This window comes from Rattus norvegicus, chromosome 6 (genome assembly GCF_021556685.1).
Source record: "Rattus norvegicus strain SHRSP/BbbUtx chromosome 6, alternate assembly SHRSP_T2T, whole genome shotgun sequence".
NCBI classification, from domain to species: Eukaryota; Metazoa; Chordata; class Mammalia; order Rodentia; family Muridae; genus Rattus; species Rattus norvegicus.
Genome location: NC_141539.1, coordinates 21,450,574 through 21,503,475, shown reverse-complemented (window position 1 = coordinate 21,503,475; position 52,902 = coordinate 21,450,574). Strand labels below are relative to the sequence as shown.

General features: G+C 43.8%; 1 protein-coding gene and 1 long non-coding RNA gene across 2 annotated transcripts; one reads left to right on the top strand and one right to left on the bottom strand.

Moving 5' to 3' along the window:
- Window positions 1-1,127: 1,127 nt before the first annotated feature.
- On the bottom strand, window positions 1,128-24,320 carry LOC148005079 (uncharacterized). Its single transcript, XM_087555044.1, has 3 exons — window positions 24,092-24,320; window positions 8,889-9,056; window positions 1,128-3,592 (listed from the first exon to the last, which is right to left on the bottom strand). Exon 3 carries the CDS (start codon window positions 3,529-3,531, stop codon window positions 1,804-1,806), a length of 1,728 nt encoding a protein of 575 aa, XP_087411170.1. The 5' UTR covers window positions 3,532-3,592; window positions 8,889-9,056; window positions 24,092-24,320; the 3' UTR covers window positions 1,128-1,803.
- On the top strand, window positions 2,269-25,655 carry LOC148005078 (uncharacterized). The gene is made up of 2 exons (XR_015622800.1): window positions 2,269-2,641; window positions 24,725-25,655. It is a non-coding gene; the product is annotated as an uncharacterized LOC148005078 (long non-coding RNA).
- The last annotated feature ends 27,247 nt before the right edge of the window (window positions 25,656-52,902 follow it).

Sequence of the window (52,902 nt, the reverse complement as noted above, 5' to 3'; positions counted from 1 at the left end):
CATATATATGTGTGTATATATATACATATATATGTGTGTATATATATACATATATATATATATATATATATATATATATATATATATATATATATGCCCAAGTTGTTCACTACTTTTAGGCATACAGCACTGTGAGGAGCAACTGTTGGATCTAAAGACTACAAAGTTAGCATCAATGGCAGCATCAAAAATGTTGTGTGCCCAGCTAAAGTCTCAGGGCTTTTAGTTTCCTTATTTGTCACTTATTCAGTGGGGTCAAAAGTTGCAATCATTTTTAGTTTCTTCTAAGGTCCCTTTTAGGTACCTCAATAACAGACAAATGACTCGCTGGCTAGATAGGCAGACAGATAATATAGATAAATGATAGAAAGATGACAGATAGAGGATAGATAGATAGATAGATACATAGATAGATACATAGATAGATAGATAGATAGATAGATAGATAGATAGATAGATAGATAGAATAAAAGTGACCCCATTAGGCTTAGAGAGAGTGGCACTATTAGGAGGTGTTGTTGGAAGAAGCGTGTCATTAAGGGGTGGGCTTTGAGGTTTCAGATGCTCAAGCCAGGCCTGTTGGCTATCTTCCTGTTGCCTGTAGATGTAGATGTAAAACTCTCAGCTACCTCTCTAGCACCATGTCTGCCTGCGTGCTGCCATGCTTCCCACTACAATGATAATCAACAAAACCTCTGAACTATAAGGCAGCCCCAGTTAACTGTTTTCCTTTGTAAGAATTGTCATGGTCATGATGTCTCTTCACAGCAATAGAAACTCTACCTAAGACAGACAGGTTTTGAGTATACAGGTATATAATACCATGAGATAACTTGTTCCCCCCAAATATTTATACATACTGACCCTAGACTCTTAGACCTCAGGAACTGTGTTTGGGAATAGTGTCTTTAAAGAGGCTACTAAGGTCAAATGAGAGAAAATAGAGACTTTTAATTCAATAGAACTGGCACCCTATTGAAGAAGAATTAAGACTATAGACATACAGAGGGAGAAGACAACCAGTAATAAATGAAAAAGATAGTTCTTAAGAGCCATCAGTCCTGACAACACCTTTATTGTCCTGCGCGATCGTCTCGCCAGCAAGAACGCACACGGACACCAGGATACTTCTGCAGCAAAGTGTTTATTGCATCTTGAAGAGGAGAGACGCCACGGCCCCAGAGAGCGTTAGCTTTATATCCCCCAAAGCAACGTGTTCCTTCCTGATTGGCCGCATAGCCGTGATCTCATTGGCATGCCCCGGGGTGGGCAAAGACTTGGCACGAACACACCCTTGCGCATGCGCACACAGTTTGTTTACAGGGAGGAAGCTGCCGCAATGGAAGCCAGCACCATCTTGTAACGGCGGAAGCTATTACGGCTTTCCACATCTCCCCCTTTCTGTTTTACTAGAACGAGGCTGGTCTAGGCTTCTGCAGTTATGTCCATCTGCTGCGGCTCCTGTCTTAGGTCATTCCTCTAATGTCACAGCCTTATCCGTCATAGGGTAACCCTATCGCCACCGGGCCCCGTGTCTTAGATTGGACTGTGCATGAGGAAAGTTGCCCGTCTCTGGATACCGCAGTACCATGTGACAATAACTGTTAAATGGCCTAGGGTGAACTCCACAAAAGAGGCCAGCCAAAAATGAATTAGTGGGGAAGTGATGATCACCCTATCGCGTGCAATGAGGAGACCTCAGCGATGTGCAAGGGCTGATCAAAGAATCACTGAGTCTTTCTCATCCCAGTGCAATGGATCCACAAATCCATGGGGTGCAAGAGCAGAGAACTCAGATGTCAACTAATTTTTGAGGATAGATAACCAAATTTCAGGGGAGGCCCCTTGTTCAATGGCCACAAGTGCTTGAGTGATAACGACCTTGTCACGTTTCTGTTGAGATCTGAGTTTGCAGACCAAACATAGCATGAACACTAATCCACAGCATAGGGCTGCACCAAACAGAGCCACTCCCACCCATTCTTTGAAGTAAGAAAAGGCTGAAGAAATCCAGGAAGAGAGTCCCTCCATCAGCGACAGGTCCACTCGAGTTGAGTTAATAGCCAACACTGCTGCCCTCAAAGACTCGAGAGTCTTGTCAAATCCTGTTGACCAATTTCCTGCAAGGTACAATGACAATCGTCTAGACAGATTAGCTGCTCGGGTAAAATTTTCATATTGTACACTGGTAATGCAAAGCGACCCCAATTTTCTCTCACATCCCAATTGGGCCAATTGAAAGAGAATATCCAATCTTTCCTCTACCAGGTCGAGGTGTTGGTTAACAACCATTAATCCGCCCTTCAACTGGGCACTAGTGGAGGTATGAAGATCAACAGCATCCGCCACTGTGGCTGACAATTGATTCAGGGCTGTGCCAGCGGCAGTTGCAGCAACTGCACTAATGGAGATCGCCACCACAATGGCTGCAGTTATACCGAAGTCTCTCTTCTGCCCGAACAAGGACAAGGTAGAAGGGGTTTCCATGGGGATTGGAACCCACCGCGGGACCCTAGCAACCATGGCACAATTAGCCCACTTAGCATTCCAGCATTGTGACATCCAGCAAGAATCATTGGAACAAGCTTCAAATGAAACATTTGAAAGGATAAACAAGAAAGGGGGGTAAACACAGACTGGGGTAGGTGGATAATTAGTCTGGTTCACCAAAGTTTTATTGAATCTAGTGATTTCCATAGTAGCATTGGTGTGGACAGTCGTAGTCCCATCAGGCGCTTGGATTTTGATGTTCATATACTGGGAAGTATTCTTAACACCAGTAAAGGAGGCCTTTCCAACGGCTCCTCCCTGGACGAAGGGATTAAGATCTGTGCAACTACCATTGACCCCACGAAGCACCCACTTATCGAAAGGGTTCCGTTTGAAGTTCTGTTTAAAGAGTCCTTGTATAGCGGACTCCTCTCCTGAGCCGCCTCCCATACCGGGGGAGAGGGAAAAAGTTCTATCCCAATTTGCCCAACGAGTAAAGGATGATTGACAATCAGTCCAGGGAGGCATCAGCCCCTCATTCCCCGGGCTACAATAGGGGGCTATTCTGGGTTGATGGGGGCGTTCTCCTTCTGTGAGGTTAGGTGATGGAAATGTACCATTAATCCATACTGCCTCCTGCCAGTAGGTCTGTCTTGTGATTGTTACCTCTGACTTACTGGTATCCTGGGATAAACTCACCCTGCCCGCATTGTGAACATCAAACATACCCAAGGCCTGACCTGTAAGTGTGATGCATCCCCCTGTTTCACCAAGCTGAAAACAGAGAGAGCCCTGTTCTGATAAGGAACGATTTTCCCCCAGAGGAGCCCAGGTAGGATCATATGGTAAATACGGCAGTTCTAAGGTTTTGTTGGTCATGAAAAACTTAGGGAAAACAACTGCATCATGACGGGCAGGTATGGGCTTCAAAAAGGCAGACAAAATTGCCCATCTGTATTCTCCCAATATACTAGGAACCCAAATCCAAAGAGGCATTGCGAGGGCTAGGGGTAGTTTCCAAGGGGTCCATCCGGGAGTCATCTCCAGGTGTCAGAATTCTTCATGTCAGTCATTCCAGTAGCCAGAACGGATTGTCTTCTTCCTGCGGGAAAACACAAAGAGCTCCCCTGGATCTTATTAATATAGGATCCGGGCCTTTCCATAGACCAGTCAAAACATCTTTCCATTTTACCATCTCTTTTGGTCTATCAGGCTCTGAACAGTGACGTTCGGCCGCAGTATGGCCTTGGGCATCAAGATTTAAAAAATTAAGGGTGAAGAGTGCCATGGAAACAGCTACTCTTGGTACTGAGGGTAGAGCCTCCTCGACTCCCCCTTTTTGTTTAATTAAATAGGATTTGAGAGTGCGATGGGCATGTTCTACAATGCCCTGTCCCTAAGGATTATACGGGAGACCAGTCAGATGAGTCACATCCATCTGGTGTCAGAATTGTTGAAATTTTTGAGAAGTATAGGCTGGTCCATTGTCTGTCTTAAGGAGTTTGGGTTTACCCCAAGCTCCACGCCTCGAGGCAATGTTGAATTACATGCGAGGCCTTTTCCCCTGTTAGAGGTGTAGCAAACATGATGCCAGAGCATGTATCAATAGAAACATGCAGATACTGAAGTCTTCCAAAAGAAGGGATATGAGTAACATCCATTTGCCAGACCTGTAGTGGTCGGATTCCTCGTGAATTAACTCCCACATGGGGTACAGGCAGGAATTGACAACAATTTTGACATTGGGTAACTATCTCCCTAGCTTCTTTTCTAGTCAAAGCACTTCGGCGGCGTAAAGTTTCAGCTGTCACATGAAATTGTCTGTGAAATTCTCTTGCTACCTCTAATCGGGGGGACAAGGCGACTGCAATCACTCTTGTAGCTTGGTCTGCTAGGTCATTTCTGCAGGACATTGGACCAGGAAGGCCCGAGTGAGCTCTAATATGTGTTATAAATACAGGGGATCTCCTGTCAAGAACGGTAGATTGAATTTGTTGAAAAATTTGAGCAAGTTTGCTGGAAGGCCTAATTACTCCAGCCACCTCAAGAACCTTAACCGCATTAACCACATAGGAGGAATCTGATACAATGTTAAGCGGGCCCGGGAAGGCCTCAAGGACCTCTAGCACCACTAAACATTCTAAAACTTGGAGTGAGGTTTCATTATATTGCTTAGATACTACCTTATTATTGACCACATAAGCACCTACACCAGTTTTTGACCTGTCTGTATACACTACAGCCCCATCAACAAGTGGTTCCTGAGACATTATGTGTGGGAACACAACGGCTTGGCTTAAGGCAAATTGCAGGATCAGGTGTTTTGGATAATGATTATCAATCTGTCCAGCAAAGGAAGTAACTAACACTGCCCAAGCATTTGAGGTAGCAGCTAATGTTTGTACCTGAATGGCTGTGTATGGTACTACCAGAATTTTGGGTTCTTTTCCAAAATGAGTAATAGCTGCCTTTAACCCGCGGAGTGCAAGCTGAGCAACTGCATCGGGATACCAGTCAATAATCTTAGCAGGAGATGCATTGGGATGGATCCACAATAAAGGCCCATTTTGCCACAAGACAGCTGTTGGTAATTGTATAGTTTTGAAAACACATAAATCAAAGGGCTTGGTTTCATCAATGCGCTGTAATTGAGCATCCTGTAAGGCACTTTCTACAACTTGTAAGGCTGGTTTGCGGCTGGCGTCAATGCTCTCAGAGAGGAGATATGAGAGTCCCCTTCCAAAATATCAAATAAAGGTTTCAACTCAGCAGAGGGAATCTTTAAGAATGGTCTCAGCCAATTTATATCTCCCAATAATTTTTGGAAATCATTTAAGGTATGTAAATGATCTCTACGAATCTCTAATTTCTGAGGAACTATTTTTTCAGGATAAATGACCGATCCCAGAAATAAGCCAATTTCTGCAATTTGAACCTTTTCTGTAGTGACTTGTAATCCCCATTGCCCCAATGTTTTGATTAAGATTAGATATGAGGTCTGTAAGGTTGTTAAATCTCTATGGCACATGAGAATGTCATCCATATAATGGATCAAAAGCAAAGATGGAAATTTCTTCCTTATAGGTTCAAGGGCTAGTTGCACATATAGTTGGCACATAGTGGGGCTATTGGCCGTGCCTTGAGGCAGAACCTTCCACTGAAATCTTTTATCAGGTTCAAGATGATTAATAGCTGGTATAGTAAATGCAAACCTCTGTCTTGTGGGCACAAGGGGATGGAAAAGAAACAATCCTTAATATCTATAATTATTATCTTCCATTGTTTAGGTAAGGCGGAGAGCAAGGGTAGGCCTCGTTGGATCGAGCCAAATAAACGCATCTGTGCATTAATGGCTCTTAAATCATGGAGAAGTCTCCACTTTCCTGATTTTTTCTTTATCACAAAAATAGGAGTATTCCATGGTGAAATAGAGGGTTCTAAATGTCCAAGCTGTAATTGTTCATTAACCAACTTAGTGGCAGCTTATAATTTTTCAGAGGATAGAGGCCATTGAGGAACCCATATGGCTTCTTCCGTGAGCCAGGGTATAGGCATAGAACCCTCAATGGCCCCTAGAAAAAACCCAGACCCTGTCTTCCTACATTACCTTCTTTGGGACCGGTTCTAATCTTCCTTGTTCTTTTTTCCCTAATCCCTTCCCTTCCTTGTAACCCATTCTCTTCATAATCCCAACAGCTCGTTGAGAATACTCATTGGTCAATGTTAGTCCTAGACCCTGTAAGATATCCCTCCCCCAAAGGTTAACAGGAAGAGGGAGGACATAAGGAATGAACCTTCCTGATTGGCCTTCTGGAGCATGCCAGATCAAGGAGCATGAGCTGATAGTGGGTCTGGCCTCATACCCTAGTCCTTGTAAGGAATGGGATGATTGAATGACAGGCCATGCCTTAGGCCACCAGCTGGAGGAGATAATACTCTTATCAGCCCCTGTATCTAAAATTCCTGTAAAAGTTTTCCCTTCTATATTCAACTCTAAGGAGGGTCTGGAATTAAGGTCCATTATTAAATAGGCAGAATCAGTCCCGGAAGAGCCAAGCTTCGCAGTGTCTCTAGGGACCCTGGAAGAAAGAAAATGATCATGTAAACTTGGAAGGATAATCAACTGAGCAATCCTGTCACCTGAAAAGATGGAAAAATGCCTTGAGGGCAAGAGCAGAGAACTTGAAGTTCTCCCGAGTAATCTTGATCTATTATTCCAGGGTGAACAATAAGTCCCTTTAAGGTTAAGGAGGATCGACCCAAAATAAGGCCGACACTTCCCACAGGTAGGGGGCCTTTGTAGTCGGTGGGGACAGGTTGCACACCCATCTGTGGCATTAGCATGAATTGGGTGGTGGAACGGAGGTCCACTCCTGCTGAGCCTTCTGTAGTTCTGTGGACCGTGGTGTCCGCTTGTTGTGAGCTGGGGTCCCATATGTTTGGGGGCCCTGAGACTTGGGGCCTGGATACCCGTTTTTTGGAGTATTTTCACCTCCTTCTGCCTGGGGAGGTCCAGGCTGAATAAGCCTGCCTCTGATATCTCTAACTGAGTGACACTCACTGGCCCAATGATAGCCTTTCCCACACTTAGAACACAGTCCTGGTGCTCTCCTCTTTGTGAGGGCGTGGCACTCCCTTTTTAAATGTCCTGGTTTGCCAGTTATAGCAGACCTTGTGATCACCTGTACCTGAGCGCTTTTGGCCCTGTAGGATAGCAGCCACGAGGCCGGCATTAGTAAGCGGGCCTCCAAGTTCCCGGCAAACTCTCAGCCAGTCCTGTAACCCTTTGCTCTTTCTAGGTGTAATAGCTGCTCTGCATTCCTGTGTGGCTTGCTCATAGACCAACTGTTCCATTAAAGGCATTGCTTGTTCAGGGTCTCCAAAGATCCTGCCTGCTGCCTCTGTCATCCTAGCCACGAAGTCTGAGAATGGCTCCTGGGAGCCTTGTATAATTTTTGTTAGGTGTCCCCCAGACTCTCCCTTCCTGGAAAGTGCCTTCCACGCCTTAATGGCAGCAGCGGAGATTTGAGCGTATGCTCCCCAATTATAATTTGTTTGATTATTGGCATACTGCCCTTGTCCTGTTAGCAGATTGAGTGTCCAATTTCTTTGATCACCTTCAGTGGTGGCATTGACTTTGGCCTGTGCTTGAGAGGCGTCATACCACAAGGCCTTCCATTCCATATATTGCCCCATATTAGGGAGCGCAGCCTTCACTGTTGTCTGCCAGTTTCCTGGAGTCATGGCCAGAGTGGCAAGCCTCTCGACTTGAGAAATAGTGAAATTGGCACTAACTCTGTAGTTACGGACCGACTCGGCAAGTTCCTTAATTTGAATATATTCTACTGGTGCGTGAACATGGCCTCCATCGGCAACCTCAAACACCAGAAATACCTGCCATATCTTTTTTGTTCATCTTTAGTGAGGAAGGAATCTGAGTGAAATCTTTCCATAAAAGGTGGAGGGGCGCTGGGGCTTATAGGCCGGGAAACCGCATGGTTTCCACCTCCCACTTTCTTCTGTTTTTTACCCAAGCTGTTAGCTCCTCGTTCATCTGGGTGGTATCTTTTTTCTTCATAGCGAGCTGCCTCATCTTCTAAATCCTCTTCCTCGGAGTGGCTAAGTTTCTGAACTATCAAGCCCCAAAGCCTCTAACTCCTTTACCGGATAAAGGCTTTTCTTTTTCGGGGTTTTCTCCTCCTTTCCCTGTTTCTCTCCCCGGGCATCCTTTCCCCTATCTCTTGCTTCCTTGGATCCAAGGTCCTTGGAAGGGCCTCTTTTCTTAGGTGCACCTTTCCTTCTTAAAATTTCTAATCTTTCACCTCACTCTGTTTCTGACATGCTGTCCTGTAACTCCTCTAATGCCCCCTGTCCTGCTATTACTGTTGGGCGTCATTTCTCATCTTCTAGGCACGATTTCACCAGTTTCCATAATGCCATGGTCCCCACTTTCAATTTCCCATTCTGTTGTTCCCTAACTAAGTCTCCCCTTAATTTCTCCCAGGAGGCGAGGGTCAACGACCCTGAACACGCGTACCAAGGTGCTACGCGATCGACCTCTTTAACAAAACATTCCAAGGTTTTTGTACAGACTTCTAGCTCGCGCTGCTTTAAGACAGACTGCAGCGCTGTGATCACTGAATGTGAAGCTCCCATACTGCTCCCTTATCTACAGGAGAAGCGTAGATATAGGAGAGGCACCGCAGCTTATCTACGTCCGTCTGACTGTGCCTAGCGGCAGCCGCAAAATCAACTAACACAACCACCGATGGAAACAAAATGAAACCAAAAGAAAAAGAATGAACGCTGTTAAAACAATAACAAAAGCTTCCACCGCATCTTCTAATGGGGGAGAGAGATGAGAGAGATCGAGACCAAACATGCCTCTCAGAGCCTACCTTCGTCCTGCAGTTCTGAATCCTCTCTGTGAGCGGAGGGTCTCCTCGGCGCCAGCGATGGTGAGGTATTTGTCCCGGGTTTCGGCACCAAATGTCCTGCGCTATCATCTCGCAAGCAAGAACGCACGCAGACACCAGGATCCTTCTGCAGCAAACCGTTTATTGCATCTTGAAGAAGAGAGACGCCGCGGCCCCAGAGAGCGTTAGCTTTATATCCCCCAAAGCAACGTGTTCCTTCCTGATTGGCCGCATAGCCGTGATCTCATTGGCATGCCCCGGGGTGGGCAAAGACTTGGCGCAAACACACCCTTGCACATGCGCACACAGTTTGTTTACAGGGAGGAGCCGGGCTGCCGCAACGGAAGCCAGCACCATCTTGTAACAGCAGAAGCTATTACGGCTTTCCACACTTTATCTTGGACTTCTAATTTCCAAAACTAGAAGACAATAGATTTCTGTTGTTTAGGCCACCCAGGGTGTGATATGGTATTATAGACACTCAGCAAACTAAAATTATAGATAGACAGATAGATAGATAGATAGATAGATAGATAGATAGATAGATAGATGATAGACGGATGAATACATATATGGATACATACACACATTGATACAAAGATAGATGATAGATAAATAGATACATATACATAATACATAATACATACATACATACATACTAGATGGTAGCTAAAATCTGGACTTAATATACCTGTTGTATAAAAATTATGGTCAGCGGATCCCGGCCCGCAGCAGCTCTCTGCTCCCAAACCCCATGGGAGAGAGACCTCACCGCCTGGTCAGGTGGGCACTCCTGAGGCTGCTGAGCGGAAGAGTCCACCAACACTGCCAAACCCTGCCCACATCCCTGGCCCAAGAGGAAACTGTATACGGCCTCTGGGTTCCCGTGGGGAAGGGCCCACAAGCGGCAGGACCCCTGCGCCTGAGACACCGCCAGAACCTGAAGGGACAGACGGGATAAACACTTCTCTGCACCCAAAACCCGTGGGAGGGAGAGCTAAACCTACAGAGAGGCAGACATGACTGGGAAAACAGAAGAGAATGCACTCTGCACACATCTCTGATGCCAGAGGAAAACACCAAATGCCATCTGGAACCCTGGTGCACAGAGGCTCCTGGAAAGGGCGGCGCAGATCTTCCTGGTTGCTGCCGCCGCAGAGAGCTTGTAGACAGCACCCCATGAGCAAACTTGAGCCTCGGGACCACACGTAAGACCAACTTTTCTACTGCAAGAGACCTCCCAGGTGAACTCAAGACACAGGCCCACAGGAACAGCTGAAGACCTGTAGATAGGAAAAACTACACGCCCGAAAGCAGAACACTCTGTCCCCATAACTGGCTGAAAGAAAACAGGAAAACAGGTCTACAGCACTCCTGACACACAGGCTTATAGGACAGTCTAGCCACTGTCAGAAATAGCAGAACAAAGTAACACTAGAGATAATCTGATGGCGAGAGGCAAGCGCAGGAACCCAAGCAACAGAAACCAAGACTACATGGCATCATCGAAGCCCAATTCTCCCACCAAAGCAAACACGGAATATCCAAACACACGAGAAAAGCAAGATCTAGTTTCAAAATCATATTTGATCATGATGCTGGAGGACTTCAAGAAAGACGTGAAGAACTCCCTTAGAGAACAAGTAGAAGCCTACAGAGAGGAATCACAAAACTCCCTGAAAGAATTCCAGGAAATTATAAATAAACAAGTAGAAGCCCATAGAGAGGAGTCACAAAAATCCCTGAAAGAATTCCAGGAAATCATAAATAAACAAGTAGAAGCCCATAGAGAGGAGTCACAAAAATCCCTGAAAGAATTCCAGGAAATCATAAATAAACAAGTAGAAGCCCATAGAGAGGAGTCACAAAAATCCCTGAAAGAATTCCAGGAAAACACAATCAAACAGTTGAAGGAATTAAAAATGGAAATAGAAGCAATCAAAAAAGAACACATGGAAACAACCCTGGATATAGAAAACCAAAAGAAGCTGTAGATACGAGCTTCACCAACAGAATAAAAGAGATAGAAGAGAGAATCTCAGGAGCAGAAGATTCCATAGAAATCATTGACACAACTGTCAAAGATAATGTAAAGCAGAAAAAGCTACTGGTCCAAAACATACAGGAAATCCAGGACTCAATGAGAAGATCAAACCTAAGGATAATAGGTATAGAAGAGAGTGAAGACTCCCAGCTCAAAGGACCAGTAAATATCTTCAACAAAATCATAGTAGAAAACTTCCCTAACCTAAAAAAAGAGATACCCATAGGCATACAAGAAGCCTACAGAACTCCAAATAGATTGGACCAGAAAGGAAACACCTCCTGTCACATATTAGTCAAAACACCAAGCGCACAAAATAAAGAAAGAATATTAAAAGCAGTAAGGGAAAAAGGTCAAGTAACATGTAAAGGCAGACCTATCAGAATCACACCAGACTTTTCGCCAGAAACTATGAAGGCCAGAAGATCCTGGACAGATGTCATACAGACCCTAAGAGAACACAAATGCCAGCCCAGGATACTGTATCCTGCAAAACTCTCAATTAACATAGATGGAGAAACCAAGATATTCCATGACAAAACCAAATTTACACAATATCTTTCTACAAATCCAGCACTACAAAGGATAATAAATGGTAAAGCCCAACATAAGGAGGCAAGCTATACCCTAGAAGAAGCAAGAAACTAATCATCTTGGCAACAAAACAAAGAGAAGAAAAGCACACAAACATAACCTCACATCCAAATATGAATATAACAGGAAGCAATAATCACTATTCCTTAATATCTCTCAACATCAATGCCTCAACTCCCCAATAAAAAGACATAGATTAACAAACTGGATACGCAACGAGGACCCTGCATTCTGCTGCCTACAGGAAACACACCTCAGAGACAAAGACGGAAACTACCTCAGAGTGAAAGGCTGGAAAACAACTTTCCAAGCAAATGGTCAGAAGAAGCAAGCTGGAGTAGCCATTCTAATATCAATTAAAATCAATTTTCAACTAAAATTCATCAAAAAAGATAAGGAAAGACACTTCATATTCATCAAAGGAAAAATCCACCAAGATGAACTCTCAATCCTAAATAACTATGCCCCAAATACAAGGGCACCTACATACGTAAAAGAAACCTTACTAAAGCTCAAAGCACACATTGCACCTCACACAATAATAGTAGGAGACTTCAACACCCCACTCTCATCAATGGACAGATCATGGAAACAGAAATTAAACAGAGACGTAGACAGACTAAGAGAAGTCATGAGCCAAATGGACGTAACAGATATTTATGGAACATTCTATCCTAAAGCAAAAGGATATACCTTCTTCTCAGCTCCTCATGGTACTTTCTCCAGAATTGACCATATAATTGGTCAAAAAACAGCCTCAACAGGTACAGAAAGATAGAAATAATCCCATGCATGCTACCGGACCACCACGGCCTAAAACTGGTCTTCAATAACAATAAGGGAAGAATGCCCACATATACGTGGAAATTGAACAATGCTCTACTCAATGATAACCTGGTCAAGGGAGAAATAAAGAAATTAAAGACTTTTTAGAATTTAATGAAAATGAAGGTACAACATACCCAAACTTATGGGACACAATGAAAGCTGTACTAAGAGGAAAACTCATAGCTCTGAGTGCCTGCAGAAAAAAACAGGAAAGAGCATATGTCAGCAGCTTGACAGCACACCTAAAAGCTCTAGAACAAAAAGAAGCAAATACACCCAGGAGGAGTAGAAGGCAGGAAATAATCAAACTCAGAGCTGAAACCAACCAAGTAGAAACAAAAAGGACCATAGAAAGAATCAACAGAACCAAAAGTTGGTTCTTTGAGAAAATCAACAAGATAGATAAACCCTTAGCCAGACTAACGAGAGGAGACAGAGAGTGTATCCAAATTAACAAAATCAGAAATTAAAAGGGAGACATAACTACAGATTCAGAGGAAATTCAAAAAATCATCAGATCTTACTATAAAAGCCTATATTCAACAAAACTTGAAAATCTGGAGGAAATAGACAATTTCCTAGACAGATACCAGGTACCGAAGTTAAATCAGGAACAGATAAACCAGTTAAACAACCCCATAACTCCTAAGGAAATAGAAGCAGTCATTAAAGGTCTCCCAACCAAAAAGAGCCCAGGTCCAGACGGGTTTAGTGCAGAATTCTATCAAACCTTCATAGAAGACCTCATACCAATATTATCCAAACTATTCCACAAAATTGAAACAGATGGAGCCCTACCGAATTCCTTCTATGAAGCCACAATTACTCTTATAACTAAACCACACAAAGACCCAACAAAGAAAGAGAACTTCAGACCAATTTCCCTTATGAATATCGACGCAAAAATACTCAATAAAATTCTGGCAAACCGAATCCAAGAGCACATCAAAACAATCATCCACCATGATCAAGTAGGCTTCATCCCAGGCATGCAGGGCTGGTTTAATATACGGAAAACCATCAACGTGATCCATTATATAAACAAACTGAAAGAACAAACCACATGATCATTTCATTAGATGCTGAGAAAGCATTTGACAAAATTCAACACCCCTTCATGATAAAAGTCTTGGAAAGAATAGGAATTCAAGGCCCATACCTAAACATAGTAAAAGCCATATACAGCAAACCAGTAGCTAATATTAAACTGAATGGAGAGAAACCTGAAGCAATCCCACTAAAATCAGGGACTAGACAAGACTGCCCACTCTCTCCCTACTTATTCAATATAGTTCTTGAAGTTCTAGCCAGAGCAATCAGACAACAAAAGGAGGTCAATGGGATACAGATCGGAAAAGAAGAAGTCAAAATATCACTATTTGCAGATGATATGATAGTATATTTAAGTGATCCCAAAAGTTCCACCAGAGAACTACTAAAGCTGATGAACAACTTCAGCAAAGTGGCTGGCTATAAAATTAACTCAAATAAATCAGTAGCCTTCCTCTACACAAAAGAGAAACAAGCCGAGAAAGAAATTAGGGAAACGACACCCTTCATAATAGACCCAAATAATATAAAGTACCTCGGTGTGACTTTAACCAAGCAAGTAAAAGATTTGTACAATAAGAACTTCAAGACTCTGAAGAAAGAAATTGAAGAAGTCCTCAGAAGATGGAAAGATCTCCCATGCTCATGGATTGGCAGGATTAATATAGTAAAAATGGCCATTTTACCAAAAGCGATCTACAGATTCAATGCAATCCCCATCAAAATACCAATCCAATTCTTCATAGAGTTAGACAGAACAATTTGCAAATTCATCTGGAATAACAAAAAACCCAGGATAGCTAAAACTATCCTCAACAATAAAAGGACTTCTGGGGGAATCACTATCCCTGAACTCAAGCAGTATTACAGAGCAATAGTGATAAAAACTGTATGGTATTGGTACAGAGACAGGCAGATAGACCGACCAGTGGAATAGAATTGAAGACCCAGAAATGAACCCACATACCTATGGTCACTTGATTTTTGACAAAGGAGCCAAAACCATCCAATGGAAAAAAATAGCATTTTCAGCAAATGGTGCTGGTTCAACTGGAGGTCAACATGTAGAAGAATGCAGATCGATCCATGCTTATCACCCTGTACAAAACTTAAGTCCAAGTGGATCAAGGACCTCCACATCAAACCAGATACACTCAAAGCAATAGAACAAAAACTAGGGAAGCATCTGGAACACATGGGCACTGGAAAAAATTTCCTGAACAAAACACCAATGGCTTATGCTCTAAGATCAAGAATCGACAAATGGGATCTCATAAAACTGCAAAGCTTCTGTAAGGCAAAGGACACTATGGTTAGGACAAAACGGCAACAACAGATTGGGAAAAGATCTTTACCAATCCTACAACAGATAGAGGCCTTATATCCAAAATATACAAAGAACTCAAGAAGTTAGACCACAGGGAGACAAATAACCCTATTAAAAAATGGGGTTCAAAGTTAAACAAAGAATTCACAGCTGAGGAATGCCAAATGGCTGAGAAACACCTAAAGAAATGTTCAACATCTTTAGACATAAGGGAAATGCAAATCAAAACAACCCTGAGATTTCACCTCACACCAGTGAGAATGGCTAAGATCAAAAACTCAGGTGACAGCAGATGCTGGCGAGGATGCGGCGAAAGAGGAACACTCCTCCATTGTTGGTGGGATTGCAGACTGGTACAACCATTCTGCAAATCAGTCTGGAGGTTCCTCAAAAAATTGGACATTGAACTGCCTGAGGATCCAGCCATACCTCTCTTGGGCATATACCCAAAAGATGCCCCAACATATAAAAAAGACACATGCTCCACTATGTTCATCGCAGCCTTATTTATAATAGCCAGAAGCTGGAAAGAACCCAGATGCCCTTCAACAGAGGAATGGATACAGAAAATGTGGTACATCTACACAATGGAATATTACTCAGCTATCAAAAACAATGACTTTATGAAATTCATAGGCAAACGGTTGGAACTGGAAAATATCATCCTGAGTGAGCTAACCCACTCACAGAAAAACACACATGGTATGCACTCATTGATAAGTGGCTATTAGCCCAAATGCTTGAATTACCCTAGATGCCTAGAACAAATGAAACTCAAGAAGGATGATCAAAATGTGAATGCTTCACTCCTTCTTTAAAAGGGGAACAAGAATACCCATGGCAGGGAATAGAGAAGCAAAGATTAAAACAGAGGCAGAAGGAACACCCATTCAGAGCCTGCCCCACATGTGGCCCATGCATATACAGCCATCCAATTAGACAAGATGGATGAAGCAAAGAAGTGCAGGCCGACAGGAGCCGGATGTAGATCTCTCCCGAGAGACACAGCCAGAATACAGCAAACACAGAGGCGAATGCCAACAGCAAACCACTGAATTGAGAATAGGTCCCCTGTTGAAGGAATCAGAGAAAGAACTGGAAGAGCTTGAAGGGGCTCGAGACCCCATATGTACAACAACGTCAAGCAACCAGAGCTTCCAGGGACTAAGCCACTACCTAAAGACTATACATGGACTGACCCTGGACTCTGACCTCATAAGTAGCAATGAATATCCTAGTAAGAGCACCAGTGGAAGGGGAAGCCCTGGGTCCTGCTAAGACTGAACCCCCAGTGAACTAGACTATGGGGGGAGGGCGGCAATGGGGGGAGGGTTGGGAGGGGAACACCCATAAAAAAGGAGAGGGGAGAGGGGGATGTTTGCCCGGAAACCGGGAAAGGGAATAACACTCGAAATGTATATAAGAAATACTCAAGTTAATTAAAAAAAAAATTATGGTCAGGCTTGAGAGGTTGGCTTGATTGGAAAAGTGCTTGCTTCATAGATATGAGGATTTGCATTTAATCTGCAGCATCCACGTAAAGACAGGCATAGTGAGTAGAGTACCGGGAAGGCAAAGACAACATCTTTGGGGCTCCCTGGAATTAGTCTAGCATAATTAGTGAGCTCCAGGCCCATGAGAAACCCTGTCTCAAAGGAAGTAGTCAGCATCCCAGAGGATGACATGAGTTCAGGTTGCCTTCTGACAGTTGCACACAGGCATGCACAGATACACACACACACACACACACACACACACACACACACACACCCTACACATGCATATATACATTTTTAAATACTTTCCAGGGGCTGGGAAGAGAGTTCAGTGATAAATTAATTGCTGAGGTACATGAGACCTTGGGTATTATCTCCCACACCAAAGACGCTGGTTCAGAGGGCAGTGATCTAAAGAGCACTTCTTTTTGTAGTGCTGGTCTAACAATTAATAGTTCCTTTGTGGACTCCTGAGAGTGCAGGGCAGGGGAGACCGCCACTTCTGCCCACTCTTGCCCACATCCCTGACCCAAGAGGAAACTGTATAGGGCTTCTGGGAACATGGAGATAGGGGCACTCAAGCTGCAGGAGTGCTGCGGTCCAGACCTCGCCCAGATCTGAAGGGACACGGTCAAACAGCTCCCTGCACCCAAATCCTGTGGAAGGGAGAGCTAGACCTTCAGAGGGGCCGAAACACCTGGGAAGTCAGAGGAGACAACTCTCTGCCCACATTTCTGACTCTAGAGAAAAACACCTAGTGCCATCTGGGTCCCCTGTGCACAGGGATCCCGGAAAAGGCAGCGCAGGCCCTTCTGGTTGCTGCCCTCACGGAGAGCTGAAACACAGCCCCCACACCAGGAGCGACTTCAGGCCCGAGACCAGAGGTAAGACCAACTTTTCTGCTCCAAGTGACCTGCCTGTTGGACTCAGGACACACACCTACAGGAACAGCTGAAGACCAGTAGACAGGAAAGGCTACACGCCTGAAAGCAGAACACTCTGTCCCCATAACTGGCTGAAAGAAAACAGGAAAACAGGTCTACAGCACTCCTGACACACAGGCTTATAGGACAGTCTAGCCACTGTCAGAAATAGCAGAACAAGGTAACACCAGAGACAATCTGATGGCGAGAGGCAACCGCAAGAACCCAAGCAACAGAAACCAACCTGCATGGCATCATCGGAGCCCAAGTCTCCCACCAAAGCAAATACTGAATATCCAAACACACCATTTAAAATGACAATTGATCATGATGATGGAGGACTTCAAGAAAGACATGAAGAAATCCCTTAGAGAAATGCAGGAAAACAAATAAAAAAGCAGAAGCCTATTCTGAGAAACAAAAAATTCCTCAAAAAATTACAGGAAAACACAATCAAACAGGTTAAGGAATTAAAAATGGAAATAGCAATAAAGAAAGAACAAAGGAAGACAACCCTGGATATAGAAAACCAAAGGAAGACACAAGGAGCCTTAGATACAAGCATCACCAACAGAATACAAGAGATAGAAGAGAGAATCTCAGGAGCAGAAGATTCCATAGAAATCATTGACTCAACTGTCAAAGATAATGTGAGACGGAAAAAGCTACTGGCCCAAAACATACAGGAAATCCAGGACTCAATGAGAAGCTCAAACCTAAGGATTATAGGTATAGAAGAAAGTGAAGACTCCCAGCTCAAAGGACCAGTAAATATCTTCAACAAAATCATAGAAGAAAACTTCCCTACCCTAAAGAAAGAGATACCCATAAGCATACAAGAAGCCTACAGAACTCCAAATATATTGAACCAGAAAAGAAACTCTTCCCATTACATAATAGTCAAAACACCAAATGCACAAAACAAAGAAAGAATATTAAAAGCAATAAGGGAAAAAGGTCAAGTAACATATAAAGGCAGACCTATCAGAATTACACCAGACTTCTTAACAGAGACTATGAAAGCCAGAAGATCCTGGACAGATGTCATACAGACCCTAAGAGAGCACAAATGTCAGCCCCAGTTACTGTATCCAGCAAAACTCTCAATTAACATAGATGGAGAAACCAAGAGATCCCATGACAAAAACAAATTTACACATTATCTTTCTACAAATCCAGGCCTACAAAGGATAATAAATGGTAAAGCCCAACACAAGGAGGCAAGCTACACCCTAGAAAAAGCAAGAAACTAATTCTTTTGCAACAAAACAAAGAGAAGACAAGCACACAAACATAATCTCACCTCCTAATATGAATATAACAGGGAGCAACAATCACTATTCCTTAATATCTCTCGACATCAATGGGCTCAACTCCCCAATAAAAAGACACAGATTAACAAACTGGATAGGCAATGAGGACCCAACATTTTGCTGCCTACAGGAAACACACCTCAGAGACAAAGACAGACCTCAGAGTAAAAGACTGGAAAACAACTTTCCAAATAAATGGTCTGAAGAAGCAAGCTGGAGTAGCCATTCGAATATCGAATAAAATTGATTTTCAACCAAAAGTCATCAAAAAAGATACGGAAGGACACTTCATATTCGTCAAAGGAAAAATTCACCAAGATGAACTCTCAATCCTAAATATTTATGCTCCAAATACAAGGGCACTTACATATATAAAAGAAACCTGGGCTGGAGAGATGGCTCAGCGGTTAAGAGCACTGACTGCTCTTCCAGAGGTCCTGAGTTCGATTCCCAGAAACCACATGGTGGCTCACAACCATCTGTAAAGGGATCCGATGCCCTCTTCTGGTCTTAAGACAGCTACAGTGTACTTGTATATATAAAATAAATAAATCTTTAAAAAAAAAAGAAACCTTACTAAAGCTCAAAGCACACATTGTACCTCACACAATAATAGTAGGAGATTTCAACACCCCACTCTCATCAAAGGACAGATCATGGAAACAAATTAAACAGAGACATAGACAGACTAACAGAAGTTATGAACCAAATGGACTTAACAGATATTTATAGAACATTCTATCCTAAAACAAAAGGATATACCTTCTTCTCATCACCTCATGGTACTTTCTCCAAAATTGACCATATAATCAGTATAAAACAGGCCTCAATAGATACAGAAAGATAGAAATAATCCCATGTGTCCTATCAGACCACCAGGGGATAAAGCTGGTCTTCAACAACAATAAGGAAAGAATGCCCACATATACATGGAAGTTGAACAATGCTCTATTCAATGATAACCTGGTCAATGAAGAAATAAAGATAGGAATTAAAGATTTCTTAGAATTTAATGAAAATTAAGGTACAGCATACCCAAACTTATGGGACACAATGAAAGCTGTGCTAAGAGGAAAACTTATAGCTCTGAGTGCCTGCAGAAAGAAATAGGAAAGAGCACATATCAGCAGCTTGACAGCACACCTAAAAGCTCTAGAACAAAAAGAAGTAAATACACCCAGGAGGAGTAGAAGGCAGAAAATAATCAAACTCAGAGCCGAAATCAACCAAATAGAAACAAAAAGGACTCTACAAAGAATCAACAGAACCAAAAGCTGGTTCTTTGAGAAAATCAACAAGATAGATAAACCCTTAGCCAGACTAACGAGAGGAGACAGAGAGTGTATCCAAATTAACAAAATCAGAAATGAAAAGGAAGACATAACAACAGAATCAGGGGAGATTCAAAATACCATCAGATCCTACTACAACTATATTCAACAAAACTTGAAAATCTGGAGGAAATGGACAATTTCCTAGACAGATACCAGGTACCGAAGTTAAATCAGAAACATATAAACCATTTACACAACCCCATAACTCCTAAAGAAATAGAAGCAGTCATTAAAATTCTCCCAACCAAAAAGAGCCCAGGTCCAGATGGATTCACTGGAGAATTCTATCAGACCTTCATAGAAGACCTCATACCAATATTGTCCAAACTATTCCACAAAATTAAAACAGACGGAGCGCTACCGAATTCCTTCTATGAAGCCACAATTATTCTTATACCTAAACCACAGAAAGACCCAACAAAGAGAACTTCAGACCAATTTCCCTTATGAATATCGATGCAAAAATATTCAATAAAATTCTGGCAAACCGAATCCAAGTGCACATCAAAACAATCATCCACCATGATCAAGTAGGCTTCATCCCAGGCATGCAGGGATGGTTTAATATACAGAAAACCATCAACGTAATCCACTATATAAACAAACTGAAAGAACAAACCACATGATCATTTCATTAGATGCTGAGAAAGCATTTGACAAAATTCAACACCCCTTCATGATAAAAGTCTTGGAAAGAATAGGAATTCAAGGCCCATACCTAAACATAGTAAAAGCCATATACAGCAAACCAGTAGCTAATATTAAACTAAATGGAGAGAAACTTGAAGCAATCCCACTAAAATCAGGGACTAGACAAGGCTGCCCACTCTCTCCCTACTTATTCAATATAGTTCTCAAAGTCCTAGCCAGAGCAATCAGACAACAAAAGGAGATCAAGGGGATACAGATCGGAAAAGAAGAAGTCAAAATATCACTATTTGCAGATGATATGATAGTGTATTTAAGTGATCCCAAAATTCCACCAGAGAACTACTAAACCTGATAAACACCCTCAGCAAAGTGTCTGGGTATAAAATTAACTCAAATAATCAGTAGCCTTCCTCTACACAAAAGAGAAACAAGATGAGAAAGAAATTAGGGAAATGACACCCTTCATAATAGTCCCAAATAATATAAAATACATCGGTATGACTTTAACCAAGCAAGTGAAAGATCTGTATGATAAGAACTTCAAGCCTCTGAAGAAAGAAATTGAAGAAGATCTCAGAAGATGGAAAGATCTCCCAAGCTCATGGATTGGCAGGATTTATATAGTAAAAATGGCCATTTTACCAAAAGCAATCTACAGATTCAATGCAATCTCCATCAAACTACCAATCCAATTCTTCATAGAGTTAGACAGAACAATTTGCAAATTCATCTGGAATAACAAAAAACCCAGGATAGCTAAAACTATCCTCAACAATAAAAGGACTTCCGGGGCAATCACTATCCCTGAACTCAAGCAGTATTACAGAGCAATAGTGATAAAAACTGTATGGTATTGGTACAGAGACAGGCAGATAGACCGACCAGTGGAATAGAATTGAAGACCCAGAAATGAACCCACACACCTATGGTCACTTGATTTTTGACAAAGGAGCCAAAACCATCAAATGGAAAAAAAATAGCATTTTCAACAAATGGTGCTGGTTCAACTGGAGGTCAGCATGTAGAAGAATGCAGATCGATCCATTTTTATCACCCTGTACAAAACTTAAGTCCAAGTGGATCAAGGACCTACACATCAAACCAGATACACTCAAACTAATAGAAGAGAAAGTGGGCAAGAGCCTGGAACACATGTACACTGGAGAAAATTTCCTGGACAAAACACCAATGGCTTATGCTCTAAGATCTAGAATTGACAAATGGGATCTCATAAAACTACAAAGCTTCTGTAAGGCAAAGGACACTGTTGTTAGGACAAAACAACAACCAACTGATTGGGAAAAGATCTTTACCAATCCTACAGCTGATCCAAAATATACAAAGAACTCAAGAAGTTAGACCGCAGGGAGACAAATAACCCTATTAAAAATGGGGTTCAGATCTACACAAAGAATTCACAGCTGAGGAATGCCGAATGGCTGAGAAGCACCTAAAGAAATGTTCAACATCTTTAGTCATAAGGGAAATGCAAATCAAAACAACCCTGAGATTCCACCTCACATCAGTCAGAATGGCTAAGATCAAAAAACTCCAGCGACAGCAGATGCTGGTGAGGATGTGGAGAAAGAGGAATACTCCTCCATTGTTGGTGGGATTGCAGACTGGTACAACCATTCTGGAAATCAGTCTGGAGGCTCCTCAGAAAGTTAAACATTGAACTACCTGAGGACCCAGCTATACCTCTCTTGGGCATATACCCAAAAGATGCCCCAACATATAATAAAGACACATGTTCCACTATGTTCATAGCAGGCTTATTTATAATAGCCAGAAGCTGGAAAGAACCCAGGTGCCCTTCAACAGAGGAATCGATACAGAAAACATGGTACATCTACACAATGGAATATTATTCAGCTATCAAAAACAATGACTTTATGAAATTCATAGGCAAATGGATGGAACTGGAAAATATCATCCTGAGTGAGGTAACTCGATCACAGAAAAATACACATGGTATGCACTTATTGATAAGTGGATATTAGCTCAAATGCTCGAATTACCTTAAATGTACATAACACATGAAACTCAAGATGGATGATCAAAATGTGAATGCTTCACTCCTTCTTTAAAAGGGGAACAAGAATACCCTTGGGAGGGGATAATGAGGCAAAGTTTAGAACAGAGGCAGGAGGAACACCCATTCAGAGCCTGCCCCACATGTGGCCCATACATATACAGTCACCAAACTAGATAAGATGGATGAAGCAAAGAAGTTCAGGCTGACAGGAACCAGATGTAGATCTCTCCTGGGAGACACAGCCAGAATATGGCAAATACATAGGCGAATGCCAGCAGCAAACCACTGAACTGAGAACGGGACCCCTGTTGAAGGAATCAGAGAAAGGACTGAAAGAGCTTGAAGGGGCTTGAGACCCCATGTGAACAACAATGCCAAGCAACCAGAGCTTCCAGGGACTAAGCCACTACCCAAAGACTATACATGGACTGACCCTGGGCTCCAACCTCATAGGTAGCAATGAATAGCCTAGTAAGAGCACCAGTGGAAGGGGAAGCCCTTGGTCCTGCCAAGACTGAGCTCCCAGTGAAGGTGATTGTTGAGGGGAGGGCAGGAATAGGGGGAGGATGGGGAGGGGAACATCCATAAAGAAGGGGAGGGGTTAGGGGGATGTTTGCCTGGAAACTGGGAAAGGTAGTAACAATTGAAATGTAAATAAGAAATACCAAATTTAATAAAGATGGAGAAAAAAATAATTCCTTTGCAGATTATTCATGCACATTGCCATGATTTAGCTTGTGTAATGCATTGTTTGAAAATCCCAGTCCTTACTTTCTCAAGCTACCTGCTCTCTCAGCCACATAGCATCTTGAAGTGCTCTTAAGAAAATTATGAAGAAATTCAAGAGTTATATAAACTCACTGCCAGCTGAGCCTTGGACCTTAGCTCTAGCCCCAGTGATCTGATGCATGTGTAAACAGACAAAATGTCCAGTGATCGGAAACCTGTGCCTCTCAAGCTCAAAGCAGCAGGGTAGCCACCTTTCTCTCTTCTAAGGAGACCCACTCACCCTGGGACCTAACACCTTAGCAACTCAAATGTAAAAGGAAATGAGACCCTCAGAGAAAACAGGGTGAACCCAAGCTCTTTCCCCAGTAGGGCCTGCTGGCCTGAGCCCTCCTTCTGGAGTCTGAACCTGTTCCTGCTGTGATGTCCCAGAACAGGACCTTCTCATGAAGGAGCCAGCCCCAAGCCCACTAGTACACTTCCGAGGCCCGGGCGTATTCCAAACAAGAAAAGAAGGATCCATTAAGGAAAAATCAAATGCAGTACCATCAGTTTACTCAAAGCCTCCTGTTTTTCTCAAGAGCCCCCCCCCCTTCCCCCACCGCAGCTGTGAGCCACGCTCTATTTTCCCAGCCATAGAACAATGGAAAGAGGGGAGGGGCACAAGGGAGTAGCCTGGCCCCTTGTTTGCAAATATAAATGAAACAAGTTAGATTTGGGTTTCATTATTAACTGTGTCTCATCATTAGCTCCCAGCCCAGTGCCTGCTTATAACACAAGCTGATTAAATGTTTGAAACGAGGGAGGGAGAAAGGGAGGTGCACATCCAGTGTTTCCACTGGAGATTTCTTATCTACTCACCCGGAAGTTCCAAAGGTTGATGATTGCATAGCTTGGACTCTCTACGTTAGAGCCACCACAGATCTGTGTGATCAACCCTATAGAAACCAACATGCATTTTAAGTGAGTTTCAAAGGGGAAGAGCTCTCAGAGACATCCGCACAGCCACACGGCCAGGAGGGCTGCTTTCCGGTAGCGGTAGCGTAAGAGGGTCTGCGACGCTGCACATCGGTAAATGGCTGAAAGACTCGCTGCCAGGGCTTTTCCAAGTTTCATAAATGGTCAGATTAATATAGGGGCTTTTTCTTGTATTTATTTGGGGGAAATCTTGCTCCTGCTCCGTGTCACACATTCTAGTCGTGGTATCTAGAGACACACCCAAGCCGTTCCTTCCAGCTGCTTTCCCTCCCTCGGGTTTTAGTTACATTTGGTATGAAGCAAAAAGAAAGGTAATTCTGTGTTGTTGTGCCCCAATGGGAAGCGCATGGGGTCAGTTAAAGCAAGTGTTTGCTGACTCCACGCTGTGCATTCAGTTATTTGGGGTTTCCTTACACACTAACCTGGCGCGAATTTTTCCCTTTTCCCACTAAGCTCTCAGAATTTCACCAGTTGCTCTGACCTTGAAGTAACAGCCTTTTGCATTCGCTCTACTAGGTTTCAACAACTGTGGAGTTCTACCGAAAGTCAAGAGACCGTAGTCACCGATCTCGGGCCCTTCCAGACCATCACCCTTAAAGGACCCAGGACCTCCTCCAGATGGCTGCCCGTGTCAGACTTTTCTCTTTCCAGCCAACCAGGGTGGAGGTGGGGTTGTGTATTTGAGAATTCCCATCTATTTCCCGATTCTGTTCAATGAATCATCCTTAGTCCAAATCCATGTCCTAAAATATCTGCCAAACATGGCATTTTTCACAAAGGGGCCTGGACGCAAACAGCAGCGAGTGTGAGACCAGGACATGTGAAAGACCCGGGTGTGGGCTTTCCCATCCTCGCCGGAGGTCCACTGTGCCTCGCTGTCTGCGGATTTGGGCTGCGCTCTGCACCACATTGTTCATATAAAGAAAAAGCGGCCATTCCCCCTGACTGGCCCTTCCTCGCTCCAAATGTCTGCAACCAACAGCTCCAAGACTCTAATTGCCGCAGCCTATTAGAAATAATGAGACTAACATGGCGGAAGCCAAGGGTAAAAGCGACATCTTGCAACATGAAAGGTTAATATCAACATATACTGCTAGCAAGAGCAAAGGGCACATCAACTGGTGGCTCATTACGACGGGCTAACCCACCGGGAACATGTCACTCCCCGAAGAGGCTTACTCGGGATGTGACAGCAAAAGTTACAAAAGATAAGGACAGGCCTGCAGAAATTCCTCAACTAATGAGAGCTGAAAATCGTTTGAAATATCCCGATGACCTCACAGATGGCGATGCTGATTGCGATGGCTGCAGGAAGCTCTTTTCTTGTCTGACAGCCCATTGAGAAGCTTTGCCCAGACATAACTAACAGGCCGTGAAGGTGTCTCCATCTTCCCTGACAGGGTCCGTGCCTTGGGCAAAACAAACATAAAAGTTAAGTTCCACTCCACGGATAGGTTGGAATTTTGTTTGCAGACACACTTGGAGGAAAGAGGGTGGGAGGGAGACGTCAGCTACCCTTCCCCTGTTGCCGAGGGTGTTTGTGAGAATTTGTGTGACTGATCGCATGACTGCGCTGGGGGCGAGCCAAGAGCAAATTGAGGTCTTGAACACTTGACAGGGCAAACTTACTGTTATGTGGGGGAAATTCTATAGAAGTTCATGTGTAATTAAGTAAAGTTTCCCAAGCAAGCGTCTATACCTCAATCACGCAATGCAGATATGTGTGGCATAGAGGAAGGATTCCCACCACATCAAAATACATCTATAAGCAATGGAGTAATGTCACAAGTTTTATGAGGAGACTTTCACCGAGGAAAATGGACTGCTCTTTTAACCACCACTTAGCACCTTTGACTCTGCAAAGAAATCATTGTCATAGCTGGCCCACCAGAGCTCATAGGAGACATGATGAGCATGCAAGGGCATTTCATTCTGTTATCTTAATCCCTTCTCTAGTAAAAACCAGAGTAATGCCTACCCACTTGTCACCTCACTTAGAATGACAAGGTTCTCTCACACAGCTAGGTCTGCTATGATTCACAGGTGAGCTGTCCCTAGCATAATCATGGGGTCAAATACCTGGTCCCTAGTTTGGGCTACTAGTTTAGGAGATTATAGAGTCTTTAGAACCTAGCAGGAAGAGGCAGGCCACTGAGGGCGTAGGTATGGAGGGTTATGGCCTGTTGAACTTCTGAACTCAAGTCTAATCTAAACCTGTGCTTCCTGACCTACCAGGATATGAGCAAGCTGCCTCAGGCACCCACAACCATGGAGACACCTGCCATTGTGCCTTCACTACAGTGACAGACTGTGTCACCTCAAACTGTGATCCAGAATAATCCCTCCCTTCTTGAGCTTCCTTTTGCCAGGGCAAGAACAACAGTAGCACAAAGGCTAAGAAAAGGGCACACTGTGTAAGGCAAAGTGGTTCGTGTGAGTGTATTGTTCGTCATCCAGGTTGTAAACACTTCTGTGGAGGTGAGTGAAGACGGCTAGTAAGCAGCTGTGAGCACAAACCCGGAACTAGCTGCAACGATGGGCTAAGGTTGGGCATCATTGTATAAATAAGGGATGCAAGAGAAAGACCAGAACAAAAATTACAGATTAAACCCACAAATTGATCAGGGCCCAACAAGAGTTTTTAGGAGTCAGAATTCTAACCCAAATCTACTATATACCAAAACATATATTCTTTGGAACAAACTCCAACAAAATTTATGTGGGCACTGGGTTAGGTCATTTCCTTAGTTTAGGCTGTTAGAGTTTACTCTGTATATCTTTATTAATCAGGCAAACAAACCCAAACTTTTGCTTTTTAAGGGATACCAACAACAAAGCAAAAATTCGGGGCTGGAAAATGCTTTGCTGCACGTGAAGATCTGAGACCAGGTCCTGAGCACTCGTGCAAACTGTTCAACTAAAGATCTGATCGTGCTTGTCTATACCCCATGCCTGGATCATGCTTGTGTGTACCCCATGCCTGGATCATGCTTGTGTGTACCCCATGCCTGGATCATGCTTGTCTGTACCCCATGCCTGGGGCTGGGGGTGTGCAGGGGCTACCCGTCAGCCAGTCTAACCTAAACAGTTCCAGACTCAAGAGGAGAGCCTGTCTCAAAAGAAATAAGGCAGAAAGGGATAAAAACTCTCCCATTGATCCCTGGTCTCCACCAGTGCCTGCACAGTCAGGTGTACATCCGCACATCCACCCACCATTCACCAAAGAAAAACAGAGGTAAAAAGTTTACTTGCATGAGAGAAGCCCTAAAATTCAGTGTGATGTGGACTTCCCTGAATAAGAGATACATATGGTCACGAACCACATGAGGAATGTTCCCTATCTTCTGTTATCGTGTCTCTATACAAGATAGCCACAGTGAGAGTCACTAAACTTGTTAAATCAGCTATGGTTGGAAAGACTGACGGTACCAGGCGTTTGCCTGCCTGAAGAGGACCTAGAAGTCTTATAAACCGAGAAGGAGAATATAAAATAGTAAAGCCACCATCCAAGCACCTGGGAAATTTCTTTAAAGGACGCATCTCCACTGTGCAACCCAGGCATTTCACTCTCCAGTAACTAAAAAATTTACATGATTTTAATGAATGCTATTAGCAATTTTACTTGTAAACCCCCAAATTTGGAAACAATCCAATGTCTATCAATGGATGGATGGATGAATAATTTAATATATCATGATAATAGAATACTGATAAACTACATATGCTATTCACACAGACACACCTATGAGTGTTGGTACAAGAAAAGAAAGAGGTAGAAAGGGTGTAACGATGAACGCACGTCTCAGTCTTAACATCATTGTGCTGAGTTACAGACAAAAATGAACAATACGGAGTCAGCAGTTCCATCCCCAAGCACAAAGCTAAAATAAATGGTTAGATCCTCCAGAAAATTCACAAAAATATTCAAAGTAGAGCTGCACATCACAGCCCCAAACTAAAAATCACCAGTCGACATTGAAGGATTTTACAAGTTGTGGGATATTCCCCAATGGAACAGTATAGAGTAAAAAGAACAAATCAGCCATGAACACTGCAATGCACTGTAATATTATAAAAATGTGTTGGATGAAAAGACAGTCAAAAGGCACATACGTGTGATTCCATTTTCATAACGTTCAAAACAGGAAAAACTATCATATAGAATTAAAATTGGAGATCAAATCTCATCTGCTCAGACATTTATCATTCGCATGTGTTAATTCAGATTTCTAGCTGTTCTGCCCCACTGGGTAAAGTGTCACAGACTTGGTTGCTCTGCTGTGCTATAAAACACTAATGCCAATTCTTCCTTCATAACAGTATTTACCTTAGCTCTCTCCGTGTCCTCTCCTCGGTCTCCTTTCCTAGTTTCCAGCAACCACCATTCTCTCTTCCTCTGCCACATCCACTTTTCCAGTTTCTACAAGTGAACGAGAACGTGAGGCATTCGTCTTCAGTGACTGGCTTATTTCTCTTCAAGTGATGCCCCACTTCCCTCTGTTATCCTACAGATAACAGGCATTTTGTTCTGTGGTGTCTGAGTAACGTCCCATCGTACGCATGTGCACTTGGTGTCCATCTGTGAAGGGACACCTTGGTTGGCTGTGCATAGCTGTTGTGAATATTACAGCAATAAATTTGGAGATAGAGTTGTGCCTTTGATACAATGACCCCATTTCTGTTACACGATCACTTTAACAGTATACCCCCATAAAAGCGAATCTTAGGATTAGAAGAAATACTTCTATTAAAACTGAAAACAACGATTTTGTGGGAATGCAGGATGCTGAGGAAGAGACATGGGAATAGTCTACATCGGGAGGTTCCTAGATAAATGTATGTGTGTTGATCATTGCAACTGCCATGGGCTGTAACAGTAAAAGGAGAGCTAAGGAATTTCAAGGAAAGTCACTTGTGAGTTTTGGACAAGAAAATAAAGAGGTAGAAAAGGACTAAGACGTGAACACACAAAAGCTAGAACACTGGGAAGCGGAGAGCAAAGAACAACCAGATGATCATTAATGGGGGTAGGGGACAGAGAGGTTCTAGGTTCAAATCCTCTGTCTTCTTCTCTGCAAAATGAGGTTACTAATGGACCTACCTCATGACATTAGTTCACTTGGCCGATAACTAGCACATGGCAGAGAGCTCCGGAACTAAGAGAAGTGTGAGGAATGGCTGCCGGCTTCTGTGGCTAAGAGACAGGATCCAGTGAGGTAAGAAGTAGAGGCAGAAGCAGCATGTTGGTGATGGGCAGCCAGTGTCCAAAGGGCCATGAAAGCATACCCAGGGCGCTCATAAGGGGGATGCTCATATTAAACCCAGAGTGTGGTCAGCTTTGGTGTCCAAATACAGACTAGCGGAAGCTATGTGTTGACTGGGATTCGTGAGGCAAGGGTCTAGACGATCCATCTACAAATAACAGCATCATTCGCATGTATATTAAGAATCTGGAGGCAGACTGCACTTCTCAAGTCAAATCATTTCTCTAATAAAATATAGACAAGGGGGTAAGGGAGAAGGAACTCAACAGCTGTGCCTAATGCTTCTCTGTCAGTGATGTCATTGGCTCTGTCGATGATGTCACTGGTTCTGACAGTGATGTCATTAGGTTAAACACTGTGTTGCAACTAAGTCTGCCAGTCCACACAAAACACAGCTTATGCCAAATAGAAATTATGTCAGCTTGGGAGCATTGATTCAGTTGTCCCAAAGAACATGTTCCAGTATAGAAACAGTTTTGCAAAGACTCTATAGTTACAAACAGAAAGAATTTGCAGATCAAGAGAGTGGTGGGAACACCAGGTAGGCAGTTCCAGCAAGTGGGGAAACCTGCTGTGGAGCCCCTAGGCTGTCTCTGGACATCCATAACTTTGGAACTTGTGGAATGTCACAGTCTTCTAGGTTAGTGTATTCAAAAGGGCTTTACCAAGAGGCTGTCGGTGAACAATGAGTGACTGTTAAGAGGACTCCAGAAAGCCAAGAGAACGTTGACTCCAGATTTAAAACATTACAATCTTGAAGCTCTAATCAGTTAATAAGCCTTGCAGAGTCTTGTGTAAAATTTTTAGTACATGTTTTAAAAAATGATTCATTGGTGGGCATGTATGTGTCACAGCGGTATGTGGAAGCCAAGCTACACCCTGAAGGGTCCATCATCGCCTTTAACACTGGGGGTCCTGGGGATTGAACTCAGGTCTTCAGGCTTGGTAGCAAGCACCTTTGCCCAGTGACCATGTCGCCCTCCCCTTGCAGAGTCTTTAACAGGTGTGGCCTCTCTCTGAGAACTCTAATCCACCACTCTTGCCTAATCTTCCTACTAGGTCCCAGGGGTACTTCGGCCATTTACGTCACGTCCTTTGAAGATGCATCTTCTGAACTAATTCCTTGAAAGTTTGATGCCTCTACCTCCCCTGTGTCTTTTTTCCAGCATGAATATATGTTGTTAAACCATATTAGACTAGTTGGTACTCTTACATCTCAGGAAGCATTTGTTTAGTTTTGAGAAAAGGAAAGGAAGGGTGTGAAAAATGAACTGAGCACTCTTATCCTTTGGGTTCCAAAGAGACCCCGCAAACCCGGGCAACTCTCATACCTTCAGAAATCTTGCTATGGGATGGGCATGTGGCTTCGCAGAATGCTTGCCCGGAGTGCATAAAGCTCTGGGTTAGACCCCCACCACTGCATAAGCCAGACATGATGGCAAGAACCTCGACTTCCAGCTCTCAGGAGGATCAGGAATGCAAGGTCATCCTCGGCAGCACAGAGTTCTCAGCCTGACTGAGCTGTGTGAGACCCTGCAACAAATCATCTAAATCTTGCCGTGCTGGGCACGGGAATGGACACTCCAGTGTGGACCGATAAGCCCAGGCAGTTTGTGGGCAACAGGGCTTTATGATTTTAATTGAAATTGTGACTCAATCACAGAGAAGAAATGTAGAACCTAAAAAGGTAAAATTGTGAATAAATTGCTATACTGAACACTGCAAAAATTCTAAATTTCTTGTTATGAATATCAGAGCAAGATATCACAAAATTCATTTTTAAAAAATTCATTTGTCAAAAAAAAATCAGTCTTAGAAATTCACTCCTAGTAGGTATTCAGAAACCCAATGTTTTCAGTACTATTTCTAAAAGCAAAGGACACATAGAAATTGTAACCTAAGGAAAATACTTTAAGTAGAGATGTTAATAGCATTAAGTAAAAGTGGCTATATTAGTGGTAATTCTGAAATCTATATATACGAGGAATGTTTTATATTTTAAAATATAATAAGTGGTATAAATAGAATATTAAATGTTTTACGCATTAATGACTGCCCTGTAAAATATTACATGTACATAGACAAGAAATCAAAATGAACATGCAAAAACAAAGGTTGTGTTGGAGTAAGATTACAAGTGGATACATTTTCCTTTTCTCAAAAGTGTTCCAAGAAGGCTTCTGGACAGACAGAAGATGTTTGCTTTGCCATCTCTCCTGCTCAGGAGAAGTAAAACCCATAGACATTTTATACAAGAAAACATAAGAAAGAGGAAAGAAAGAAAGGCAGAGCCAGGCATGTGGAGAGCCATGGGATGCTTTTGTGGGAAGCTCTAAGAAGTTTCCTTTTTGGCTTATATATTGCAGGCATGGAACTGAAGAAACCAACGTCCCCCCCACCCCCTGAAATGCCAACAGGTACAGGCAAAAAATAAACTAGAAAAAGTCATGGCGGTTTATGCCTTTACTCTCAGTTCTTGGGAAGCAGAGTCAGGCAAGTCCTCATGCACTCCAGGCTACCCATAGCTATATAGTGTGACCGTGTTTCCAAAACAAAAATGTTTTTAAGACACCAAAAACAAAAAAATTCTCCTTTCAGGCATAAGCATCGGGGAAAGGAAACACTAGGAACATAAAAATCTTTGGCACCACTTAGAACAATGGTTCTCAACCTGTGGGACGCGATCCCTTTGGAGGTTTAACAACCTATTCATAAGAATCAAATTCCAGATACACTGCATATCAGATTTTTACATTACGATTCATAACCGTAGCAAAAACACTTATGAAATAGCAATGAAAATAATTTTATAGTGGGAGTCATCACCACGAGAGAAACTATATTGAAGAATCGCAGCATTAAGAAGGTTGAGAGCTTCAGACTTAGACAACGGCCCTTAATTCCAGCCAACGGCCCAGAAAAAGCATGAGCCGCTCTCGTACACACAGGCAAGAGCTAAGTAAAACCTAAACTCGCAACTTTGCCAAGCCTGGGTCAAAGACTCCTTGGCGAATGAGGCCACACCTAGAATAGAGCACACAAGCCCTAGGAATCCACCTGTCTACCTCCGCAACCCCTGGATTTCTCAGCTACCATTCGTGACTTTTTAGGTGAGTTCTAGGGATAGACCTCTAGCAGAGCCACTTGAAGAGCCAGCATATTACCGCAAGGGCCAACTCCATGACCCTCCTGTATCACTTTGCAGTGATTCTATTTTGTGAAAGAAACATTTCAGTGCCTCTCCTCTGTCAGAACTTCGTTGGAGCATCAGGAGGAGGGAGTCATACTGGCGACCAGACAGAAAACACTGCTTGTAGACTTGGGCTGATGTACAGAGGGGTCCTCAATCCCCAGCAGGCTCAGGACGATTGGTTAGCCATCACCAAGTAAAGCCGTGCGAGCGTGGAGCTGTGCATGGAGCCTGGATGGTCGTCACTGAAGACCCCCCGCAGATGAATCCAAAGCTGTTTTTCTAACCCTAACAAGATCTGTCATTAAACGTGACTGGAGTTAGACCCCACTTCATTTCCTCCCAGCCTCACTAATGGGGATCAAAGGTCGTGTCAGCCTTCAATGCGGGCCCTCAGGGCTCAGGCTTTTGTTCTCTGGGCCTCATAGTGAGGATGAACAAACAGCTTCCTGGCCCTCGGAAAACACAGACAAAACCAGCAAAGCCTGGCATTTAACAAACAGCCCCTCTAAGAGCAGTCAGCTACGACCACTGGGAGACATTCCCAGCTTTTTGTGTCCAACCAGACAAACACGGAGAGTGAGAAAGTGAGAAAGAGAGTCTTTTTAACTTCCTGCATGGCACAGGCTACGGTCTTTGCTGAGACAGCATGCAAACAAAGATAGGTTTCATTGAGAAACGGCTTTCCATCCCCAGACAGGTTTGGATGTGCGGAAGGGGCATTTCTGAGGACCAGAGCATCTGTTTTCTTTTTAAAGATTCATTCATTTATTTTATGTGTATGAGTACACCATAGCCATCTTCAGACACACCAGAAGAGAGCATCGGATCCCATTACAGATGGTTGTGAGCCACCATGTTGTTGCTGGGAATTGAACTCAGGACCTCTGGAAAAGCAGCCAGTGCTCTTAACCGCTGAGCCATCTCTCCAACTCCAGACCAAAGCGTCTTTTATAATACCTACTTTGAGTGGCATTGGTCCTTGATCTTTTCATAAATACATCTGTGTTGCTTTCTGGCAACAGGATCTATTTGGACAGGCAGCAATATTTCTCACTTCAGCTTGGCCGTTACTGCTGTAAACAGATATGTACAGATGCAGCCCATAGCTAAATATCAATGCCAAAGCAGCAAGACCAAGTTAGCACCTTTTTTTGTTTGAGATGTGCACTTTAAAAAAAAATTTTTTTTCAGTTAGGTCAGGCAAAATGTCATGGTGCTGCCCTTACAACCAGGAAATCGTGTGTCTGCAGATAGTGAATTGGGGCAGGGGACCCCTCCTTTCAAACAAAATGCATGCCTGACTCACAGTGTTGATTTAAACCTTGAAGCCCTTTGACTTCAACCAAACAGGAAGTCAGAACTTGGCTCGATCAGAAACTCCACTTGCCCATATCCATGCCAGTGTTGCTGCCTCCACCCAGGGTACACCCTGGAGGGGCTCTGTCCAGCACAGTGCAGGGACCACAGACCTATCGGGTGTGTCCACAATTGGTTGCCCAAAGACCAGGGTGTCCAATGGACCACTGCAGAAAACCTACATTGGCCTCACCATCTAGCCAATATGACTCCCTTACTCTACCTACCACAGAAGCTGCAGTGAGACTGTAACAGAGCGGAAACGTGCTGAGAGTGCATTAGAACCCACCACCGCTGTGTGGGGGCTGCTGGTCGAAACGGTTGTCTTTTACAAACTAACTTCATTAATCCAAATCGCACACTATGCAATTCACTCTTCGGGGCTCACACCCAATGTGTGAGAATTTTCACACAACTGTACAACCACTGTCAGGATGATGAGTAAAGTGCCCTGCCGTTAAAGCACAGGCCACACTCCTTAGCAGTCGCCATTCCTCCCCACATCACACCCAGATGCTCACTTTATCATTGCACAGATTTGCATGTTATATGCAGTTTTGCTCCACCCCACTTTAGCTCTGGGAAGTGGCTGCTCTACCAGCCCCCTCCCAGCTTCCCTTGAATCCATGGATAAAAGACACATACACAGTAGGTCATTTTTCAGCTTGCCTTCTTGGCACAATTGCTGGGCGATACGATCTCCCGCCTAGAAATGTGCCCTTACCATTACTCTTAGTTTCACTCCTTCCTCCTGCCCTAACCTTAGTCGGTCAGTTAAATCTAGTCCCCGCCGAACATCTCTGACCACCTGCCTGCAGGGACAGCTACAGCCTGCCGGCCCTCCAGAGACCTCACATGGTTGCCTGCTCTCTCCAAAGCATAGCAAACTCCCTCCTCTCCTTCCTTGCATCTTCCAAGGACTTTCCTTTTCCTCCGGGGACCCAGAAGTCCCTCCTGTACCTTTTACCCAACAATTGTTCCATGACTTTCTTGACTGACAGATCAAGAATCAACTGGGGAACAGGACCTTACAATCAGAACCTCCTGCATATCCTACGCAACTTAAACTAACAGAAACACATAGTACATGGGTCTCCCTGGCTCCCGTCTTTTCATAAGTGTAGCATTTTAAAGGCTCATTCCTATTTCCATTTCTTCTTGTTGCAGCTTAACAACCTGTCTAACAACTACACCTCTACTATATTTTGTAGCCATTTATCAGTTAGTGGGGATTCGAGCTGTTTCTGTCCTGGAGTTATGATGCTGCAATAAGTATTCATATACAAAGTTTGAGGGTTTCTTAATGGACTGAGAAAGTCCTTTTTTTTTTTCAGATATTTTCCTGTAATATTCTGGGTACGGGTTAAAACCTGCTGGCTTCTGTTCCTGCTACTAAGGAACTATCATTTCTTCTATTGCTGTGGTTCTTAACCTTCCTAATGTTGTGACTCTTTAATACAGGTCCCCATGCTATAGGGACCCCAACTATAAAATTATTTTGCTGCACTTTGTAACCGCTATGAGTCATAAGGTAAATAAATATCTGATGTGTAAGATACCTGGTATGTGACCTCAAAGGTCGAGAGCCACTGTTAAGGAACAACAATGCTACACAGACCCTCAAAACACAGCAGACGGGAAACATGAGTCTATATTTGAAATAGAAATACTCAGATCGATCATGATAGTCACATGCTACAGAAATCTAACTTTCTTTCAGACAGAAATCCTTGCTGGGTGTGCTGTATTTCCTCAAAGAATCTATTTAAATCTGGGGCTGTTTGAAATCCTCAAAGCTTCATTCTCCCAATGCAAGGAAATTGAAAGTAAACATTTCTGAGTTTATCCTATTTCTCAGATTCGTTTCTACCTCCACCCCAGCTATCAACATTCATGCCATTGTGCAAATAGCCAGACACAGTTCTAAGAGCTTTCTTGGGACACATGGGGAATATGGATTCTGTAACTCCAGAGGGATCTGGGCCATTCTAGGTTTGTGTTTTTGCGTTGTTATGTTTAAAGCCGAGGTCAGTAGACACTCGTGCTATGTTGGTTCTCTAACTATTCTGCCTTTGCCGAGGGCACAGAGGTCCTGATGTGGACCACATCAGGAGAATGTGCAGTAGAGCTTTTTCCAAGCCTAAATTCTAATATGTGGGGGAGAAAATGCAGCTGTGTAGGCCAGAGCAACCTCTCCAGATGTTAATCTTGCCCATGCTCTCCCCACACAGGGCATCCGTCCCTTCTTTAGGAAACCCACCCATAAGGACCCCAAACCTCCCCCAAAGCATCCTTGGACAGCAGGGCTCTCTCTTGTCCCTTTGCTTTCCTATTTTGTTTGGGGAGGCAAAGGTTAGTCTTATGCCTTTCAAAACTTCATTCAGAGCCCCCATTTTTAAAGCACTGACCCATTCCACCTGCTGCCCTCTCGCCTCATTCATTGACCGTGCAGTTGGGTCTCTTTGCAGTTACTCACCTTTGCATTACTCTTTCCCCTGTAACTGGAATGTTACAAACATCACGACCAGCGAAGATCTTCTTCAAGCAGTTTTACTCAGGAACCTTGATACAATCCTCTGACCCCAGGAAATCCCTGCACCACACTTAAATAGCTAGCACTAGCCAATCCTAGCAAGCCACGTGGGGACAGCGGATAGGTTGTACTATGTGGAAGTGACCAGCGGGAACAGCCAAATAAGGACTTGTTTTTCTCAAGGACTTGTTTTTCTTAATGAGCGGAAGGCAGAAACCGGCGCCTTCCCGGGGACCTCGCAGCTCCCTACACCCCAGGAAGCAAATGCATGGCGAGAGCTGCTCTTCCTCCCTCCCATCCTAGCTGTCCTTCTCTTCATCCTGCTTTGCTTTGTCCATCCACATTTGCTTTAACTGACCTAGTTTTACATCAGACCTTGGGTCCCTTTGGGGCCAGAGTGTCAATAAATTTTTTCTATGTAAGTTTCTAGGTTTTCTATCATGTTTGTCTCCTAGCACCTGTCCTTCATAAATATCTAAACTTTCTCTACTTTAACGTGCTCCTCACATGGGATAAAAAGATCTCCGAAGCAAGGTGTGTTACTCCATGCTAGATTCTGAAATTAGCACTTCTTATCTCTTACCTTATATCAGATGCAAACATAGAAGACCCTTCCTCTGCAATGTGTGCAATTCAAAATCATCGCTCTGGGTGACACATGAAGAACCATATAGCTAGAAAGATTAAATGGATGCTGTAAGGCCACCTGTACACTAAGGCAGAGTCAAGCCTTGGATTCAGAGCAAACCCTGAGACTGCTTAGAATATAGAGGGGCTGGGGATTTAGCTCAGTGGTAGAGCGCTTACCTAGGAAGCGCAAGGCCCGGGGTTCGGTCCCCAGCTCCGAAAAAAAGAACCAAAAAAAAAAAAAAAAGAATATAGAATGTATAGTGTAGAACACCACTGCTGTGCTACAGTTGGGTGTTAAAGTACGGCCAGAAGAGAGTGGTCCAGGACTGAATAAAATTCCAGAGGCAAAGCCATTAAAAACTGAGCTTGAAACACGGTCACAAATGGTTTTCACAAGATCCTGGAGAGATTCTAAGTGGGCCTATGGAGAAAGACCGGATAGACGTTTTAAGTAATGAAAACGCTCAGAGTCTTGGGTAAGCATATCTGTAGAAGAGTTTCCATGTGTTTATATACAAGGTTGGTTACATGGGAAAGAATGGGTGGGCACACAGTTTGGTTGTACAGGTAAGGCAGGCTGATATGGCAGCAGAAGAGCCTCATCATTCTGGCCCAACCCCTTAGGTGTCAACAAAGAGAGTCCTGTGATTATCTCCAACCCCAAGCGTTCTGGGGGAAAAAAAATGGGATAGACAGGTTGGGACTTCTGAAGTCAGCATCATAATCTGAGTTCACTGAGACCCTCCGCACATGCTCTCTCCATCTAGCACCTCTACCAAGGGTTTAGTGCAGAAAAGCATCCATCATTCGAGTAGCAGTGTAACCGCCTATGTCTGCCCCGAGACCACTCCTGCAACAAATGAATAGTTCAGAAAAAGTTCATGAGTGCCCCTTCTCTCACCACAAATGTGTACTCAATTCCAACGTAAAGCCAACCAGAATAACTGAGGAGCTTGGCCAATGATTCCCAATTTTACACAGCGAGCGAAGACTTCAAAATAAGGTATTCGTAGAAAGAAAAACGATCAGGGCACACATAAAGTTGACATAGTGGAAGTGACAGTTGTATGGGCAGAGACATAGATAAACTGAAGAACTAGAGGGACGGGGTCATGTGAGGATAGCTGTGGGCCAGTGAAAGGACCCTGCTTCCCAGTTGAGGAGTTTCAAGATGGTGATCCTGAAGGGACGGTAGGAGCTTCACCTGATTCCCAGGAAACCAGGCCAGTCGCTAGCCCACGCAGCCCTCCATAGATCTGTGGCCATCAGTCATGTAACGCTCTAAGCCCCTCCACAGGTCACATTTGCTCAAGACAGATCTTTATTATAATGAGGTACCTAAAGGCCTGGAGGCTTAGCCAATTAATTTTTCTTTCCAGACACTCCTCCCTGCAAAGGTTATTTAATCTCAGGCTCACCCTGACAAGTGGGGTGTGGTTTTACTCATCCATTTTCCTCCGTGACAATAAACGCCTTAAAAGCACTGTCTGATTTCATCAGGATCCACCATGCGGAGCCACAGAGAAGGCCTTCCCCCACACAGTCTCCACCTACTCTTCCTTCTGAAAGAAAACCTCCCTGAGCTCCCGGCCACAGCCACCACCAAGCCTGCAGCCGGCAGGACTCTCCCGACAGGACCAGCCAGAGCACCCCTGTCTTTCCCCTCAGCAATGGGCTAGATCCAGCACACAGGCTCCCACTCTGTTCTCAACTCTTCCGCAGCATCCCACCAGGGCCTGGATGGCCAAGAGCCTGAGAACCCAAAGGCCTGGCTTCCCTGCCGGCCTGGGGATCCCTGAGCCAGCTCCGGCTGTGTCCTACGCTTAGACTGCCCTTCCTCACCCCGGAGCGGTGTCCCGTGGCTGCTCCACAGTCTGACACCCACCCGGCAGCAGCGTGGGGTCAACTTCTCACATTCTACCTCCCTAAGCAGCCGGATCCCTGTGGCAGAGCAGACAAGGGACCACAATAAAGCTACAGATAGCAGAGAACCACTGCAGTGAGTTCCAAAGCAAGAACCCCCCCCCCCAAAAAATGCTGCCGGGCTGTCAGTCACCACATGGACAAAATCTGTGACAAAACTAAGTCCTGCTTCACACCGCCCAGGAAATTCAAATCCTTTCCCCTTAACACTTAGGCATGAGGCAAAATGGTAACACTACTTAAGATTATCTGGAAGAACCTCAGGACGGTAAAAGGTTCTTAAAGAGCCACAAATGCTAACCACTGGGGAGGGAGGCTATGCACAAATCAAGAATCTTGTTTGTTTTTAAGGGTTTATTTATTTTTACTTCATGTGTATGTGTTTGCCTGCATATATGAACATGCATCATTTGCATGGCTCGTGAATGCGGTGGCCAGAAGAGGGCAGCTAGCTGAGCTCCTGAAATGGGGTTACAGTTGATCATGAGTAGTCATATGGGTGCTGGGTGAGAGTAGCAAGTAGTTTAACAACTGAGATATCTCTCAACCCCTGAGAATTTCATTTAACAGTAGACTCCATGGGGGGAAGTGATCAGGAAAAACACTAGCCAGGAGAAGCTATTTATACTACATATAAAACCTATAACCTGTCTACTGAAGGTTACATCTCGAAACATCTCTTCTAAGTCCAACAAAGTAGTTAGTAAGTTAACAAACTATCCAAAAGAGAAATATGGAGGGGGAAAAAAATCACAAAGGGTTCACAGAGCAGGAACCATGAATTGTTGTGTATACACAAATAATACAGGGTCCTCAGCAATCAGATACTAATTAAGACACCAACGAACGCCATTTTCACTCACTGGGTTGGCAGAAATCAAAAAGTATGACATCATCAAGGGTTTGGCATGTTTGTGAGTCAACTGGAATTTTCAGACACTGTTAGTAGGAGTTTAAATGGATACAGCTGGAAGTGAGTTGAATATTCATATGTTTGTTGCCTGACAATCCTAGCCTGGAGACACTCTTTTGTATGTGCATGAGATTTATCTAAGTCTATCTTGCTAGGAGAAGCTCATGCCAAATTATTTTAATACCATGGACTCCCAAGAAGTAAAGCTTAGAAGGCTGCCGGCTGGGAGATGACTAGGGAGGCAGACTGAGGAGAGCCAGCAGCTGAAGTGATAGGGTTGGTGAGATGCTGTGGGGGCAGGGCTCACAAGGGCTATGGTTGCTCCTGAACTCTGTAGCTCAACTGTGTGACTCCCATTTTTGCACGTATCAAATATGACATGATAATTTAAATAAAACAGGAAACCAGGTGTCCTCTGAGAACACAGAAATATTCCAGTTACTCATCCGTACGTACTCTTCGCTAATTAAGCAGCTAAGGAAATTCAGACTGAGATATAATTCTCCTGTAATTTCCTCGCAGAGCCAGATGCCAAACCCAGATTTCCCAACATTGTTTCCTGATACCAAAACTCCAGGCTGTGCCCTTTGCCTGAATACATAACAAAGAGAAGTTTCCATTCTTTCTCATCTTCGTGTCTCCAAGACCTGGCATGGCACCTAACAGATTACTCCTCCCCTCCCCCCACTGAATTTTATGGCATTCCTGCTGGCTTGATCACAAGATCTCTTCTGGCTTACAAAAAAAAAAAACAAAAAAAAAAAACAAAAAAAAACAAAACAAAACAAAAAAACAAAACAAAACAAAAACAAAAAAACAAAACAAAAAAAAAGAACCAGTATTTCTGTTTCCTGGCTCAGTGTCCTCAAACGAAACAAAGCTTCCCGGAGGCCAAGCAGAAACCACAAGCAGCGGTGTCATTAGTGAACCCTGCCAGAAGTCGCATGTGTGGGCATCCCAGAGGAGAGATCTGTGAGAAGAAAGAGTGGAGAAACCCGAGCACTGGGCTACACTTGACAGCCGGTCCCAGCAGGCCAGCCTGGTGTGATGGCTTCCTTAGCTAATGGTGCAGATGCCAAGAAGGGAGCCTGAGGCCTGTGAAGGTGTCTTTGTTCCCTCCCAGCAGAGGAGAGCTCAGAATCTGTGGTTCAGCTGCGGAAAGAGCAGAGGATGCCGTTTCTCTTCCATTGCATCTGCACAATAGGCTCGTGTGGCTCTTGGTGTGATGCTAGTCTCTGGCGACATCACAGTTTCATCTCATTTGGCCATGTCCTGCCTGAACCTGAGGTTTCCCAAGCATCTGATTCCAATGGTCAATGGTCAATGCTCTTTCACTCTCAGTCTTTCCCCGTCACCGTGAGAATGAGCTAATGTGGGGCACAGGGGCCGTGCCACTAGGGGAACTGGCCTAGAACTGGTGAGGTGGAACGTGTTCAAACTGGAGGTCCTGTTGGATCCTGTGGGCACCAACTGTGGTATGCGTCAGCTGTTGGGCCAAACATTGGTTCCCAACTATGGTGCCAGGTTCTGCCTCTCCTCTCACGGTGGGCAGGTACCTGGTACACCGGCTTGTAGAAGACAGGGAGAAATCCGGAACAGGTGGGGTCCGCAGTCTGCCTCTCCCCTCCAAGCATCGGACACCACTGTCTACCAGACCGGGAGGGAGAGAGGTCTGGGACAAGAGGGATCCCAGGCCAGTTGGGAATGGAGTGGGGGTGGGGGCCCTGGGAGTGTGAGTGTGGGGTTGGGGTTAGGTGTGGGAGGATAGGGTGGGGGACGGAAGGTGGGGAGGGGAACCTCCTCTGAGAATTTTAGTATTATGGCTCCTTTAAGTGAAGGCCTTCTCCAATGAAGCAGTTCTCTGAGAAGATCTTAGCTGTTTTGTATTTCTTTATTGGGGATGAGTTTGAATGCATACCCTTTATTGGGGTGAACCAAGGGTTAAATGGCTTTGGGGGTGAGAGCATGAGAATATCCAGGGAAGGAAAGGTCATTGGCTGAAGGCTAAGGCACGAAGATGCCTCATTAGCATGGAGAGGCATTCCAGGTACTGGGTACTGGACCTGTGCAACCTGGTTGAGGGTCTCTGGAGTACATGCTCCAAGGCAGGCATAGAAACAAGGAGGGAGTTAACCCACTCCTTCCGGTCCCGAGTTTGAGATTTCCAGGGTTTGAGCGTGCTCCATCTCACCAGGTCTGTGCTCTCTCCAATTTCTTTATGAAGGCACTCAGAGCTATGGGATCTCCTCTTAGCACTGCTTTCATTGTGTCCCACAAGTTTCCATTAAATTATAGAAAGTCGTTAAGTTCTTTCTGTATGTCTTCCCTGACCAAGGTATCATCGAGTAAAGAGTTGTTCATCTTCCACATGTATGTGGACTCTGTGTTGTTTTTGTTGTTACTGAAGACCAGCCTTAGTCCATGGTGATCTGATAGAATGCATAGAATTAATTCAATCTTCTTGTATCTATTGAGGCTTGTTTTGTGTCTGATTATTTGGTCAGTTTTGGAGAAGGTGCCAAGATGTTCTGAGAAGAAGGTGTATCCTTTTGTTTTAGGGTGAAATGTTCTGCAGATATCTGTTAAATCCATTTGCTTCGTAACTTCTGTTAGTTTCACTGTGTCTTTGTTAGTTTTTGTTTCAATGACCTGTCCATTGGTAAGAGTGGGGTGTTGAAGCCTCCCACTATTATCGTATGAGTTTCAATGTGTGCTTTGAGCTTTAGTATCATTTCTTTTATAAATGTGGGTCCCCTTGCCTTGGGAGCATAGATATTCAGAATTGAGACTTTCTTAGTGGATTTTTCCTTTGATGAGTATGAAGTATCCTTCCCCATCTTTTTTGATAACTTTTGGTTGAAAGTCTTTTTATTGGGGAATTGAGTCCACTGATGTCGAGAGATACTAAAGACCAATGATATCGTGTCCCATATTTTTGTTGTTTGAGGTAGTATTACATTTTCGAGGTTCTCTTCTTCCGGGTTTGTTGTGAGATTAACTTCTTGGTTTTTCTTGGGCGTAGTTTTCCTCCTTGTGTTGGAACTTTCCTTCTATTATCCTCCGTAGGGCTTGTTTAGTGGAAAGATAATGTTTAAATTTGGCTTTGTCATGGAATATCTTTCTAATTAGGTGTGTAGTATTTTTTGAAAAACAAAATCTTAAAAAGTCTGTTATGCTTTTGTGGTATATAAGGAGAGCTTTCTTAAAGAACCATCAATGAAATATCAATGTGATTAAAGGAGGAGTGAGCTGATATACATGTGTGTACATATGTGTATGTATATACAATCATACACACACACACACACACACACACACACACACACACACACACACACAGTCTTGACAACTGAGCCTGGGACCTCAGGAATGCACGCTAGGCGGGCAAGGCAAGGACCCAGCACTGCGCTAGATTCCCAGCCACGTTCTATATTCTGTAGAAGCTGAATACTGAAGGAGTCACACACAGTCCTGAACAGGATGAAGCCCTGAAGGAGCTTCTTATGTTTTTATGTGTTTTGCCTGCATGTGTACCGAGTGTGTTTCTGGCACCGTGGAAGTCAGAAGAGAGCATTAAACCTCCTGGAGCTATAACAGCTACAGATGGTTGTCAGCCATCATGTGCATGCTGGGAACTGGGCCTGGTTGTCAGCCATCATGTGCATGCTGGGAACTGGGCCTGGTTGTCAGCCATCATGTGCATGCTGGGAACTGGGCCTGGGTCCTCTGCAAGAGCAACTGGTGCCCTTAATCAATGAGCTGTCTCTGCAGCCCCTAGATGAACTTCTCACTGAGCTTCTCTACGAAGTGAAGACCAGCAAAGACCACCAAAGACCAGTGAAGACCAGTGAAGTGTTCCATGACTGGAGAAGATGAGTGAAGTGTTGCAAGGCTTAACAAAGCAAGACTCTCCTTTCACTGTTTGCGGGTCCCATTTATACTCTTTCTAAACATCACATACCTTCCCATGTGTCTGCTTCAGCAAAACATCCTCTCACAAGACAGCTTCCAGAAAAACACCACGTGATACAACTGAGTTTCCAAAGAAACCAGAAATTCATTTCCACTTCATATATATATATTATATATACTATATATAGTATTTATAACATATATTGTATGTTAATTACATATGTGGTGCATTATTGTTATATGTATGTATGTTGTATATTATGTAATTACATATAATATATAATATAATATACAATGTGTAATATAGTATATGCTATATGACATATGTAATATATAACTTTTTTCAAAATGGTAATGATCGATTTTGTGCTCAGTAGCAGGCAGACTGTAAATGTATTCTTTTAATCCCTATTTTATTTACTTATTCACTTTGTATCCCAGTGGCAGTCCCCCTATCTCCTCTCCTCCCACTCACTCCATCTCCCCATACTCCCTTCTCCTCCTTCTCCTCTGAGAAGGGAATGCCTCACACAGGTACCAACCCACCCTGGCACATCAAGTCTCAGCAGGACTGGGAGCATCTTCTCCCACTGAGGCCAGACAAGGCAGCCCAGCTAGGAGAAAGAAACCCAAAGGAAGGCAACAGAGTCAGAGTCAGCCCTGCTCCACTTGTTAGGGCCCCACGTGCAGACCATGCTGCATGTTTGCTACATATGGGGGCGGGTTCAGCCCATGGATGCTCTTTGGCTGTGGCTCAGGCTCTATGAGCCCCCATGGCCCCAGGTTAGTTGACTCTGTAGATCTTCTTGTAGTGCGTTCTTGACCCCTCCAGCTCCCTCAATTCTTCCTCAAACTTTTCCGCAAGACTCCCTGAACTCCGCCTAATGTTTGGTTGTGGGTCTCTGGATCTGTTTCCATCGGTTGCTGGATGAATCCTTTCAGAGGACAGTCGTGCTAGGCTCCTGTCTACAAGTACTGGATGGTATCATTAATAGCATCCAGAAGTGGCTCTCTCCCATGGGACAGGTCACAAGTTGGGGCAGTCATTGGTTGCCTGTCCTCTTAATCTCTACTCTATCTTTATCCCTGTATATCTTAACAGGCAGGACAAATCTGGGGTTGGAGGGTTTTGTGGGATTGGTGTCCCGCTCCATCCATTCCAAGTCCTGACTGGCTACGTAAGGTGACCACATCAGCCTCTATATCACCCGCTGCCTTGGTCACCCTCAGAGACTCCTGAATGCCTCCCCCGACCCAGGTCTCTGGATCCCAGAGATGTACCACACACCAATTTCCCTTCTCTTTTCTAATCATCTCAACTGCCCCAACACCTGATCCCCACACCAGTTCCCCTCCCCACCCTCTCTCCCATCCAGCTCCTTTTCTCCATCCACCCCTGATGTCTATTTTATTTCCCCTTCTGAGTGAGATTCAAGCATCCTCCTTTCAGCCCTCTTTGTCTCTTAGTTTCTTTGGGTCTGTGGAAGGTAGTATAGTCATTCTGTGCTTCATGGCTAATACCAACTTACAAGTGAGTAGACACCACGAGTGTATTTCTGGGTCTGGGTTACCTTTCTCAGGATGATATTTTCTAGTTCCATCCATTTGCCTGCAAACTGCACTATGTCTTTGCTTTTGATAGCTAAGTAGTATTCCATGGTGTAAGTGCACCACATTCTGGATCCATTCTTTGGTTGAGGAACATCTAGGTTGTTTCCGATTTCCGACAAGTGTGAATAAAGCTGAGCAGTGTCTTTGTGCAATGGTGGATGAACTTTTGGACGAATGCTCAGGAATAGTACAGCTGGGTCCTGAGGTAGAACTATTCCCAATTTTCTGATAAACCACCAAATTGATTTTCAAAATGGTTGTACAAGTTTGCACCTCTACCAGCGACGGAGCAGTATTTCCCTCGCTCCACCTCCTCACCAGCATGTGCTGATGTTTCGATGTTGGCCATTCTGGTGGTGTAAGGTGGACCACCATCATTTTGATTTGCATTTCCCTGATGACTGAAGCTGCTGAACCTTTACTTAACTGCTTCTTGGTCATTAGAGATTCCTCGACTGAGAATTCTCCGTCTAGCTCTGGACTCCATTTCTTAATTGGGTCACTTGGTTCTTTGGTGTCTAACTTCTTGGGTTTTCTTCGTGTATTTTGGATATTAGTCCTCTACTAATGTAGAGTTAGTAAATATCTCTTCCCATTCTGTAGGTTGCTGTTTTGTCCTATTGACGGTGTCCTCTGCCTTATAGAAGCTTTTCAGTTTCTGCGTCTTCCGTTCTATTCCATTGAATGTTTTTATGCCAGTTTATGTGATTTTTATCACTATTCCTTGAACTCAGGAATGGTGATACCTCCAGAAGTTCTTTTAGTATACAGGACTATTTTAGCCATCCTGGGTTTTTTCTTTGTCCACATGAAGTTGAGAATTGCTCTTTTAATGTTTGTAAAGAACTGCATTGGAATTATGATGGGGTCAAGACCTCAACATAAAACTAGACACATTAAGGCTAATAGAAGAGAAAGCAGGGAATAGCCTTGAACACACTGGTACAGGAGACAACTTCATGAGCAGAAGACTCAAGCACTAAGATCAACAATCAATAAATGGAGCCTTATGAAACTGAAAAGATTCTGTAAGGCAAAGGGCATCATCAATAGGACAAAATGGCAGCCTACAGGATTCATTCCAGACCCTGATTTCCCTTGCTGGTCCACATCTGATTCCCAGAAGGGAAACTCAGGCCGTGGACTCCTGTTTTAGCCTTTGTTCCGGCTTCTCCAGGCCAGCGTGCCAGAGGCATCCCGACACCCTGGCAGAGAGGCAGAACGGTAGAACACAGTATCACACCCACACACCTATAGACACTTGATCTTTGACAAAGAAGCCAAAACCATACAATAAAAAAAAAAAGCATCTTCAACAAATGGTGCTGATCTAACATGATGTCAACATGTAGAAGAATGCAAATAGATTCATGTTTATGACCCTGAACTAAACTCAAGTCCAAGTGAGTATATTCTTATTAAGATCAGAAAAATGAAAACAATAACAAAACAACAACACTAATAAAAATATCTCATGCTCACTGAGGGCTTCCCATATGGCAGGCCCTGCACTAAGCCCACCACATGAGCTGTCACATTTATGCTAAGATAGGTAGTGTCATTTCCTAGCATTTTAACCAAAGAAATTTTCTAATACCAAAATGAGCACATTCTTTAACTTGGCCACATTCGTTTAACTTCCAAATGGCACAGCTAGGATTTCAAGTTCAAAATACCATAAATCTTGCCCCTTGCCCCAAGGAAATTCCAAACTATGTTAAAATGAAGCATAAACATATTCAAGATGTAGTAAAGGGGAAAGATAGGATTTGTACATTTAAAAGCTAACAACACTAATCTTCAAAGGATAATACTACAGAGTCAATATAGACAATTTGCCAATATAAAGATCCAGAAGTTGGTGGCAGATAATGAGTTTTCTTCTAGTAGAGGGGGTAAAAGTGTCACAGGTAAAGAAAAGTGGGCAAAATGGCCCAGAACTAGGAGGCAAAGTGCATGTTGGGTAATGTAGTTTGTGTGGCAGGAATGTAGAAAGGGGGAAGACTTGGGCTAAAAGTAGAGACTGCTGATTGCCCCCATTTACTCGTGTCCTCTTTTCAATAAGAATGGTTTCATTGTATCTGCTCACACAGATAAAAGTCTAGATTAAGTCTGTAGCCCCAGCCTGTCGTCTAGCCAGGTGTCTTTATGTGACCAACTCTGAGCTAGAGTGTCTTCATCAACACCAAAACAACTTATCAAAGAAAGCACTTAATTTGAGTCTTACAGTTCCAGAAGGTTACAGTCGGTGACTCTCGTGGCAGTCATGACAGGAAGCAGTAGCTCAGAGTCCACAGCTGAAATTCACAAGTACAAGGCAGAGACTGCTAATGATATGGACTTTTGAAACCTCAATCCCACCCAACCACAACACTCCTCCCCCAACAAGGCCACACGTCCTCTTAATCCTTCCCAAAAAGTTTCAATGACTGGGAACCAAGGATTCAAAGTTGTAACATTGTGTGTGTGTGTGTGTGTGTGTGTGTGTGTGTGTGTGTGTGTACATATATATATGTGTGTATGTATATATATGTATATGTATATATATATATATATATCACACATACATATCCTTATATAACCTATAGTCATTCTCATTCAACCCACCACACCACAGTACATAGCAGAACTGATATGATATTAACATGTATGCAATTCTCCAGACCAGAACTTCCCTTCGCTGCTTTTTCTGTAGGGAAAAACTCTCCTGGACTTAGAAATAGAATCTGCGTGCACAGGACAATAGAGCCACCAGGCACTCCCATGTACTCACCCCATCGCATGAGAAAGGAATGGCTCGGTACTGGGAGATAGAAGTGAGAAGTTCAGCCTAGAGAAATTGCCACAGCGCCAAGCTCCTCTATGTTTGTTTGTTAACAAATAGGCTATTGCAGACAAATTAATTTACAGATACGTGAGGACCACGTAATGCTCCATCATTTTACCTTCAGCAAAAACAGTCAGCTGAGTAGTATCATTGTCGTGATCATAAACTTGAACATGAGCACATTTTATATGCCTGTCGTCACCCAAGTGTCATGTCCTGAGTGATGAAGAGGTACTGATTTAAACTCTTTAGATTGGCGTCCTAACAGAAACAGCAAAATTAAACAATGTTTAAAAAATATGGAACCAGTCAATAGTTCTTCTGTTTGAGAAATTGAGGTGTAAGTAGCCAACATTTCAAGGTGTATCTCCGAATTAACCATTGGCCTTGCCTAATAAACATATACCAGCGGGTGGTAGCACACACCTTTAGTCCCCACACTCAGCAGGTGAATCTCTGAGTTAGAGGCCACGGTGATCTCTAGGGTGAGCTCCTGGACAGCCAGGGCTACACAGAGTCTCAGGGGTGTGTGTGTGTGTGTGTGTGTGTGTGTGTGTGTGTGTGTGTGTGTGTGTGTGTATCCAACACATGTTGCCTAATAAATATTTCTACTGTGCAAACATAATCATGATCTGTTCTAAGGGACAAAATTTTTAAGTAAAAATCAAAAAATGTATACTTTTCAACTTGCTCTAAAGTCAAATGAGATACAATGGTAGGATAGAACTGAGGAGCTGGCTCAATAGTTAAAGTATTTTCCATGCAGGCATGTGGACCTGAGTTCAACCATCAGAACCCACATTTTACAAAATGATGGGTGTGATGGGCTGCACTTGTGACACCAGCACTAGGAGGTGGGGACAGAAAATGCCAGCACTTGCTAACCAGCCAGTCTAGCTAAATTAGAAAGCTCAAGGAGTGCATGAGACTTGTTTCATAATATAAGTCAGAGAAAATGAAGGAGACACCTGATCAGTTGACTTCTGGCCTCCACATGTGCATACACACATGCACACATACAAAGGGAGTGTTATTGCATTAAAATAAAACAGTTCATTGACTTCCAAGGTACTGGTGTGTTTTATCACTTTATTAAAAAGCCACTTGTGTTTGGGAGTTCACATTTGGACTCAGACAGTCATCCTTTCTCCTCTACAGAGCTCACATGGTTCTACAGAGAGACATTAGAAAGAGCACAGGGTTTGTTGAGCAAGGGAGGGAGATAGAAGAGTGTCAAAGAGAGGAATCAGAGTGTATTAAATACATGTATGAAATACTCAACGCTCAAAAGTTATTCATTTAAAAGTTGACAGAAAGGCAGAAAAGTGTAGAGGAATGGTTCTGATGTTTTGATTTAATTAGGAATCTGTGAGTACTGATACAGAAGGTCCTTGTCCCCAAATTGGTTCTTGATCAATTAATAAATATGCCAGCAGCCAATGCTTGGACAGAAAAGAAGAGGCAGGACTTCCAGGTCCCCACAGGCTAGGAGAGAGGAGGAGGAAATAAGATTGTTGGAGGAGAGAGATGGAACAGACTCAGAGCTGTATGGGAGATCTTCCAAAATGTAGGCAGAAAAGGAAAGTGGCCCATGGAAGGGCAGCCCAAAAGTATCTTGGGCATCAAGACCAATGGGCTTCACAGAAGGTAACCGGGCAACTAAGTTGAGGGCAGAGTTAGAAGTGTTGAGCTAGGAATAAAGGTAAGGACATGCTAGCCATGGAAGGCTTAGAAGAGCTCAGCCACAGAGCCAATATGGCAGTTTAAAAATGAGCTAGTGTGTGTGTGTGTGTGTGTGTGTGTGTGTGTGTGTGTGTGTGTGTGTGTGTGTGTGTTTCATCTGCAGATCCGAGTTAGCTCCTGGGCAGGTGTGTGCCTGCCACTCGCTGGGAACTTAAAGAGGTGTAGCCAAAATTCACACAACAGAAAGGGGGGGGGGAGTACAGGTCATATGATAGTATTTGCATGTGTAGAGAGCAGGCACTGAACAGGGAAAATTAGCCAGCATCTCTCCATCCCCAGGAAGTTCATGACACCCCCAGCATGTCAGTCAACCACTGTGAAAGTGAAAACAGCCTAGATTGTCATGATACTCACTTTTGGAGTCAGTAGAGCTCCCATGGAAAGCCATCATGAGAGAGTCTCACCCAAGGGCTTAATTCACTTCCCAAGGCAGATCCCAGTGTGCTTTAGCACTCCTGTGTGGGCATGGGTACTGGCTCGCTGCCACAGAGATGTGTTCAGACAAATTGTGGGGCTGGGATATGACTTCAGATCAGACAAGATACTACCCTAGTGTCTTTCATCCTCACAAAGAAAGAGTTTTACACCATTGAAATGACATCACATAAGGAGCCAGGGGGCAAGCATTCTGACAGAGGGCCCTCCTCAGTGAACTTTGTCTGCTCAAGACAGCCACAGCACTGGATGACAGAGGAGATCTTAGCAGAATCAAAAGCCACTGTGAGGACAGGATTCTCCCATCAGAAAATTCTTTTTCATTGTCAAAAGAAAACTAAGTATCTTGGAGAACAGCCCCAAACCCAGGCTGAAACAATGGACCCATGAAGCCTGATAAGAAAGGAGAGGTTAGGAGATAGAAGGATGCTGTGCTGGCTGGTTTTATGTGTCAACTTGATACTAGCATCATCACACAGAAGAAGGAGCCCCAGCTGAGATCCAGCAATAAGACATTTCTCAATTAGTGATCAATCAGAGAAGGCCCAGCCCATTGTAGGTGGTGCCATGCCTGGGCTGATGAGCTGCATTCTACAAGACAGCGTGCTTTGTAAGTCAGGGGAAACAAGTCAGAAAGCAACATCCCTCCATGGCCTCTGCATCAGCTCCTGCCTCCAGGTTCCTGCCCTGCTTGGGTTCATATCCTGATTTCTTCTGATGATGGCTTATGATCTGGAAGAATAAGCCAAATAAACCCTTTTCTCCCCAACTTGCTGTTTGGTTATGATTTTTTTTCTTGCAGCAACACAAACCCTAATCAAGACAGATGCTATGAGTATCACACCAAATCTCAGAGCTGGCATCCTGGGGTTGAGGCACGGGCTGCTTGTTCCACATTCCTGTTTCAACAGCAAATGGAAGTGGTCATGGAGCATTTGCAAGTAGCAAGAAGGCACACGTGTGAATCTAGCAATCTCAAGTACCCACAAGGAATTATCTGTAATGGTAACTGATAACTGTAATAACCTAGTTTAACTGAAATTACAGTGTGCCAAGAACTTAAATGTCTTTTTTGAAAATCACATAAAGGTCTCCATGCCATCATAAAGGTGGGAATACAGAGTTATAGTCTTTGATGGAGGACAGATATGAAGTAACTCTGCCTATTTTTTAAGATTTACTTTCTGTGTTTGGGTGTTTGCCTGTATATATGTCTGTGTAACACATATGTGGCTGGTATCCTGAGAAGTCATAAAAGGACATCAGATTCCTTGGAACTAGAGTTACAGTGGTTAGGAGCCTCAAACCAGACGAAGACTCATTGCAGTGAACATTCGTAAGTAAAGATGTGTGGACAGAAGGGTGCACTGTAGGACACATTGCAGCTTCCATGGTGAAATTTTTTGTTTTCTTTTGGGGGTGGGCAGTTGCAAGGGCAGAGAATGGATATGGGGGGATGGGGAGATGCGTGGGATCGGGGTGCATGATATGAAGTTTACAAGGAATAAAGTTTGAAAAACCGTTGGAACAAGAAGAGTAGGGGGTGGTACTTACAGGAAAGCGGAGTCAAACCTTTTTCTTATGAAAGCACCTGGCAGTTTCATGATGGCTTAGCTTCTTTTTTTCTTTCTTTCTTTCTTTTTTTTCTTTCTTTCTTTTCATCCTTTTTTTTCTTTCTTTTTTTTTAATTTTTTATTATACATTTCTTTACTTACATTTCAAAGGTTTTTCCCCTTCCCAGTTTCTGGTCCATAAGCCCCCATTTCCTCCTCCCCTCCCCCATGCAGGTATTCCCCCTATACATCCCCCTTATCGCCCTCCCCCATATTCCCCTGCACTGGGGGGGGGGTCAAACCTTGGCAGGACCAAGGGCTTCCCCTTCCTCTGGTGCCCCAACAAGGCTATTCTCTGCTACATATGCTGTTGGAGCCCTGGGTCAGTCCATGTATAGTCTTTCAGTAGTGGTTTAGTCCCTGGAAGCTCTGGTTGGTTGGCATTGTTGTTCTTAGGGAGTTGTAAGCTCCTTCAACTCTTTCAGTCCTTTCTCTAATTCCCCCCCAGGGAGTCCTGTCCTCAGTTCAGTGGTTTGCTGCTAGCATTGACCTCTATATTGGACGTGCTCTGGATGTATCTCTCAGGAGAGATCTATATCCAGTCCCTTTCCGCATGCATTTTTTAGCTTCATCAATCTTATCTAGTTTTGGTGGCTGTATATATATGGGCCACATGTGTGTCAGGCTCTGAATGGCCATTCCTTGAATCGCTGCTCTAATCTTTGCTTCCAAATCCCCTCCTATGAATATTTTCCCCTTTTTAAGAAGGAGTGGGAGCATCTGCATTTTGGTCATCCTTCT

Coding starts and splice junctions, on each gene's coding strand:
- LOC148005079 (XM_087555044.1), bottom strand. CDS start 3,531: ATGACTCCCGGATGGACCCCTTGGAAACTACCCCTAGCCCTCGCAATG.